The sequence below is a fragment of the Perognathus longimembris genome, chromosome 21, assembly GCF_023159225.1.
Source record: "Perognathus longimembris pacificus isolate PPM17 chromosome 21, ASM2315922v1, whole genome shotgun sequence".
Taxonomy (NCBI): Eukaryota; Metazoa; Chordata; class Mammalia; order Rodentia; family Heteromyidae; genus Perognathus; species Perognathus longimembris.
Window position 1 is genome coordinate 8,678,502 of NC_063181.1, and position 56,041 is coordinate 8,734,542.

Sequence of the window (56,041 nt, forward strand, 5' to 3'; positions counted from 1 at the left end):
TTCCCCAGTGGTCATGGGGAAAGGAGCTGCGGTTTAGTCCAGGCAGTTAGGTTGTCTGGTGTTTATCTTAGGACGCCTCTGAAGCTCTCAGAGCCCAGCCTAGACATGACCTCACCTTCTCAAATCATCCCCGGGAGGCAGAAAGGAGTCTAGGACCGACGCTGCCCCCACTTCACAGATGGGAAAACTGAGGGATAGAAATACACTCTCACACAGCAAAGAGGCTGACAAGCTGCCAACCACCTCGACCTCGACCTCCGTGGTTTGGAGGAGAGAAGAATGTTTCCATGGGGGTTGGGGCCAGCGGCATTCAGCGAGTGACTCAAAATAGTGTGGCTCAATGGTATGTCCCAGGGTCCTTGCTCAACACCAGCATGTGAGAAGAGCCCAAGGAGGCCAGTCCAATGTGCCTCAGATTACCAAGAGTGAAGTCTAGATCCATGGCAGCCCTGTGGGCACCTTTCCTAAGGGGAGATCTTCGTGTGGTAGCAACAAGTTACTGTGGCCAAGCAGGCTCAGGCTGGAGGGTTGGCAACCATGCCCAGTGTTGGACAATTTATACAGCTCCTCCCCTCATATCTTGGCTCCCGAACAACTCTGTAAAAGGAAGGCTGTTGTGACCCTACATTACAGATGAGAAACTGGGGTCATAACTTACCCAGGGGCACAGAACAAGCCAGACAGCAGTTGGCTGGATGTCTAGCTTGAAGTCTAGGGCCTGATCAGGACTACCAAGCCACTGTCCCCCTAAAGGCAGGCACAGAGGCAGCAGGAGGGAGGGGAAAGGGACAGCTTGGACAGGGTGAGTCCAGACTTGGCTTGCTTCAAAGATTCCTCCCAGCTGGCGCTGCCTTGCTGTCCTGAGAAAAGGTTAAAGGAAGCTCTGAAGAGGAAAGGTCAGGCTCAGAGAGAAGCAGGAGCTGGCCAGACAAAACCCACACCCTGTTTCCCATCCTCCAGGCCCTGCATGCTGGGTGGGAGGGCACCACTTCTGCCCTCTCAGGCTTCAGTCTGTAGCAGAGAGGCCTTGAAATGTGACAGGAAATGTAGTGGGCAGGGAGACTCTGATGCCTGCTACTGCCACTGATTCCAGGCCCCCATCTCTCAACTCCAAACCCATCCTCCCATCCCCTGCCCTGCCCACCTTCTCATCAGCCCTGAACCTCCCTCCTGGGAGGTTCCTCCTCCTACTCGAACCAGCCATTTAGCACACAGCCTATCCCCTAGGTCAACATCCATCTCTCCAAACAGCTCAGAATCTCTGAGATAGAAGTCCATGGGAAAGCGAGGTTCTGGTAACTCCTGCCCGTAATTCCAGCTGTTCTGGAGGTTGAGATCTGAGGATGGAGGTTTGAACCAGCTGTGGCAGAAACGTCCACTTTTAGCTCCCATTAACCAGCAAAAAGGGAGGAATGGAGGTGCTCAAGCAGCAGAGCTCCAACCTGGAGGTGGAGGGAGCCAGGCAAGAGTGTGAGACCCCCCCCCCAAGTTCAAACCCCAGTGCGGGGGGGGGGGGGCGCGCGCACACACACACACACACACACACACACACACACTCACGGCTACTTAGTGACATTAGGTGCATTTTAATGCAGTCGGTCATTCACTTGAGAAGCGATCGCCTCCGGCACTTCCCGATTTTGTTTATGACTGATGGCAAACAGCAGGTCGGAGTGACCGGCCTAGGCCTCTGTGACGTCACCGGGCAGTGACGCCACCGACGCGACGCGCCCTGCCGTCGAAATGACGTCACCCTCAGAACCTGTGCGGACCGGTGAGCCCTTGGGGGACTTGGTCACCGGGCGGCCCGACTCGTCCCGGGAGCCAGAGAACGGAGAAGAGCGTAAAAGCCCGGGCGAGTCCCCGCGGCCGCGGCCCCGCCCCTTCACGGGATGGCCCCGCCCCCTCGGTGATTGACGGGGCAGGCCTCGGCGACGCGCAGCCAATCAGCAGCCGGGGCTGGCCGGGCACTTCCGCGTTGGCGCCGGCCGGAGGCCTCAGGGGCGGGGCGGGGGCGGGGCCTGCGCCATCCCGCTTTCCCGCAGGGTCCGCAGGGTCTCCGCTCGCCGCCTCCCAGGGGCGTCCGATGGCCGCGGAAAGCCCGGCGGGGGCTCTGGCGGCCGTGCTGGGGGGCCAGGGGCTACTCGTGCACCGGTATGACTCTGAGCCCGCCGGCCACCCGCCGGTGCCCGTGAGGCTGCGGAAGAACGTCTGCTACGTGGTAGTGGCCGTGTTCCTCAACGAGCAGGTGAGCCTCCACCCGCCGGCCTCCACCCGCCGGGCCTCCACCCGCCGGGCCTGGGGCGCGCGCCTCCGGGCCCAGGGCGGGCCGGCGAGCCAACAGCCAACGGCAGGCCGCGGTCGCCCGCCCTGTGGCTCCCCCTCACGCCCCCCCCCCCCCCAGTGTTGCAAAGCACTCTGACATTCGCGCCCGAGCCCTGCCACGGTCCCCCTGTCCCCACACGCCTGAGCTCCCCCAGGGGACGACTCTGCTCCCTCTGCCTTCCTGGGAGCCCAGAACGGTGCCCCCGGCGTAGAAGTCCCGGGAATGGCGACCCGTGGCCCCCCAGTTAGTCCGGCCTCTGACCCTCCCCCGCCCCCTCAGCACCTGTTGGTGCTCCTCACTGTGCGAGTCAGTAAGATAGCAACCGCAGGGGACCAGGGTAATAGGGAAGGGTCCAAGGAAGCCGGGTGGGGGTGGGAGCCAGTTTCAAAGCTCAGACCTCAGAGGGGGGGACCCCCAAAAGCAGTTTGTAGACCCCATAGGGCATGAGGGCCACACCGTGACGTACACAGACATGGTGGGCCTGTCATAGGTGGCCGTCCCTGTCAGGTGTCATGCCCTGTCTCCTGCCCTGTGGGCTCCTGAGGGATCTCAGCTCTTTCCCTGCAGCAGAGGTCTCGCTGCACCCAGAGGAGGAGGCAGAGAGGAACTGGCTGCAGCCTCTGGCCACACAGGGACCTGCTTGCTTGCTGGACATCCTGAAGGTGCCCGTCAGGAAGGGAGTCTCGTAAACTTGGCTCCAGAGCAGGGCAGGCTGCTTGTTGGTCTGCTCTCCTGGAGCTCTCCTCCCGGTGGTGGAGGGGTGAACAATTCCTCTCCTGTCCCCCCCTCAGGATGAGGTGCTATTGATCCAGGAGGCCAAGAGGGAGTGCCGGGGGTCCTGGTACCTCCCAGCGGGGAGAATGGAACCTGGAGAGACCATCGTGGAGGCCATGCGCCGGGAGGTGAAGGAGGAGGCCGGACTGCACTGTGACCCAGTGACTCTGCTGTCTGTGGAGGAGCGGGGTCCTGCCTGGATCCGCTTTGTGTTCCTCGCCCGCCCCACAGGTACAGCCCAAATGGGGGCATGCACACAGGGGCCCACTGCCGCCTTGCCCCCTGGTTTGACCTCTGGTGAGTGGAACCGCTCGGAAGCCCCCCTCCATGCTAACTGTCCCAGATGCCGCAGATTCACGCATTTCTCTTCACACCCCCCTCCACCTCCTGTAGGCGGAGCTCTCAAGACTTCCAAGGAGGCAGATGCCGAGTCCCTGCAGGCTGGCTGGTTCCCTCGGCTGTCCCTGCCCACTCCACTGCGAGCCCGCGATGTCCTGTATGTGGTCGAGTCAGCGGCTCGGTACCTGCAGCAGGCCAGCCATCCTCTTGTTCTGCCCCAGGAGCTGCCTTGCAGTCTGGTCTGCCAGCGGCTTGTGGCCACCTTCACCAATGTCCAGACAGTGTGGGTGTTGGTGGGCACAGTGGGGGTGCCTCACTTGCCCATCACCGCCTGTGGCTTTACCCCCATGGAGCAGAGGGGGGGCATTAAGGTGGCCATCCTGCGGTTGCTACAGGAGTGTCTGACGCTGCACAACTTGGCAATAGAGACCAAAGGGTTACTTGGACTACAACATCTGGGCAGAGACAATATAGATGGCATCTGCATGAATGTGTTGGTGACTGTGGCTTTTCGGAACCCAGGAATCGAAGAAGAGCCCCCAAAGGTTCGGAGTGAGAACTACTTTTGGTGGAAAGTGATGGAGGAAGATCTACAAAAACAGCTCCTACAGCGACTGCAGGACTCCTCTGTTGTCCCAGTGAGCAGATAGGGAGGTGCGGGCAGCGGCTACTGCAGTCAGGGATGATCGCGCTGAACGCAGCGGTGACTCTCCAGGTCGCATCTCCAGGTGACTCTCCACACTGCATCCGATGGGACAGTGCCTTCCACCCAGCAAAGGGGCCAGAGCTCAAGGGCCGAATTGCCCTGAGGACGCCATGCTTTTCCTTAAGGGAGCGAGGAGCTTTCTAAAACGCAGATGGATTTCCCTCCTTCTCTCTACCTGTACGTTCTTCATACGGGCTGCATGCCGAGCCTTCCCAGCACGCAGAACCTGGCGGAGGGTTTTCCTTGCTGAGTAAAGTGTTGCTTACAGCCATCTCTTGCCTAAACGTCTACAGGGAGCAGGTTGTCTTGGAGGCCTGCTGTCCCCTGGGCTTGCCCACAGCCACCCTGGCCTGTCCCCAACTGTCCCAGTGGTACAGATGCTCTGTCCTCCAGCTCTTCTGTCCTGCTTGGATGGGACCCTAAGGGGCCACATCCCCCAGGGAGGACCTCACTGGGGGCTGAGGGGTGGGGAACACTAAGTGTAGCCTTCTGCCCACATTTCTCAATCCTTGAGCTTCCTGGGGCTCTGATGCTGGTCCCGTCCTGCCTTCTGCTTTTTACAATTTTAGTTTTAACCTGATTGCACCACCACCACCCTAATTTTTTTTTTCAGCCCAGTGGAATCACAGGATTTTTATTTTTTATTTTTTTATTTTTTTGGCCAGTCTTGGGCCCTGAGCACTGTCCCTGAGCTTCTTTTTGCTCAAGGCTAGCACTCTACCACTTGAGCCACAGCTCTTCTTCCCACCTTTTCTGTTTATGTGGTACTGAGGATTTGAACCCAGGGCTTCATGCATGCTAGGCAAGCATTCTACCACTAAGCCACATTCCCAGCCCTCCCTGAGACTCTTATTTCCACTTAACCACTAGAAAACCAGAAGTGGCGCTGTGGCTCAAGTAGCAGAGCACTAGCCTTGAGCTAAAGAGCTCAGGGACAGCAACCAAGCCCCACGACCCTCACCCCCCCCCCCAAAAAAAAGGAGGGGAAAAACGGAGTTGCTGATGACAGCTTCTAAGGTGACTGGGCATCCTCTCAGTGTCACTGAACTGTAGACTACAACCTGAGAAAGCAGATAGTTCTTGGGCCTCTGAGAACATACTTTCTCTGAGAAAACACACTATTGTCTCCACCTTCCCAGTCCATAACACTTAGATTGATACCACCGCTATTTAGCCTGTTAGGGCTTATTTCGATAAGTATTTTATATGATCAGAGGCACATAGGCCTTGCACCTTTGTGCAGCCTGGTAGTTCTCGACACTGGGAACATATTTGAATCACCTAGAGATATGGGATCACGCTGCCCGACCTGTGTTGACCCAACTGCTGGAGGGAGATGGGCACTGGCATTCTTCAAAGCCCCCTAGGTGAATTGTGTTCCCAGGTGAAAAGGGGCCGTCGGAGGGACCCTCTCCAAGTTCTCAGCCTGCCTGACTCCGGCAGCCCTCATAGTACCCTTTCCTCTCTCCAGACATGTTTGTTCACCTTGACGCTCCTGGGGCTTGAACCAAGGGCCCTGGCGCTGTCTCCGAGTTCTTTGCTCAAGGCTAGCACTCTATCACTTTGGGCCATAGCTCTACTTTGTTTTCTGGTGGTTCATCGGAGATAAGAGACTGGTCTTGCCTGGGGTGGCTCTGAACCCTGACCCTCTGATCTCGGCCTTCTGAGCAGCTGGGTTACAGGCGTGAGCCACCAGCGCCTGGCCACGCATTGTTTTATGGTGCTTGGGGTGGAACCCAGGTTGTTGCCCATGCTAAGCAGGTGCCTTACTGCTGAGTGCCCCCTCCTACTCATCCATGGGCACGATGAAGTAGCGGGCCCACTGTTCTCAGCTAACAGTCACACAGCACAAGCACAGGAAAAAGACTTGCACACATCACCACGGAGCGTTGCCCTTCAAGGTGGCTCCAGGGCGGATGGGCTGTCTCAGGTGAGCCAGGAGTCTGGCTCCCGGGTGTGGAAGAGGAGCACAGGGTTTAATGCCACAGCCCTCTCTTCTTTCTAGGTCTGGACATTCAGTTTCTTGGGATGGAGGATGAGTCTAAAGTAGCAGAGAAAGCTTACTTTCTGAGTAGTGGAGAAACCTCAGGCAGAGCCACTGTGTCCACACAACCACACATTTATTGCTGTGCTGTGGGGGACGACACCACACAAACGCCAAAGTGCTTTGAGGCAGAGGTGAGGGTCTGTGATGCCCAGACACCCCTGCCGAGTCCAAGAACTTGCGAGTCCCGATTCCGTTTATCCACTTGAGATGGGCTCCCGTCTCCCACCAGCACCCGGATGCGTGCACGCGCACACGTGTGTGCTTCAGAGCAGCGTGAAGTCCTCCCCCGCTGGGAGGAATGTGGGAGAGGTAGAGGTCATTGAGTTTCCTCCTCTTTCATGTCACCTTTTGGCAACCTGTGCCCAGCTTCGAGAGGCGGCCTGGGCAGGAAAAGGAAGCAAAAGGGGCTCTGGCCTGCTCCTCCTTGCCCAGGAGCCAAGCCAGCAACTGCAGTCTCGCTGTGAGGTAATGCCTGGCGCCGCCCAGTGCGCTTGCAGGTCCGGACAGATTCGGGCTGGGTGGGGTGGCAGCCCCAGCCGAGGAGGGCACGCAGGGAGAACAACCCCACAACAGGCCTCCCGTGTCCTGGCTCCTCCTCACCGGGCCTCAGGGGTCTGCAGTTGGGGGAGGGGGGGTCCTGCCTCATCTGTACCCCAAGAGCTTCTGCCCTCCCAGGAGGGCGCTCCATTGGGAACCCTGGGGAGTCCACCTCTGCTGGCCTGTGACCTCTCTGCCCAGGTGTTGTGGACCTGCCGGGACGGGTTCAGAAGGCGCCAGAGAGGAACCAGCTGGAGCTGGAGCCTGGCACCCGGCTCCCAGGCCCTCGCCCGCCCTGGCTGCAGCTGCGCCAAGGTTCTCATTAGCAGCTGCCCCCGCCTGGGCGCGGAGCATGCTTTGGGCATTTGCCATGCGGCGGTTGGGAATTTTGCAAGTCTCCAGGAGGGCAGAGTAGGAAGGGCGGGGGTGGGGTGGGTGGGGTGGGGGAGGGCTCCGTCTGCATCCCCCTCACTCACCTCCCCTCTGCCGCCATTTAAGCCAAGAAGGCAGGAGAGAAGCCTGCCAAAATGTCAGCAGCTTCCCAGGTACCTAGTGTGGCACAGACGTTTGTGGCCTCTCTCTCTCTCTCTGTCTGTCTCTGTCTCTTTCTCTCTGTCTGTCTCTGGCCTGGAGCCCACACTTCATCCCGTTGCCCTGGACTGGCACAGGCCTGGGCCCTGCCCGCACGTGCCAGTGCAAGGGGATGGTCACGCAAGACGAGGGACAGGGGCTGCGGCTCCTCAGCCATCACCCGGCTGCGCCAAGAAGCCCTCAAGGGCACCCTGGCTCCGGGCAGCGGCTCTCTTGTTTCTCGACACCTCCCCGAAGGCCCGGTCTGCGTGGGGACAGGCCGAGGTCTCCGGAGTCAGCTCAGCCATGGCCCCCAGTCCGGAGGACAGCAGGGCCAGGCAGGAGGCCGCTCTGGGGCAGAGGTGCAGACGAGAGTCTCCCCGCCCGTCCTGCTCCTGGCTCAGACTTGCCCTTCCGGGGGTGGGGAGAGGTTCAGGTGAGGACCATGGGGGGGGAACTTGACGAACGCGATGGCAGCCAGCTCCTTGCAGAATTCCTCCAGCACTACCACACCCTGAAGGAGGGTCTGGTGGTCCAGCCTGAGGAGACAGCAGAGAAACACGGCCGCCAGTGGGCTGATGTCCACAAGGCTCCACCCAGCGGCCAGACACACCTCCTGCTCCCCTCAATTACTTACTGTTCCCCAGGAACCTGGCCCATGAGCTGCTTTCGTACCAGGAGCAGTTTGCCCGGAAACTGGGGTACCCTATGAATTCTTTGCATCAAGTCCCCAATCACCTACAGCAGGAAGCAGAGAGGACGGAGATGGAGAGCTCGCGGGCTTTCCGGGCTCGGCCCTGCCACGGGAGGTGGGGGTGGGAGACCTGTGCTGTCCCCGGCTCTGGCAAGGGTGCCCCCCAGCCTTGACCCCCGCCCCTCCCGGGCCCCCCGGGCTCCTCACCCTGACCAGCACGGAGAACAAGCTCCTGCAGCCGGGGGCCAGGTTGATGTAGGGATCCAGGAGGTACTCGTGGATATGGGGGTGAGGGAAGAGGGCGAGCCGGGACAGGACGGAGGTCACTTGCAGGTTCAGGCTGTATGGCTGTGGGGAACAAGATGGCCCTGGTGAGGGGTGGGAGGCGTTCCTGCACTCCCCTCCCCGGGCGCCTGGCTGGTGGGAATGTGTGCGGGGGTGGGGGAGTCACGTGGTGCGTGTGTCATGGATTCCCTGGGGCTGAGGGCCAGAGCGTGTTAGGGCGTGTGGAGCAGAGGCGAGACGGGGCTTCCCGCCCGGGGAAAGGTGAAGGGTGGGGGGCTCGGGGAGAAGGCTGGGGTGACCCAACCTGGGGCCCAGTCTGTGGGCTACCTGGTCCAAAATCCGGGCCATGCGGTCAAACAGCACTTGGAGGAAGTGACCCTCAAAGAAGGGCCGTTCTGGCTCATGGGGGTCCAAGGGTGCAGGGCCGGGGGGCCAGCCCCAGGGGGCCACGCGGGAGCTGCATTCCTGGAACTGAAGCAGAGTTGGGGAGAGGCAGGGGAGGAAGTGACTCTCTGGGATTCCCAGAGAGGTGGGCCACGTGGGCAGAGCTTGCAACAACAAGGAAGGGCACACGGGAGTGGCCACTTACCAGTCCGTAGGCATCGTGGACGTATGTGTCGTACCCAGTCTCTTCTAGGAAGGCCGAGGTCTTGGCCTCCTCAGGGACCAGGCAGAGGAAGCTGAGGGACAGAAGCCTCAGTGTAGAGGTGCTTCCTAGGCTCCGCCCACCGCCCCCTGCTCACTGGACCCCCGAAGACAGCACGCAAATGCCTGACCTTCTCCTCACCTGTTGACGATCTCAGTTACTGCTGTTTTGCCGTCAGAACTGGTGGTGGGAGCTGGGTGAGGTTTGGCAGAGGGCTGAAGGCCAGAATCCAGGAAGCCATCTGTGAAGTAGGGGTCCTCCTCCAGGTCTCTGCAGCCAGGGGGACCGGCATGCACACACGAATGGATGGGTGGGCCTGGGCGCGAGTCCAGGGAGGCCCCAGCCTCCCCCCTGGGTGATACTCACAAGGTGTCCTCATAGCTCTCGGGCTCGGGTGAGCTCCGAGCCACGTAGAGGCGGCCCTCGAGGTTGCACAGGACCAAACCACGGACAATCTGCTCGTGGGGCTTCTGGAGTAGCTCTTCAAATAGCCGTAGTGTAGCAATGCTGATCTGGGGCGAAAGGGGTCAGAGGATCTGTGCCAGCAGTTCCCCTCCCAGCTCCTGGGGCCTAGGAACTACGAGTCCCCTTGAGCCTAGTGCCAGCTCATTGGCCGGGGACTTTCAAGGGGTGGAAAGGGGTGGGGGGGGGGGCCTGGGATGCAGGAAGTCTGGATGGTCCCACTGGCTTCTCTGTGAGTCCCTTTCCACACTTAAAAAACTGAACTTTCCACTTCCTCTATCTCACCGAACGCTGCAGTCTCCAAGACAAATGAATGGGAAAGCAGTTTGCAGAATACACAGGGCCATGAAAAGCATGAGATCATAGAATATTACTATGCCAAGAACAAGTTTGGCTGTTTGTGCCACGTGCTTTGAGAGAGCCAGGCCTCCTAGGTGGAGTCACCCGGGCAAGCTAGCTGAAGTGTGAAGAAGTGCTCAGGAGACGTTGGGGGGCAGCAGGCAAGCAGAGATGAGGGCCTTCCTGCCTCACCTCATCAGAGAGATGGTCACAGTGCGCAATGAGGTGGGCACACAGGGTACGAGGGCCCTCTTCCGTAGCTGCAGGCTGACAGTCGGTACCTAGGAGGAAGGCCACCGTCTCCTGAAGCAGCCCCGGCGAGCAGAGCTGGTGCAGCATGGCCGTTAGCAGGGCAGTGGAGGTCAGGATGCTCTGCTCCGATCTGTGGAGAGAGGGCACCTTAGCCAGGCGAGCGATGTGCCAAGCCAAGCAGACAGAGTGAGGAGGCACGCAGAGCAAACACATGCAGGGGGGCAGAACCCTTTACGGCTGTCCTTTCATCTCAGGTCACACACCCCCTCCCCACTCCTGCTGAGAACATCATTGAGCCCAAGTGGCTGGGGAAAGGCCGGCCTAAGACTAACCAGCAGAGTCCACAGACATGACTGATCAAGCTGGCCCCTAGCCTGTGGGCTGGGAAGAGACTCGAGTGGTGTTGGGAGTTAGCGAGCCGAATGCAGACCAGGGCTACGAACAGGGAGCTAGACAAGACACTTACACGTGCAGGAGCTGGGCTTGCAGAGTCCCCACGAACAGCTTCTCAACCACGGCTCTGGCCAAAGCATCTGCAACCACCTGGGAGCCAGAGCCGGAGTGCAATGCGTTTACGCCTATCCCAGCCACCGTAAAGAACCACTGTGTTCTTGTAGCACCAGACACGCCAGAGGGGCCCGGTGGCTCCTGGCCCAGGTTCCCATGCACCTGCTGCAGCGGTCTGTCTTCAAGACAAGACAGCAAGGCAGGGCTGGGGATATGGCCTAGTGGCTAGAGTGCCTGCCTCATATTCATGAGGCCCTGGGTTCGATTCCTCAGCACCACATATACAGAAAATGGCCAGAAGTGGCGCTGTGGCTCAAGTGGCAGAGTGCTAGCCTTGAGCAAAAAGAAGCCAGGGACAGTGCTCAAGCCCTGAGTCCAAGGCCCAGGACTGGCAACAACAACAACAACAAAAAGACAGCAAGGGAGCCCCGAGAGCGCCCTGGCCACGCCCACCCTTGCTTACCGCCTGTGCCTCTGTGATAAGGTGGTCGCAATAATCAAACCAGCCCAGGAAGGCGGCCAGAGCCTCCCTGCCAGGGAAGGCTGCCTCATCCGATGGGGCACTGGGTAGCCTGAAGGAAAGGAACCAGGGTGTCACAAGTCGCCCCGTCTTCCTTAAGGATATCTGGGAGCTGGTCCCCCTCTCTTACATCTGGAACCTTTGGTGGCTGGGGTCAGTTATTTGGGCTTTGTAGTCGGAAACAAAAACAATGCTTTCAGGGGGCTAAGAAAGTCCTTGGGGATTGGCGGGAACTCGGGAAGGAGGACGCTAATGGGAGTCCCCATCCCACACCGCGATCAGGCCCACGACCCACCTCCAGCTGATGCCTTCCAGAGTGGCGATGTCTGCAGGGTCCAGGAAGGCAGGCAGGGACCGGTAGAGCTGGCACAGGTGCTCCGCGATTGCCACGCAACAGGGGGTGCTCTGCGCCAGGTAGGCGGCAGCTGCTGGGGAGGCCACGTTCACCAGAAGCAGCAGGTTCTCCTGGGCCTTCAGAGCCACCCGGCTCTTCTGAAGGGTGGGAAGACAACTTGAGGGACCAGCACCAATACCCCATGTCACACTCCCCCCCCCCCAGTTTCCCCCACCCTTTGGCGCGCCCACCCTGGCCCTCTCTGCAGCGCACCTTGCTCCTACACAGCCCGAGCAGGGAGGTGATTAAGTTGCTGTCCCCAGTGCCACCATCTGGCCCCTCCGTCTCAACAGGCAGGTGGCTGTTCAGGGCCTGGGCTCCATGAGGCACCCCATCTAGTTGGGGACGTCCGTCAGGAACACTGCTGTGGGAACAGCCCTTGTCCCTGTGGCCGCTTGGGTCTGGAACCCCAGCTTTCTTCTTGCTTATAATCTTTTTACCCTGAAAAGAAAGTCGAAGGAGGCCAGGTCACAGCAAACACCATTCCATGTCTCAGAGTCTTTCCTTAAAAGTGCAGGGGGACACTGAGATGTTTGAGTGCTTAGTGGCTCACCAGTAACCCTAGCTATAGTTGGGAGGCTGAGATCTGAGGTCTGTGGCTCAAAGCCAGCCTGGGCAGGAAAGTCTGTGGGACTCATCTCCAGAAGTGGAGTTGTGGCTCAGATAGTAAAGAGCCAGCCTTGAGTAAAAAAAGCCAAACAAGAGTGTGAGGCCCCGAGTTCAAGCCCCAGTACTAACACATAATCAAAAAAAGATGTTATGCATTGTTATGTGTGTTTACTACAACTAAAACACAAGTGCAAGGTGCACAGACAGGGCCTTGGCCTGGAGTCCCTGCTGGGCGCCGGTTCTCCCGTGTGTCAAGGACGCAGGGGCGTCCCCCTGGGCGCTGGGTCCGCCTGCCCGCTGAAGACATGCTTACCTCCAGGATATAGGTGAGCAGCTCCGGGTCTTGCTGGATCTTGGAGCAGAGGACGCTGGTGAACTGAACCTCCTCCTTCTCGGTGAGGGACCCAGGGACTGTCCCACCAAGTCGGAGAAGTTTCTGTTAGGGAAGCAGGACAGAAGCGGAAGCAGGATGGAGAGGAGGGGGACCCTATGCCCGGACCCCCCTTGGGCGGCTGAGCCTCACCTGCACAGGCCTGTGGACGCTGAGGTAGTGCAGCAGGGGGTGCTGCACCTGGGCCAGGACCTTGCTGAAGAACTGGAACACCTGCTGCCGCATGCCTGGGGGGTACTGGGTCAGGAACGGAGCCCCCATCAGAGGCCCGGCCACGCCCGGCTGCCAGAACACTCTTCCCCAGGGAGCTACCGGGCTGAGGACGTCCTCGGCCACAGCTCAGGTTCTCTGTATCTGCGGGTCCTGCTTCAGTAGGTTCACCCAACCTCAGATCCAAAGTGGCTTACACCTGTCAGCCTAGCTACTCAGGAGGCCGAGATCTGAGGATCACAGCTCAGTGAGACTCTTCAAAAAACTACCCAAGGGGCTGGGAATATGGCCTAGTGGTAGAGTGCTCACCTCGTATACATGAAGCCCTGGGTTCGATTCCTCAGTACCACATATATAGAAAAAGCCAAAAGTGGTGCTATGGCTCAAGTGGTAAGAGTGCTAGCCTTGAGCAAAAAGAAGCCAGGGACAGTACTCAGGCCCTGAGTTCAAGCCCCAGGACTGGCAAAAAAACAAAACAAAACAAAAAACTACAAAAGCCAGAAGTGAAGCTGTGGCTCAAGTGATAGAATACTTGATAGCCTTGAGCAAAAAGCAGCTCAGAGACAGCACCTGAGTTCAAGCCAGAAGAAGAAAAAGAAAAGTATTTGAACCAGAAACATCAAATCTGCACTGGACATGTACAGACTTTTTCTTATTATTTCCTAATCAATGCAGGGCAACAACTATTTTCATAGCGATTACGTAGTACTAGGCATTGTAAGTCATCTGGAGATCATTTAAAGATACATGAGGAAGGGCTGGGGAGGTACCTTGGTGATAGAATATTTGCCTAGCATGTGCAAAGGTCTGGACGGACACACACATGAACATACATACACACACACACACACACACACACACACACACACACACACACACACACGGTGCTGAGAGCATCCCTCGGGCCCCATGGGGATGGGTTCCGGGACCCTACTGATTTTGGTATCTGAGAGAAGTGGGGTGCTGGAACCAGTCCTCCATGGATAACGGGGATTATCCCGCCCTTGATGTCCAGCATCTAGAACGCAGCCTAGCACGCCGTGATGGGAGCCCCAGTGCCCAACCCGCCTGGCCTCCCACCCTCATGTCAGAACGCCGGGCGGCGGGACACTCGGACCGGGGGCCTGGCGGGGGGCTGCGGGGCATGCTTACCTCGGCCTTGCCCAGGGTGCACAGGGTCTCCAGGATCTTGTGCTGCAGCAGGTACTCCAGACAGGGCCCCGCCTCGCCCGCGGCCGCCTGCTGCCTCTCCTCATACACTAGGATGTCCAGCATCTGCTTCAGCCGCCAGGGAATGTCTGTTTTCTTGGCTGGGGTGTTCTCATCTAGGTGAGATCCATGATACAGCAGGAGTACTCAGAGTTAAAAACAGTACCTTCTTGTTGGGCACCAGTGGCTCAGGCCTGTCATCCTAGCTACTCGGGAGGCTGAGAGCTGAGGAGCATGGTTCAAAGCCAGCCCGGGTAGAAAAGTCCCCGTGAGACTCTTGTCTCCAATTAACCACTCAAAAACCGGAAGTGGAGCTGTGGTTCAAGTGACAGAGCACCAGCCTCGACTGCAAAAACTAAGGGATGGTACCCAGGCCCAATACTGACAAAAACAAACAAAACAAAACAAAACCTGCCCACAACAAGCCAACAGCACCTTCCTCCTGCCAAGTCCGGAAGGGAGAGTTGTGGGGAGGGGTTGGGGGCCCCCAGGAAATGGAAGTTTACAACTGACACTAATATATTTGGAAAGACAGAAGTCCCTTTGGACCAGGCTCAGGACACAGCCCTCTGCTTGCCTCAGGATGTATCCGAAGGCACCGACATCATTTTCTTCCAAACTGGAAACAGGGACACATGGTAATAAGCACACAGAACAGAAAGTCTTGAAAGCTGCCTGACTGATCCAGGCACAGGCTGGTAGCTAAGGGCCGGGGGAATCTTTCACAGGACTTGGTGGCTGTATTCTAGCCCCTTCCAGGGCCTGTTTATACCCTCTTTCTATTCACAGAAGGCAGCGTAGTGTTGCTCACAAAGCAGAGAGCAGACTGCACACCAGTCATACCTGTCCTAGCACTCTGAGGAGGAGGAGCCACTGGTAGGGTGGAGGGAGGCAGTCTCAGAGGGTGTAGTGCTAAAAAAGCTCCACCGAGCCGGGGCCTGGCCTTGGAGCACCCCCTAGCTTTCCTTTAAGGCAAGGCAGCTAGCCCCATCCCCTCGCAATGCCTCTAGTCTAACAAGCATTCTGGAAGCTCAAGGGCTGAAGCCCCCACCTCAGTCAGAGCCTGTTCTGGGCCTTGTCTGACTCTCATGTGGACTGGGGCTCTCCCGCAACAGATCTTTAGCCTAAAGGGGTGGCTTCCAACTGTGGAGCAATTTTGTACTGTAGGTAACATTTAGCAAAGTCTGGAGACATTACTGCCTGTCACTGGGGGAGGCAACACTAGTATCTAGTAGGCAGAGGCAAGAGTTGCTGGCCCTTAATGAGCATGCACAGGCAGGACAGTTCCCGCCCCCCCCCCCACCCCCTTAACGACAATGATGTAGTGCAAATGTCCACGGTGCCAAACCTGAGAAATGTTATCTAACAGAACCCTTGAAGGGTTATCATGCCCAAAGGCACTCTGTAATTTCACTGGGTGGCTAAGACTCAAAAGGAGGCCTTTAAGAAAGGCTAGGCTGGAACCAAACCCTGAACTAGCAGAGATGGAAAGCTAGGGATGCAGGATTTCCAGACCTAGCAACCAATTCATAGCCACTAAGAAGGGTGAACTGACTACAAAGTATCTGATGAGAGCCTGCCTCTCACTGAGTGGTTACAGTGGGGCCAGACAGGACCAAGGCTTTGACCCTCAGAGATGTCAGCCTAGAAAGAAGGAACCAGACATGCGCTAGACCTTGGTTTTCATTCTCCTCTGACCTCAGACTTCTATAAGGCAAATGTCCTTCAGGCCACTTCTGCCTTACAGCCAGTGAGATCCTCAAACTCCATGTGCCCCCCGCCCCCATCCTTCCTCTTCTGGAAAGGTCAGGGTTGGACCAACAACGAATCCATGAGGACCACAAGTGATCAGAGTTCTCCAGCCTCCTTCCATCCATCTGTTCCCCTGTCTCCAATGGTCAGCCCCAACTCCAGGCAGTGGATGTCTGGTGACCCTCTGCCCCTGCTTTCCTCCCGGCTCCCTCCTGGGAGCTCCCTTCGGGGCTGCGGAGGAACAGGCCTTACCTGTGCTCTCGACGTAATAGTGTGTGATGCCCTTCCAGTGTTCCACGAAGGCCTGCAGGAGGTCGATGCTGGGCTCCCGCTGCAGAGAGAGCAGAGACGCAGCCTCAGCGAGGGCCCCCGCGACCACGGGCTGCTGCCACCGGCGCTCCCGGGGACACAGGCTCAGGGGCTTGCACTGGGTCACATCAGCGGGCACCAGGCCTGGGAGGCTGAGCGCCCACTCATCACTCCAGGCTACAGCAGCACTGTCCTCGCGCCTTACCCACTCCCCCACCGCCCCTCCCCATCCTTCGGCTCCGGTCCCAGAGCAGCTAAGCACCCTGGGAGGGGACACAGACACCACACCACACGTTTCCGTGTGGCCCCACCGGGCTGCAACTGCGGGACAGACAGGCACGCTTCAAAAATCAGTCATCCAGGCCAAGGCGGGCTCTATTCAGCCAAGAAGTAACGCGAGAGAATTATAAAGGAAATGCCTTGCTTATAACGTGCATTTAGTCTCTGGTCTCAGGCTTCTAGCTGTGCCTCTGACACCTCTTCTTAGCGGGGTCTGCCCGGCCCCCCCACTTCTTTTGTCACCCTGGGGAGTTCTGATGCAGACCTGAGCAAGTCCACCCCTCCCCCTCTTCCACAAATGCTTTCTCCATCTCCCCACTCACTGGAAGTGGCCTTGAACCAATAACCACCATTTCCCCTGAAAACTTTCCCAAACAAGGTCAATCCTCTTTCCTGACAGAGTAAATGTTTGCAAGAGAAAAACAAAATACACCATACACGGTCCCTATCCCAGAAGCACTCAATTCCACCTGTAGTTTTTTTTTCCCCTCAGGCCACGCTGTCCTGGGGTCCCCATGGACCTCTACATTTGTCTAGCTCCTGAGAACCCCTGGTGGGCTCCAGCCAAGGGCCGGCTGCTCCGGAGCCCTCTCCCAGGCACGTGCTTTACAGTGCCACAGAGCTCGCCATCTGTTCATCGCGTTATTCATTCAGTAAATAACTTGTGAGCACCTACTGGGTGTAGGATGATTTGCTAGATAGGCAAGCAAATCCAAGGATGACTAACGAAGCGTCGGTCCTCAGAAAATGTGCCAAGCAAAGAACATGAAATGACACTGAATCACCTACAAGGTAGTGCGCGTTCCCAGGAGAGGTAGACGGGATCTCTCAGAAAAGAGAGGTCATTTCCAACAGACAGCAACCAAGAAAGCTTTTCTGAGGTCCCCCCTGAGGTCAAAGTTGAACCGGGTCCCATTTCAACCGTGTAGGAGGTCATTCCCTGCAGAAGAACCTGGGCAAAGGGCATCTGAGGAAAGAGCGGCAATGCCCTTGTGGGTGTCCGAGGCCAAGCCACAAAGCCCAGATACTTTCTACAGAAGCAGGTCAACGGCATGTTGTGAGCAGTGTGGGGGAAAGATCCAGCGGCAGTGTCATGGAAAAGAGGAGATAAAGGCAGGGCGAATGCTTAGAAGGCCATGGTAAGGGGAGGGTGGACAGCCCTGCATCTGAGAGGGTGAGAAACGCACTCCCACCTTGGTTGCTGGTGATCTTGACTTTTTTTGTTTTTTTTTCTGCCAGTCCTGGGGCTTGAACTCAGGGCCTGAGCACTATCCCTGGCTTTTTTTTTTTTTTTCTTGCTCAAGGCTAGCACTCTACCACTTGAGCCACAGCGCCCATTTTGGATTCTTCTGTGTGTGTGGTGCTGAGGAATCGAACCCAGGGCTTCATGCATGGTAGGCAAGCACCATACCACGAGGCCACATTCCCAGCCCTCATCTTGACTTCTTTCACAGATAGTTGTAGGTACAGTGACCCTTTCTGCAATGACTGCACCCAAGGTCCTTCCAGATACTCCTGCCTTGTCACATTCTTTATGGCGTTCTTACTGCCAGGCTTCCCCAACACGGTGACCTCCTTGAGGGTCAGTTCTGCCTCCTACCTGCTGCTGAGCAGGACTGTGTACACGCTTGCCAACTAACTCAGCAAAGCCCGGGCTCTCTGCGCCCGCGCTGCCTTCTCTTAGGAAGCCCTAGGACCCTTCACCAGCATCAGTGATCTCAGTGTCTGTGATGAAAGTCTCAGATTTCAGTTACAGCATCCAAAAACTTTCAGCTGGGCTTCAACCAAGGAGAATGTTCAAGACTGGGAGGCCCAAGACAAAGCAGGTCAGCCAGTGCAGACTGGTGGAGAGAAGGAGGGCTGAAATCTCTACCTGAATCTACGACCAGCTGCTTTAACACCAGACCAAAGAATCTACACCTAATGATTTCTTTTTAAAGATAGAATAATTTTTTTTAGAAATAGCCATCAAGGCAGTGGTACTCACTAGACACTATGTTGAAAATGAACTGTACAACGGGTAGGTGGGGATAGAATGGAAAACCTGGAATGAAGGAAGGAATGACATTGTCCACAAAGAAATGTACTCATTACCTGACTTATGAAAATGTAGCCCCTCTCTCTGTACATCACCTTTATAATAACAAGAGAGAGAGCAAGAGAGAGAGAGAGAGAGAGAGAGAGAGAGAGAGAGAGAGAGAGAGAAGAGCCAGGTGCTGCTGCTGGCTCACTCCTGTAATTCTAGCTATTCAAGAGGCTGAAATCTGAGGATGGAGATTCAAATCCAGCCTGGCAGGGGGCTCTTCTCGCCAATTACCCACCCCCAAAAGGAAGTGGAGATGTGGCTCAAGGTGGTAGAGCAATAGCCTTGGGCAAAAACAGCTCAGGGACAGTGTCCTGGCCGTGAGTTCAAGTCCCAAAACCAACAAAGATTTTAAAAAGATAGCCACAAAGATTTCTATTCCGTCTAGATAGAGAAGGCAGGAAGCACTCTTCTGTGTGTGTGTGTGTGAGAGAGCGAGAGAGAGCACGCGCTCACACTCGAGAGAGCATGAGTGCAAGTGCGTGCACCAGTACTGGGATTCAAGCTCTTGCTGGACTTTTTCTCTCAAGACTGGCACTCTACCACGAGCCACACCTCAACTTCTGGCTTATTGCTTATTAGTTGGAGATGAGGATTTGACTGCCCAAGCTGGCTTTGAACCTGGATCCTCAAATCTCAGCCTCCTGAGTAGCTAGGATTATGGGTGTGAGCCCCCTGCACCGGGTAAAAGGATCGCTCTTCTTGAGTCACATGCCAGTTGGTGCATGTGGAGAAAGCTCTAGCTCCCAGACAAGAGAGTGGAGCTGAAAAACAGGGATTCCAGTCTGGAAGAAATCACACACAGCCAATCAAACTTCCAGGACATCTTCTATATGCTGTCTTGGAGTAAAAAAATCCTGGCTTAAAAGAATCTCCACTCCCAACATCTCCTCAGGCCTGGATGCCTGAGCTTCCTGCATTGGAAACAAGAAATTTAGTCCCCCAGGCTTATATTATAGCATCATACCTGGCCTGTCCATCTCTCTACCCTCCATGCAAGTGGTCTCAAGAGGTATGGATTCATTAGATGATCAAATCACACTCTACATGTTTTGATTGGGGATAGGGAGGGAGAAAGGAAAATTTGTTTGGGGGGGAACCTCATCCCCACTGGGATGCCTAAGGCTCTCCACTCCTTTCCCAGCTGGGAAAGTGGAGAATTTCTCCTTCTTCACAAGTTTGCCTAAGGCAGAGGCGGATGTCATTAAGAGCTTTGATTGGGAGGTGTTGAAAAGGAGTGAAATCAAGGTCCTTTCCCCAGAGACAATTGATAAGCTAAACTCATCCATTAGAGGGTGGATTAAAACCGAGACCAAATAATTAACCTCAGTGCCAGCTTCTTTCTGAGGTTGCATTAAAGAGAGGGGGGATCTCCATCTAGACTGTACTGTGATCTTGCTGAATGGAGGTGAACCGCAGCGGGCTGCTGGGGCGGACCTGCTCTCTCTCACGGCTCCCCACCTCCCAAATGGGCCCAAACACAAACTGACAAGGTGACAAGTCAATGCTGATGGGGGGGGGGGGGGAGCGGGCTGGCCTCTCCCAAACTCAAGGTGGGCTGGGTGAGGGCGGTGTGCGACGCGCTCCGGGCCGCGCTGGCCTCCCGCAGGCCGGGAGGGGCCTAGCGGAGCCGTCCGGGCGCTCGGTGGGGAAGGGCCGGCGGTTCCCGGAGCCAGGTGAGGGACCGAGGAGGGGGGAATCACCGGCTGACGGCCGGGCGACCGGGATCGCTTTGGGAAAGAAGAGTTAGAAGCCCGTGGAGGCTCCGGGGCGCCGGAAACATAAACAGGAAGCGGCGTGGAAGCGGAAGCCGGAGCGGGGAAGTGGGGCGGTCCGGAGTGAGGCGCGACCCGGGAACCGGCGTTCCCAGCGGGGGGCGCGCGCGCGCGCGCGGGACGGGAGGAGCGCGACCCGGCGGCCCGGCGGCCCGGAAGCGGCGCCTGGGCCCGGGAAGGGTCCCCGCCCGAGGGGTGTGCGCCCGCCCGCCCGCCCGCCCCCAGGCCCCGCGCCCGCCCTTCCGGCCCGGCCAGCCCCGGGCTCACCGCCCCCACGGCCTCCTGCAGCAGCGCCCCGAGCCGGCTCAGCATGATGGCGGCCCGGCCCGGCTCCTGGCCCGGCTCCGGGCGGCGGCGGCGGCGGCGGCAGCGGCGTCGGCGACTCTCGCGGGCGGAGGAGGCGACCCGGAGGGGGCGGGGCCGCTGGGTGGAGTCTGCGTGTGGGCGTGGCTCGGGGCGGGACCTAACCCTGCGCCCCGCCCCCGGACCCGCCCCCGGGCGGTGGGCCAGGGTCGCTCGGCGCGCGTACCCGCGGACCGCACCGAAACTCGCCCCGGGGCGCCTGTGGGAGCCACGCGGTGCTCGGGGGAGGGACACCCCGATCCGGTCTTCAATACGGAATTCGGATTTCTTTTGAGTCAAAGGTGTGGATTCTTAAGTCTCTGCTCCCCCAAGCCCTGCCCCAACCCCACAGCCCGAGGGTGCCCCTAACTGAGGTCGAAGGTCAAGGGCTCCCCCTCCCTCTCCCCCAGCTGGATATGGTGGGGGAAGAAGGGAGGCCCACAGTTTCCTCCCTGGTCATGGATTGTGCTGATGACATGCTGAAATATACAACATCAGAACAACCGAGCCTCTCAGTGCATCTCTAAAGTTAATGTCACTTGTTGCTTTGTGCTTTTTCAAAGCACTGCTAGAAAATAATCAGCAGTGTATTTGGTGCCGTTGTGTTTCTGTTGCACAGCCTGTTCTAGGGGGTCCCTCGTGCCTTTCTAGCCACATTTAACCACAACAAAATCCGAACAGAAACCTGGTCTCTCTGTGCAAGGAACATCTCTGAAGCCTTACAAAGGAACAAGCACGCGTATAGAAGCACCTGAAGGGTAGGAGACCTGAGCTTCAGTGTGGTCTCAGGTCACACTCGTCAGGTTCTGATAAGGGAAGAAATCTGGACAGATCCAACTTTTCTCCTTTTCCAGGTAACTCCAGGGAATCATGAGAGGGTACGAGGAATTCGTGCCCTTTACTTGTACTTTTAAAATCTTAATCAGGGGCCTGGTCTAGAGCGTTGTGGTTAGGGTCCTAGGCAAAACTTGAGACGTAATGTACTCGTATTACCTGACTGCAACAGACTGAATGGGTGCCCAAAGCAAAAAGGGCTAGAGATGTGGCTAAAGTGATTGAGAAAGTGCTTGCCTAGCGTGCACAAAGCCCTAAAAGTTCAAACCCCAGTACTGCCAAAAATAAATAATAATAAAATAGTGGGCATGCGCGTGCACACATGCACACACACACGCCTAAGAGCTGGAGTGATAGTGTATGACTATAATCCAAGTACTTATGAGGCAAATGCAGGAAGATTGCTAGTTCAAGGCTAGCCTATGCTATAGAGACCTTGCTTCAAAACAAACAAGCAAAAAAATCAACTAAAAACCAGCCAGTGTCTCTCACCTGTAGTGCTAGCTACTCAGGAAGTGTCCACCCAGAGACAATAGTCTGAGGCCAGCTGGAGCGGTAAAGTGTCTAATTAGCTAGTAAGCAGCCAGGTTAGAGGCATGTCTCAAGTGGTAGAGTACCAGCCATGAGCAAGAAAGCCCTTAGTTCAAACCCTGGTATCAGGACAAAACCAAAACAAATTAATATCACACTCTATGTGTTCGGTGAAAAAAAAAAAGTGTTGGTGACTTCTAGCCCTGTCCCTGGCTTCTTTTTGCTCAAGGTTAGCACTCTGCCACTTGAGCCACAGTGCCACTTCCAGCTGTTTTCTATATATGTGGTTCTGAGGAATCGAACCCAGGGCTTCATGTATATGAGGCGAGCACTTTTGCCACTCGGCCATATTCCCAGCCCCAAGAGCCCTGCTTTGAGCAGCTCTAAATTCCCTAGAACTTAAAAACCCTTTTGGACTTAGTATCAAACTGCACCCCCCACCCTGACACCCCCTCATGGTTCCTAGCACCCATTGGAGCTCAGCGATGCTCACATTTCTCCCATCAGCCTGGAAGCTTTCAGTGAAGAGGAGACTCCCTGGCTCGGACATTGCTGTGTCCCTAATGCCTAGCACAGTCACAAGTGAAGCCCAGTTTTGCTCCTCCTTGCCTGTCCTGTCCTGCCTCCCTTCAGAAAGCAGCTCTACATACTGGGAAGGGTCTAGAGAGTTTGGTGTGAGAGCATTTGCCCAACATGAACAAGGTATTGAGTTTGATCCCCAGCAACAACCACAAAATCAGCAAATAGGAGGCTGGGCCCCCATTCCCAGCTTATTGGTCATATGTGAACTGTCTCTATTCCACAAACTTCTTATTTTCTGAAAGGACTAAAATGACCTGTCGGACATGACATGGTGGTGCATGCCTGTAATCCCAATACTCAGGAGGCTGAGGCAGAATGACCCAGAATTCCAAGCCAGTAGTGGGGGGTGGGAGAGGAGTGGAGAGTGGCAGGGGGGAGGGGTGGACTGGGCACCAGTCCTATAATCCTAGCTACTATTCAAGAGGCTGAGATTGAGGATCGTGGTTCAGAGGCCAACCCAGGCAGGGAAGTCCCTTATTTCCAATTAACCTCAAAAAAGGGGAAGTTAAAGCTGTGACTCAAGTGGTAGAGCACAGGGCTGGGAATATGGCCTAGTGGCAAGAGTGCTTGCCTTATATACATGAAGCCCTGGGTTCGATTCCCCAGCACCACATATATAGAAAACAGCCAGAAGTGGCACTGTGGCTCAAGTGGCAGGGTGCTAGCCTTGAGCAAAAAGAAGCCAGGGACAGTGCTCAAGCCCTGAGTCCAAGGCCCAGGACTGGCCAAAAAAAAAAAGCTCAGACAGTGAGTACCTGGGTCCAGAGTTCAAGCCTAGGGGGAAGGGGGAGAGGGGAGAGAGGGGGGGGGGGGGGGGAGAGAGGGGGAGGGGGGAGGGAGAGACGGAGAGAGGAGAGGGAGAGACAGAGGTAAAATTCTGTGTGCCTCAGATTTATTGTAATGATAGAGGACTCTTACATAATAACTTAAAATATGCAAGGAAGCTCTTATAAAATACTTGCTTAAATGTAAGTGATTATTATCCATTTTGCATTCCTTTAAGCCCAAGGGCTGGACGATCCTGGTGGCCTTGGGTCTCACCGCAGCTCCTGTCCTAGGTTCCTGCCTTGGGAAGTAATTCCAATTCACCTGGTCTGTGTAAGGCACACATACTTTTGCCTCCACCCACTCAGTCTGTTCCCGTCAGGTGATAACCAGTGTGTTCCTCCCTTATCAGCCTCCCCCCCCCCCCATAGTCTTCAGATTCCCCTATCAAATCTGCATCCTCCCTGCAGACCAGAAGCTCCACAGCTTTTCCTCTCGGGAGGTCTTGCTTGACCAAATCACCACCTCCTTCCCTGGGTTTCTACCCGACCTCTGCTCTTGCTGCTTTTCCTCTGCCAGTTTTCCTTCCCTGCCTGATCCTTGACAGGCAGCTCACAACACTCTCACCTAGTGGTGATGTTTTGGGGTGTTTGGCCTCCCCAGAGAGCAAGTTGCACCCTGGGCCCCGTGGAGGTACACCCAGGTCAAATGCCTGCGAACTGGAGGCCAGGGTGAGCAGAAGGCCTTGGAAAGGGTAGAGGCCTGCTCTTCCCAGCCCCCAGGCACAAAGGTTTTGTTCCTACCTGCCACCGCCCAGCCACCATCACAGAGTCCCTGAAGAGGCTCCCTCCCCACCCCCCATCCATGACACTGGGGGAACAACAACAACAACAACAAAAAAAAAACCACAAAACATTTTTGTGTGTGTGCAGATATTGGAGCTTGAATTCAGGGTCTTATGCTCTTAATTAGTTTGCTCCTAAAGAGACAGTAACCAGGAGGTGAAGATCAAGAGGATGAGAACTCCAGGCTAGTCCAGGTAAAAAAGGTAGTGTGAGTCTGAGACCACCAGCATGGATTGGCTCACACCTGCAACTCATTAAGCAGGAGGCCAAGGTCTGAAGGTCACAGTTCAAAACCAGCTGGGCAGGAAAGTCCATGAGATCCTTTTTGTTTTGTTTTTTTTTGCCAGTCCTGGGGCTTGAACTCAGGGCCTGAGCACTGTCCCTGGCTTCTTTTTGGCTCAAGGCTAGCGCTCTACCACTGGAGCCACAGCGCCACTTCTGGCTTTTTCTATATATGTGGTGCTGAGGAATCAAACCCAGGGCTTCATGTATAGGAGGTGAGCACATTACCACTAGGTCGTATTCCCAGCCCCATGAGATGCTTATCTCCAGCAAAAAAAAAAACAACAAACAAAAACCTGAAGTAGAGCTGTGGCTCAAGCAGTAGAGTACTAGCTTTGAGCTAAAAAGCTCAAGGAAACCATACAGGCTCTAAATTCAAGCCCCAGGACTAGAATAGGAAAAAAAAGATAATTGCATCTATCTTAACCAAGAGTTCATTGTGGTGTCTTACACCTGTCATCCAGCTATACAGGATATTAAAACAAGAGGATCACAGTCCAGGCCGGGGGGCGGGTGCGGGTGGGTGGTGGGAGCAAAACTCTACTTAAAAAATAATGATGGCAAGACGGGATAGGGGCATGACTTAACTGGCAGCACATCTGTGTAGTAGGCCAGTGGCCCTGAGTTCAAATCCCAGTACTGCCCCTTCCCCCCACCAAAGGGAAAAAAAAAAAAAGAAAACCACTAAAAAAAAACAAAACAAAAAACCAAGTTGATTTAGGGACCCAATGCAACCTTTTAATTCCAAGCAGAGTCCTCTCAACATGATCTCACACACACACAGTGGAAAGGGAATGCCGAGGTCTGGGCAGGAGCACACAGCCCAGAGCTGGGCAAAAAAATATATATATAATTATATAAACATACGTATGTGAAGAAGAGAGCTGGGAGTGAGTGGGGTTGGGTGAGTGGGGTTGGGTGGGGGGGGGAAGCTGCGGGTGGGGGGGTGGGGAGTGCCCCAATAAATTACATTCTGTCGACAGCTGAGTTGGGGTGTGGGGAGGTGCACGGGACACGGTGGATCCTGGGGGGGCAGGCCTCAGGGAGATGCCCCAAGCCCGGCCTCTCCATCCCATCTCTGTGGTCCCTGGGCAGGTGCTGGCAGGAGGCATCCTAGCCAGCGTTGGCTGGAGGCTGGTGGTAGCTAGATTGTAGAGGCAGCGTCTCCACGCTTAGCCAAGGCTTGTGGGGAGCCCTGGAGGTAGAGCAAGGGAGGCTTTGAAGCTTGGGGTCACAAGTAGAGAGGACGGGGCAAGCCCGCCTCTGTCAGTCAGAGAAACAGGAAGCTCGCGGGTACAGGGAGCTGCCGGAAAGCAGTGGAGGTGGAGGGGGGGGAGTGTCCCCTCAGGCAGGCAGACACGGGGTCCCTCAGCTGGCCCACCTCTGTGTGGGAGAGCTGACAGCCTGACCACCAGGCGTCCTCTTCGCTCCCCTCCCCTGCTTCTGAGGAGCTTCATGTGGGGGGGGGGGGCGGCGACAGGCAGGGAGAGGGGGTGCAAACATTAACTCGGTGTGTGCTGGAGTCCAGGCTGGGTTGCGGGAGGCAGCGGGGACCTGGGGTGGGAGGAAGCCCCGGGCCTAGGGCAGGACCGCAGGGGTCTTGGCTCCCCTTCTCCCTGAGCAGTGAGCTGTGCCCTGGCTCCCACTGCTCCCGGCCCCCTGGGGAAGAGGGTGCTTTGGGTCGAGTGGCTCCCCCCGGGGCCCAGAGCCCTGGAGCAGCAAGGAGGGACTGTCACCAGGCCCGTGGCTGTGACAGTCAGAAGAGAGAAGCCTTCTTCTTGAGCTCGTTCCGCTTCCACAGGGCCAGCTTGCTGAACTCTTCCGGAGACATAGCAAAGACCCTGGAGAAGTCCTCCGCGGACAGGTGCCTCTGGGGGGGGGGGGGGAGGAGGCAGGGCAGGCTTGAGGCTCAGCTCTCGATGGCACGGAGACCCAGGTCCTCCCGGAGTGGGCATAGCGGGGCCCCGGGCAGAGCAGACAGAAAGAACCCCATCCACCATCCTGTACGCAGGCAGAGCCTCTTCCCTGCATACCTCAAGCCGCATTCGATCCACCCCTGGGGGCAACTTGGTTCGTCCCTTGTGGGTCACCACCAGCATTTCATAGGGATAGATCTGGGGGGAGGGGAGAGGGGGGAGGGGCTCTTAGGCTCCGGGGCGGCTTCTGTCCGTGCCAACCCTCTACGGCCTAGGCCCCCGTGCCCACCTGCAGAGGGGCCATCAGGGTTCATGCCGTTTCCTTGCCATCCGTGTCCCTGGCTTCTCTGATGCCACCCCCCCTCGTCATCGCCAGGAGGCCCCCTAGCCAATGAGCTAGCGCGCTCAGCTTGCCTGCCTCTGCCCGCCCCACTGCCCGCCCCCACGGAGGCCTCAGGGTCCCCTGCCCTCACCTTCTGCTCCAGCACACAGGGCAGGGAGTTCCCCCGGTCCATCCTCCCCCTCTGGCCCTCTCCGTTCTGGGGAGACCAAAGCCGCAGTGAGCCAGAGTGGGGTGGGGGACCTTCCCAGTCTTACCCCCGGCTTCTTGAGTCTTCACCAGGCAACTCAGTGGCCCCACACACACCCCTGTCCCCACACCGTCCCTGGCCTCCGGTGCCTGGACCTGCTCCCCTCCAGGGGGGACTCACCTGCAGGCCTGCAGAGAAAGAGCCATAGTTCAGAGGCAGCTCCCCGGGGGTCTCCCCCTGCCCCCTCCCCCCAGGGGGGGGGCCTGTGGTCACCCCTCTGCCAGCTCCCCACAACAGGTCGGGCTGCCAGGATACTCACTCGGGCTTCCTGCCTCGCTCCCCGATGGGCTGAAGTCTGTGGACTGTAGCTAGGGAAGGGCAGGGACAGAGGAGAGGAAGTTGGGTTGTACTCAGGGGTCCTTTCACCCTCAGAGGGCCTCCCGGCACCCCCCAGATGCAAGTACTCGGCCACTCCGAAGCAGCCCCTGGTCCCCCGGGCCTCTGTCCGGAGGCCTTACCCGGCTCAGGGTGGTCCTGCCGTAGGAGGGAAGAGAAGACGACTTGGATGTCCCTGGATGCAAAGCTGGAAGACAGCAAGAGGGCCTGCACTCAGTCCTTCCCAAGAAGACTGCTCTCCTGGCCAGAACGTGGCAGGAAAGTGGGGAGACTCAGGGGAGCCCAGTGGGGGCTTCTGCGGTATCTAGAACACTTTCCTTCCTCTCTCTAGCCAGAATCATACCAAGTAAGTACACCATTGGGCCAAAAGCCTGAGTGGTAAAGTCTACAGCTCGAGCTGCAACTCAATGTCATGAGGTGGTAATGAGATCTAACACGAACAGTAACCTGTACAGTCATGTGACTGTATAACTCCAGGGGTGTCACAAGGGACACTGACGTACACATGTGGCTACTCTAAGGCACAATGGAAGTCTAAGAGCTCATTTCTGGTTACATAGAAGAGCTGCAAGAATCTGGTGGAACTCAGAGGCTAAAGTTAATGAAATGGAAACTATACACACACATACACACACACACACACACACACACACACACATACACACACTGAGGGCTGGGAATGTGGCTTAGTGGTAGAGTGCTTGCCTAGTATGCATGAAGCCCTGGGTTTGATTCCCCAGCACCATATATATAGAAAATGGCCAGAAGTGGCATTGTGGCTCAAGTGGCAGAGTGCTAGCCTTGAGCATAAGAGAAGCCAGAGACAGTGCTCAGGCCCTGAGTCTAAGCCCCAGGACTGGCATAGACAAAACAAAACAAAAAACAATGAAACGAATTGGTTCTTTGAAAAAAATAAATAAGATTGGTAAACTCCTACCCAATTTGACGAATTTAAACTCCAGAGGACAAAATTAAGAGATGAAAAAGAGAACAGCATAACAAATACCAAAGAAATCCAAAGAGTCATGAGGGGATACTTTAAAAACCCTATACTCAAATAAACTGAAAATCTACAGTAAATTGATAAATTTCTGGATCCATTTGACTTACCAAAATTGAACTAATAGGATACATCACTTAAATATATAACAAGTGATGAGACTGAAGCAGTAATTCTCAGACTGAGTTCTCAGACCTTTAGAGAATAACTGAAACCAATATTCCTCAAACTTTTCCATGAGACAGAAAGGGAAGGAATACTACTAAACTCAAGTATACAGAAAATCAGATACATACACACAAAAAAGAAAGAACTATAGATCAATCTCTGTGATGAACACAGGCACAAAAATCCTCAATAAAATTCCTGCAAACTGAATTAAAATACATTAAAAAGATTATATACCTTGATCAAATTGGTTTCATCCAAGAATGCAAAGGTGGTTCACTATATGTAAATCAATAAATTTAGTATACATCACATAAACAGGACCAAGAACAAAAATCATGTGATCATGTCAATTGGCACAGAAAAAAAGCCTTTGACAAAAATGCAACTTTTTTTTTTATGGTGAAACTGCAAAAGAAACTAGGACTAGAAGAAACGTGCCTGCATTTAATAGTCTATCTGTGCCAAATCTATAGCCAACATCATGTTAAATGGAAAAACTGAAACCATTTTCCCTAAAGTCAAGAATGAAACAAGAACATCCACTAACCTCACTCTTTTTTTTTTTTTTTGCCAGTCCTGGGCCTTGGACTCAGGGCCTGAGCACTGTCCCTGGATTCTCTTTGCTCAAGGCTAGCACTCTGCCACTTGAGCCACAGTGCCACTTCTGGCCATTTTCTATATATGTGGTGCTGGGGAATCAAACCCAGGGCTTCATGTATACGAGGCAAGCACTCTTGCCACTAGGCCATATTCCCAGCCCTAACTTCACTCTTATTCAGTATTATACTAGAAATCCTGCTAGAGCCATAAGGCAAGAGAAATAAAAAAGATTCAAATCAGGAAGGAAGAAGTCAAATTGTCACAACTTGCAGATTATCTGACCCCATATTTAACAGACTCTACAGACTCCACCAAATAACTTACAGATCTGATAAACACTTTTGGAAATATAGCAGAATATAAAATCAATACTCAAAAATCAATAGCTTTTCTGGGGATGGGAATATGGCCTAGTGGCAAGAGTGCTTGCCTGGTGTACATGAAGCCCTCGGTTCGATTCCTCAGAACCACATATATAGAAAACGGCTGGAAGTGGCACTGTGGCTCAAGTGGTAGAGTGCTAGCCTTGAGCAAAAAGAAGCCAGGGACAGTGCTCAGGCCCTGAGTCCAAGCCCAGGACTGGCAAAAAAAAAAAAAAAATCAATAGCTTTTCTGTACACCAACAATGAATAGGCTAAGAAAGAAGTCAGGAAAACAATTCCATTCATAATTGCCTCAAAAACATTCAAACACTTGAGTATTAAAGGAAGTAAAAGACTCTACAATACAAACTACAAAATCTTGGAAGAAACTAAAGAAGACACCAGAAGATGAAGAGATTTGTATGCTCATAGATTTATAGAGTCAATATAATAAAAAATATCTAGATAGCCAAAAGCAATCTACAGATTTGATGAAATACTCATCAAAATCCTATTATTCATAGAAAGAGAAAAATCAATCCAAAAATTTCATAGTTAGGTGCCACTGGCTCATACCTATAATCCTAGCTACCCAGGAGGCTGAGATTCGAGGATCACAGTTCAAAGCCAGCCCAGGCGGGAAAGTCCATGAGACTCGTATCACCAAATAACAACCGGAAAACTAGAACTGGAGCTGTGGCTCAAAGCAATAGAGTGCTAGTCTGAGCAAAAGAGCTCAGGGACAGCACCTAGGCACTGAGTGCAAGTCCCATCATTGACAAAAATAATTCATAAAAGATCCTGAATGCAAGAGCAATTCTGAATAAAAAGAATAACACTGGATATATCACGATATCAGGCTTTAAATTACCCCTGAACTCTTAATGTGTGGGCTGGTTGTCCTTTAATTCAAGATCATCCTGCCTTAGTCTTCTGATATATTATATATCATTCCATATATATGTGTGTGTACATATACATACATGTATATATACATATGTGTATGTACATATGCATATATATGTACACACATATAAGATTCTAACTATGGGATCATGTAGTAGTAGTAGTAGTAGGAGGAGGAGGAGGAGAGGGAATAATTTTGAAATATAGTGCACATATTTATGAAGATGGCATAAAACAACACAATGGGAAACTCATTGAAAGTTGCTGATCAATAGGAGATGGAAGGGAAGGACAAGAGGAAGCAATAGAGAAGGGTATTCTGAGCAAAACATATATACGCACATCTGAAATATAGTGAAATCTCCTAGTGCAATTAATACACACTACTAAAGAAAAGAATGAGCCTGGCACCAGTGACTCACACCTATAATCCTATCTACTCAGGAGGCTGAGCTCTGAAGACTGAGCATCAAAGCCAGCCAGAGCAGGAAAGTCTGTGAGGCTCCTATCTCCAATTAAATCACAGAGAAAGGCAGAAGTAGCATTGTGTGGCTCAGGTGGCAGAGTGCTAGCCTTGAGTAAAAGGAGCTCGGGGGCAGTGCTCAGGCCCTGAGTTCAAGCCTCAGGACTAAGAAAGAAAGAAGGAAGGAAGGAAGGAAGGAAGGAAGGGGAATGAAGGGAAGGAAAGGAAAGAAAGGAAGGAGAGAGAGAGAGGGGAATGACAAGAGAGAAAAACTGGCTCCGATGGGAGGGCCAGTCCTGGGAGCAGCGGAGACTAACGAAGACGGTCAATGAGAATGAATGTGGTTGAGGTAGTTTATTTTCATGTCTGGAAACTGAACAAGGAAATCCGTCGAAATTGTGAACAGCGGGCCTGGCCCACCGCACTCAGCTCAGCCTCACTGGGCCACGCTCTGTTTTCTTCCTCTGCCCCCCAGCAGTGATTCACGCTCCCTGCCTTGGCTCCCATGCTGCTCTGGTCATCTGCCATGACCTTCTCTTCCATTGCCTTGGCTTTGGCGTCCTCTAAGACTCAGTTTAACCTTGGGCCTTGGGGCTGTGCTCTCTGGACCCGTGCCTGACACACTGCTCCAAACTCCCACGGTCCACGTCAGTCTTCTCTGCTGACCACAAGCTACCAGAGCACACCAGCGAGGGTGCATTCTTTGATGGCAGTGCCCCCAGTGCTGGTGCCTGACAAACCCTCTGGAATTACCAGTCCCACGTAAAGACCTGCCAACCCCAGCCAGGTACAGGTGCCTCACACCTGTGCTCCTACTTATTCTGGAGGCTGAGAGATCTAAGGATCATGGTTCAAAGCTAGCCTGGGCAGGCAAGTCTGTGAGACTCTTATCTCCAACTAAACACCAAAAAGCTGGAAGTAGAGCTGTGGCTCGAGTGGTGGGAGCACTCATTCTGAGCAGAAAAAAAGCTAAGGGACAGCACCCAGGTCCTGAGTACAACCAAACAAACAACCTTGCTTGTGCCGGTCTCTCTTCTCACCGGCTGCTGGCTGGCGGCTGGTATTCTTGCCCTAAAGGGAGCATGCGCCCCCCCTCCCCCCAGGCCTCAGCCCCCTCCAGGGCACTTACAGGTATGGAAGGGTGTCCTGTCAGGCAGGGAGCGTGTTTTCCTCCGGATGGGCAATGACTTCTCCATTTCTTCTTTCAAGATCATCTTTCCCAAGTTGGAAGTAACCTGAGACAGGGAAAAGGAGGATGAGGCCAAGGCCTAGGGACTGGATTGTCAGTTATAATTGGCCCAGAGTTGCTAGACGGCGGGGGACCAGGGTGGTTCCCAGGCAGACCACGCCCTGGGGCCCATGGAGCTCCTCCCCCGTCAGTCACTGCTGACCACGCCCTGGGGCCCATGGAGCTCCTCCCCCGTCACTGCTGACCACGCCCTGGGGCCCATGGAGCTCCTCCCCCGTCACTGCTGACCACGCCCTGGGGCCCATGGAGCTCCTCCCCCGTCACTGCTGACCACGCCCTGGGGCCCATGGAGCTCCTCCCCCGTCACTGCTGACCACGCCCTGGGGCCCATGGAGCTCCTCCCCCGTCACTGCTGACCACGCCCTGGGGCCCATGGAGCTCCTCCCCCGTCACTGCTGACCACGCCCTGGGGCCCATGGAGCTCCTCCCTGTCACTGCTGAACCTGCACCACGTCACCAGCCAGGCCCTCCCCGCGGCTCCCACCTCTCCCCCAAAGCAGCCCAGAAACCAAGGGCCCCTGGGAAACAACCGCTCAGACTCCTGGGGGGGAGGAGAGGCCCTTCTTCCCTGTTCTCATTCAGGTGTTTTTCTGACTGGCACAGTTCAGATGAGCCACAGGACCAGCACAGGTGTCCCCAAAGATCCGAGGTTGGGACTCTGAGATGCTACCTTACTAAGTTCCTCCTTCTGACGCTCTCTGATGGCCTTTATCTCCTCTTCTGAGTCGTCGTCGTCCTCCTCCTCCTCTTCTTCTGCCCCCTTGCGAGATGCTTTCCGCTTCCTCCATTCGGTTTCTAGGAGGCAGAGGCCAGAGAGGCAACTCAGCCAATCAGCTTGCTGCTTGGGTGCCGGCTCTTCGCAGGCGCTGGCTGGACCTCAAGGGCAACACCCTCAGGTTCTTTTTATTTTCAGTGTGAAAGAATGTTTTAAGAGATGGGGTTTTGCTATCTCTATTCACCGTCCCTGGCAGCTCTGCTCTGGGGTGCTGTTGTCATGGAGTCAAAACAGATCCTTTCCCAAGGCTGATCTCCACCTCCTGGGCTGGCGGCTCTCCGCCTCAGCACCCGGGGGTAGCTGGGACTTCAGGTGGGCACCACTAGGCCCAGTGGTACAAATTCTTAAGCAACTGGTGGTTCACGCCTATAATCTTAGCTATTAAGGACTGGGGTTCAAAGCCAGCCTGGATAGAAAAGTCAGAGAGACACTGTGTGTGTGTGTGTGTGTGTGTGTGTGTGTGTGTGTGTGTGTGTGTGTGTGTGTGTACACTGTCCCTTAGCCTTTTCTGCTCAAGGCTGGTGCTCTATCACTTGACTGACAGGTTTACTTCTAGATATTTGCTAATTAATGGACATTAAGAGTCTCACAAACCACTGTTCAAAAGGAAATGTGCTCAATGCTTATATGACTGTAACCCCTCTGTACATCACCTTTACAATAAAAACAATTGAAAAACGAATCTCACACACTTTCCTGCCTGGGTTGGCTTCAAACAGTGATCCTCAGATCTCAGCCTGCTGAGTAGCTAGGGTTACAGGCGTGAGCCACTAGCGCCTTGCTCCAAGAGACTCTTGTTCTGTTTTTGCCAGTCTTGGGGCTTGAACTCAGGGCCTGAGCACTGTCCCTGGATTCTCTTTGCTCAAGGCTAGCACTCTACCATTTGAGCCACAGCGCCACTTCTGGCTTTTTCTGTTTATGTGGTACTGAGGAACCGAACCCAGGGCTTCATGTATACGAGCCAAGCACTTTATCACTACGCCATATTCCCAGCCCTCCAAGAGACTTATCTGCAATTAACTAGCAAAAAGCTTAAGTGGAGGTATGGTACTGATAAAGGTGCAAACGGATCTAAGAGGAACCCTCAGCTGTGGAGTGGGTGGAGAGGGAATAGTGGGGAGGGGATCCCCGCCTCCCCTCTCCTTCGCTTTCCTACCCACAACAGCCAGTGAAGGGGGGCATGGCCAGTAGTCGGTTTCGATCTTGGCCGGCTGGTTGGGATCGGGGGGCTGGGCGGCTGGGAACTTGGACGATTCGATGATGAGGTCCTCGATGAGGTGCTTGCTCTGCGGGCTGCCCCCCATGGACTCTGAAGACAAAGGTGGGAGTCAGCCCTCACACAGCCCATCCTCAGGCCAATCGGGACCACCCAGGGTCCCCAGGTCTACCACCTGTCCCCTCGCCCCTGTGAGATCACAGATAGAAGAGCAACATGCAGCAAAGAGCACGGGGGGGGGGAGGGGAACATTCCATGCTGGCACGCACAGCTATCTGCCCATCTCCCTGCCAGCCAGGACCTGCTTCCTGGACCGGCACCTGGTCAAGCCCCCCGTGGCGGGTGGCACACAGGAGCCCTGCAAACTTAGGGGAGCCCTCACCTCTCTGCTTATAGATGGGTGGCTTCTTGTAGATGTTGGAGTCTGGGCGAGTAGTCTCTGGGAAGGGAAATAAAGGCAGATGAGAAGGAGCGTATGCTGATGGCAGGGGATGCTGGGTAGAGGAGGGAATGGGCCAAGTGGAATAGCTCAAGAGCCAAGACAGAACTGAAGTTCCTGGCACTGTTCTCACGAGCACTGGGGGGGGGGGGGGGAGGGGACAGGCACAAGATCACTGGGGTCTTAGCATTATGGGGTTCCACGGTGAGCTTGTACCTCAGAGAATGGCAGAAATGGAGAGTAAGAGAGTGGGGGTGCTGAAGGAGAAGAGAAGTCACAGGGAACAGGTGAAGTCAGGCCAACAACGAAACCTACCAGGATGGTGGAAATGGGGCAGGCTGGTCCGGGGGGTTCCTGTGGTTCTGGGGGTTGAAGCCTGAGAGAGAATTCCAGGGGTCCGGCTCTCCGCCCACACCTGCAGAGCAGAAGGATGTTTCTCCTCTGCCCCCCTGGCACCCCACACTCTTCACTCCTACCACAGCCTGCACTCCCACCCTACAGCCAACACCCCCAAGCTCAGGGCAAAGACTCCCAAGGCTTGACCTGTCCAAGGCGCCTGTCCAGGGACAAAGGCTTAATCCAGCCCCCCCCCCCCAGGGCCAACTGACCGGCAGAGCCAACCAGTGACTGGGCAGGATCTGCTTATTCTACTGTGTCCTGGGCTCTGCAGAGCTCCGCCGGGACACGGAAAGACCTGGGCCCCCGTCACTGCAGGGCTGGGCAAGTTTCAGGGTTAGGGCAGACTCACCTCTGGGGAGGGTGGGGGGGATGTGGATTTGGGCGACAGCGAGCGCTGTAAACGGGAGGAGAGTGGTCAGTCACAGGCAGGATTAAAGCTTGGTCCCTAGAGCCCCAGAGGGGTCGCTCCAGCCGCCACCCCAACTCCACACACTTCCCTAACCACCCTTCTCTCTCAGGCCCTTGCCAATTCTCAGCCCAACCTTCCATCGCTCCTACTCCCAGGATGCTCCTGACAAAAATCCTGACTCGTTCTGTATGGAGCACAAAGAAGCACAGGATCCTGGGGTAGTGTTTCCAGTGCACTGAGGGGCAGCCAGGACCCTGTCCCCAGAGCCTGACAGCGCATGTCAGGGAGAAGACCACACGCGGCCAGGGATAAAGCATGGGCTCCATGTCCAGGCACCCACCTCTCCTTCACAGTCTGGCTGCACCCCCACAGCTCAACCAACATTACTTTTTACTTCAGTGTGCGCCCAGGCACTGCGCCACGTACTTTGACAACTTTGGGGGCGGAGGTTAAGTGAATAGGAGAAACCGAGGCAACCATACACCTGTTCAGTAGGTTCAGCATTCCTGAGATCTTTCTGCCCACTCCCCATCCCTTTCCTACAGGTACACCCCCCCCAGCCCCCCATACACACTCTTCTTCGTGCTGTTGCTATTCAACTGTGGCTGTCCTTTATCTTCCTACTTCGGGGCCACACCCCAGCCTTGCTGTCTGCTGCCCCTTTCTCTCCCAAATGGGGTTGCTTGCACTTCCAGGAAGACTAACGCAGAGAGATTCCATTCACCAGCCTCCCCAATGTGGGACCCCGCCCCCCGACACACACACTGCCCCCACCTCGCGGCTTCTGGGCAGCTCCACGTGCTCCAGCAGGGAGTAGGTGAAGTGGGGCTCGTAGATCATGAGGTCGGGCCGCTCGATGTCCAGGATGGCCTTGTCTTTGGGGATGGCAGCCAAGTCCTTGTAGCCCAGCACCTGGTTGTCCATCTTGGCCTGGGGGGAAACGGGCACACATGGAGCAGATCCTGGGCAGCCCTCCCTTAGGACACGGACCTCACGGGATGGAGCTTCACTTCATCCCCCAGAAAGCCAGCCATTCCAGACCTCCGGCTGCGCTGAGGCTACACGTTCGGGGTGTCACCGGAGAGGTGACGGCAGTCCTTGGCCTGGTACTTTGCCTACAGCCGGGCAAGGCAGCCAGGGGGGCAGCGGGAGCCTTGGGGGGCCCTCCGGCTTCTGCCCATCTGCCAGCAGCGCAGGCAGGATCACCATGGAGAGGAGGTGGAGGGGGACCCTGGGGAAAGCTGGGGTCCCAGCCCTCCCTTCGCCCCAAAGGGGGAGTGGGTGGCCTACCGGGGTACTCACCACGATGCTGGAGGGAGAGCCGGGCACGCTGGAGTCTCGGGAGGAGCTGACGCTCCCGGGGGAGGTAAGAGGTTGCTGGGGAGAGCGAGAAGGGCGCCGGTGGGCGTGTGCGTGGCGGCGAGGGCGGGGAGGGGGACGGGGCGGGGGCGGCCCTAGGCGCGGGAGGGCCCGCTGCGGTGCGCGGCGCGGCGGGGGCCGCCAGGTGGCGCCGTCGCGCTCCCGGGCGGACCCCGGCGGCCCGCGGTCCCCACCCGACCCCGCACCCCGCCGCGGGGGCACCCCGGGGGCGCCGCACCTTCTGCAGCCGCTCCATGCGGAGGCCGAGGCCGGTGCGCGCGCGCGCGGGGTGCGGACAGGCGTCAGGCGCGGCCCGGCTCCCACGATGAAGGCGTCCCACCGCGCCGTGGGGTCCTCATCCCTCGGCGCCCCGGCACGGCGGATGCGCGGCGGGGGTGGTGGCTCTGCAAAGGACGGACGGACGGACGGGAGTGGGGAGGGGGCCGTCAGGCTGGGGCGTCCTCCTCCCCCCCCCCCGCGCGCCGCCGCCGTGCGCTCAGCCCCGGGGCGCGCCCCGCACGCGGTCCCGGCGCGCGGCGTGCGGAGCCATTGTTCTCCGGAGGAAATGACGGCAGGGGTCAGCCGGCCTGCCCGGGCGGTGGCCTCCGCATCCCCAGCCTTGGCCACCTCTGCCCGCCCCCCCCCCTCCCCGCCCAGGGCGGGGTCCCCTGGCAGGCAGGTCCCCCTCCCGGGCTCCGGGCGCCAGCCCCCCTCCATCCACCGGGCCCCCTTCTTCCTTGCTTGGCGCACACGGAGGGACTGAGTCATACCGGAGGACGCACGAGGTGCGGACGCGCGGCCCACGACGGGGAGGACAGGGACGAATCCCCCTCCCCCCCGGGGTGTGAGGCCAGCCACTCGGGAAAGCACCCTCGGGGCAGACCCCTGCCCCGTCCCTGCCCTGCACCCCATCGTCTCTGAGAATGCTCCAAGGCCCACCACGCTGCTGGGCTCCAGGGAAGATGGCCTGGCCAGTCAGCCCCGCTGTCTGTAAGGCCATGTCCTCCTGGGCGTCTCCCTCAGCCGTCCTCCCTCTCCCTCCTCCCTGCACCCAAGGGGTGGGGGAGCAGTGGCTGCCCACTGTCCCCTAGCAAAAGCCACGAAGTCCTAGCGCTGGTGGCTCACACCTGTCGTCCTAGCTGCTCCGCAGGCTGAGAGCTGAATTGTGCAGCGATAATTAAGCCTCCACGTTTGTAGGAAAGAAACTTAGAAACGGCAGGAGCATAGAAATAGCCCGGGCTTCATGGGGCTGCTGTAGCCCCTTAGGTAAGTTAGAGCACGAGAAGAGCACAAAGCAGGATAGTCTCCACCGAGGTTAGCTGCAATAGTTCTTCCCAGGGACTGATGAGCTTCGGGGCTTTTCTGTAGTTAGGTCCTAGCATCGGAGTCATAAAAGACCAGTATGCTCCCAATCGTGAGTGAGTGTGTGTGTGTGTGTGTGTGTGTGTGTGTGTGTGCCTATTCTTCAGTTTGAACTTGGGGCCTGGGCTCTGTCCCTCCACTTTTTCACTCAAGGCTGATGCTCTACCCCTTCTTGAGCTGTAGTTCCACTTGCAGGGTTTGGGTGTTAAATTGGAGATACGAGGTTCATGGATTTTTCTGCCCACGCAAGGCAGCACCATGATCCTCAGATCTGTCTCCTGAGTAGCTCATTGTAGGCATGAGCCACAGTGCCCAGCTTCCCAATCTTTTCATCTATACTTAAAAAAATAAAACACGTGTAATACTGGACTCGACTTTGCGCTTGCTAGGCAGGCCCTCGGACACTGGCCCAACACCCCCAGCACTTTTTGCTCTCATTTTGAGAGAGGATCTTGCTTTTCTTCCTGGGTCAGCCTGGATAACAACCCTCGGCACGCTTCCCTCCACAGCTGGGGTGACAGGCATGCGCCATGATGTCCAGCTTTATCTATGTTCACTATCAGCCAGTCTGCTCCTCACCCAATCACCAAATTCTCCGCCTGCCACACAGAGTTCCATTCATCCTTCCAGGGTCCTTAGAAGGCCCCGCCCCTCCAAGGCTAGTCTCCACTCTGGAGATCCAAAACAGGGGGTATGTAAGCAAGCACTTCATGATAGGCTGAGGCATGGGAGGAACCCCCTGTGGACTTCTAGAGGCGGCCACAGTACCCTGAGAACACTCACTGAACACGCAGTCGGTTGGGTACTTGGACAAACACCAGGAAGGTATGATTCAGTAGGATCCTGCAAGGGTAGCTCCACTTTACAGATGAAGACTGGCCAAGGTTGAGGAGATGAGGCTGGTGGTCTCTAGCACGGTGAGGTTCTCTAGGACTACCCACTGTTCTACCATGTACGTGGGGAGAGTCGAGACCTGCCAGAGTCCTCAAGTCCCTTTGGAGTTCTAGAACCAAGGCGTCTCTAAGACAAGGCTCCAGCCCATCGTACATACCGTGGGTATCTCACAGGAAAATTCCAATCTCGAGGTTCAAAGCCTCTCAGACTTTCTTGGTGATTACTTGGAAATGCTTTTATTATTTTATTTTATTATTTTATGAATGCAGAGCCTCATGCATGCTAGGCAAGTGCTCTACTATGTGCACACAACCCTTTTATTGTAAAGTTAGGATCTAGCTGCTAACTTTGCCCAGGCTTGCTCCATCTGCCTGCCTCTGCCTCTAGAGTAACTGAGAGTATGCTGTGAAATGCTTTTAACTAGATGTCTGAGGAGCCTAATACAGTCTACTTCCCTCTCATTCTACTTTCCTTGTAGCTATTAGCACAGAAGCTTTGCCCTAGAGGCAGATGGCTATCTACCCATCCATCCATCCATCCTTCCACCCAGCCACCCAGCCACCCACCCATCCATCCATCCTTCTACCCACCCACCCATCCATCCTTCCACCTACCCACCCACCCACCCACCTATCCATCCGTCCATCTATCCTCCTAGCCATCCCCCCATCCTCTTATCTACCGATCCATGCACCCACTTCTCTATCCTCCCATCTACCCATTCATCCATCCATCTATCCACCCTCCTATGGTCCATCCATCCTCCTGTCTATCCATCCATCCATTTATCTTCCCATGTACCCATCCATTCACCCACCATCTGTTCATCCACCCTCCCATCCATCCTTCCATCTACCCATCCACCGCCCATCGACTCTTCTACCCATCCATCCACCCACCCACCCACTCACCCAATCACATATTTCTCCATCTACTGCATGCGCGCTTTCTAGCATGGATTCTGTGGGAAGCACAGCCCAGTCCTGTGAGGAGCCTCACAGGGAACAGAAAGGCGAGTGGAGAGTGAGGCATTTCCCACCCCCGGCCCCCAGGAAGAAGGCGTGCTGCCCACAGATAGCTGCTGCCAGCACAGAGGTGCTTGTGCTAGATAAGGCCACGGGGAGGGGGTGGCAAGGGAAGCCCAGCACGGGGAATGAAGAGGTTTCTCAGAGCAAGACATGTATGATGAGGGGAGAACTTGAAGGATGTGATGGGAAAAAGGACCCTTGGACCCGGGTGAAGGTGTGGACATGGGGACAAGCTGGGGCAGACTGGAGAGCAGCAAACATGGCGGAAATGTAGCATTCAGGGAGGGAAGAGGACATGTGGGGCAGAAGGTTGGGTCCCACCCTGGGTTAGAGTCTATTCCTATGGGCAACAGGGGATCAGAGAAGGCTTGGGACCTCTTTTTAAGCATGGAAGTGACAGGATCCAGGACCTGCTGAGCCAAATGAACTTGCTAGCCGCCTGGACACAGGACTGGGCAGGCAGAGGTGGCCCACAGCCTGCAAGATGGGAGAGATGAGACAGCGTTCCGGCAGGGGACTGCGAAGGGCCAGACTTGGGCATGGGCCAAGGGCAGGAAGGAGCTACTGGGAGAAATTCTAGAGGTGGCCTGCACAAAGCGGGACTGGGTCCTAGGGCAGGGCGGTGAGAGGAGGGAGGAGAGGGAAGGAGAAGAAAGAGGGAGAAGGAGGAAGGGAAGGAAAAGGAGGAAGGAAGGGATGAAGTTATTTTTGCTAGGCTGGCCAGAAGGTGGAACTGTCTCAAGGAAAGGAGCTGGGGGAAGGAACATGCTGAAACTAGGGATTTGCATTTGGGAACCATTTGCTTAGAGCAAGACGCGGAACAAAAAATTTAGAAGGGTTACCGAATAAACAACCAACCAGCATCCTAGAGAGCTAATGCCGTGGCAATAAGCAGACAACAACAAAAACACTACCACCGACAGCAAAACAACCAGCATCCTTGTACTCAAAGACAGAAGAGCAGAGATGGCAGGATCAGAAAGGGAGACAGAAAACAGGTGGCTCACGTCTGTAATCCTAGCTACTTGGGAGGCTGAGATCTGAGGATCCCAGTTCAAAGCCAGCCTGGGTGGGAAAATCCATGAGACTATATCCAATGAGGAATGAGGAGCGGTACTGGGCAGGGCCTGGTGGGGCCCCATGTACGAGGGCACAGGAGCTCACCCAGGGCAGAGAGACGCGGGAAGGGGTAGAGGCTTGGAAGAGCAAGGAGAACAGGACTGGGCTCTAACCAGCAAGTGTCAAGCGGAGGCCTGGCTTTGGAACCAACCACGTGCTTCTAGAAAGGAGAGGAAAGGGCAAGACATTGGGTAAGAAGGTTCTAGGGCATTTAGAGGGAGTCAGCCCAGAGGCTTCCATTTCAGAGGGGGGGCGCGGAGGGAGGAAGAGAGAGAGAGAGAGAGAGAGAGAGAGAGAGAGAGAGAGAGAGAGAGAGAGAGAGAGAGAGAGAATGGAGCCCAGATGCTGCTGGGTGTACAACAGCAGGGAGAACTTCCAGGCAGGCCAGCTGGCCGGGGTGGCTGTGAGCACCTAGCATGGGGTGCAGAATCGGTCTGTGGCTATGGGTGGGGTGAGCGCTGGGAGGTGGGAGTCTCACGCTACCGCCCCCCCCCCCCCCAGAGCGTTACATTCATTGGTGTGTACAGACCACCCATGGCACGGCTGGCTCCGTGCTTGGCCCCTTCACATCGTGGGAACCCACGATTCCCCCAGATTGTCGCTGAGGAAACCGAGAGCAGGACGAGTCAGGCCGCTGGTCAAGGGCACTGCTCTGAGTCTAACCTCTAGCCGGGGTCCCGGCTCCTGCGGAGCAGGTCGCTGAGCCAGTCTGCCCATTTGTCCCTGCCCTTCTTACCCACATTACCCTCCGCCTGCCAGGTTTGACTCCAGAGCTTCTGGGGCTCTCCCCTGCCTCTTGAGGGTCCTACGGCTCAGCTGGGGTGTGTGTGTGTGCGTGCGTGTGTGTGTGTGTGTGTGTGTGTGTGACAGAGTCCCTTGGTCAGTTATTTCCCTGGAGGCCTAAGAGTGGAAACACAGCCTTGTTCCTTGGGGACATTTTAACTTGGAGCACTTTAAGAAATAAAAGTTCCTAGAGCTTGGCTCTCTCCAGTATTTACTGCGATTTGCAAGGCAGAGAGGTAGGGGGCGAGAAGTTAGTTGAGAATCCATCTCGACAAAGCAGCTGGGTGTTGTGGCCACGCCTATAATCCCAGCTACACTGGAAGCATAGGTAAGAGGCTCACAAAAAATCTGGAGACCCTACCTGAGAATTAACTAAAGCCAACGGGCTAGGGGCATGATTTAAATGATGGTACCACCCAGGCACCTGCCTACTTCATCTCTCAGTACTCATTTCTCCCTCTCCAGGAGGTGGTCTGACCCTCTTCCCATCCATGTTATACCCCTTGCCTACATTTGTGCAGTCCAGGGGGGGGTCCCAGCCTCCCTGTGGGCAGAGACCCAAAGGGCAGGCTGCAGCAGGAAGGCAGGAGAGGGGAAGCCGGGAAGGGGGGCGGGGGGGGGGGGAGGAAGGCAGCCCAGGTGGTGGAAGGCCTGCTCGGCCTCTCCTGGCTCGGGTCAGCCATCAGCAGGTTTCCCATCCTTCCATCTCAGCCCCACCCACCCCCAGCTGCGCATCCCAGCCTTATCCGAACCACCAGCCCCACTCCACCCCACCCCACCCCACCCCAGCCGGCCAGCTCCAGGGACACGGAGGCCATAAACAGGCATGCGCGGGGACCTCTGTAGGTGCAGCCACCCACTCCGGGCAGACAGAACCCAGACTGTGCACCCTGGGCTTGCAGAGGCAAAGCAACCACCAGGAAGCCCGCCGACTCCAGAGCCGGGGACGTGGACTCTCCCTAAGTCAGCTCGTGCTCACTTAGGAGGACAAAAGAGGCTGAGAGAGGAACTTGCCGGAAGGGCGCGATGGCAGCCAAGCTGGGGTCCCTACGCAGGCCCGGCTCAGGCCAAAGGCACGGGATGCTGTATCCATCCCAAAGATCGCTGGATGGGAGCCAGTCATCACCTGAGGAGCGGGAGCCGGGGCACGGTGGGGGGGGGGGGGGGGCTGGCTGGGCTGTCCAGGCTGGGTCAGGCCGGGCTGGAGGCTGCCCAAGTGGGCTGGGTCAGGTGGGGGACCCTCTGCCCCTCTGGGACTCTGTTTCATTCAGGACTGCCTTGGCTCTCCTCCTTCCTGCCTCCCCCCCACCCCACCCCATCTCTCCCTTTCACCCTCTCCCCCTCCCAGCCCCACCTCCACAATTGCTATGGCAACCACTCAATGCCAGAAATAAAAGCGGGATCCAGCTAGGTCACCAGTTCCCAAAACAGCATCCCAGGGAGGGGAGGAGCAGCCATGGGGCAGATCAGCAGGGCAGGGCCCGGGGAACCACAGACAGAGCGGCTCTGTGTGTGGGGTAGGGTGGGGTGCGATGCAGACCAGCGGCTCACCAGACCCGGGTCCCTTCCTTAGCCCAAAGACCTCGGGGCCTTTCCCAGGCCCGCATAGCCCTGGTACCTCTCTCCTCTCCTTCCCCCTTCTCCCCTGTGCAATATTCTGTGTGTGCACACACGTGTGCACGCCAGTCCCGGAGCCTGAACTCTGGGCACTGTCCCCGATCTTTTTTGCTCCAGGCTAGTGCTCTATCACTTGAGCCACAGCTCCACTTACAGCTTTTTTTTGGGGGGGGGGTGGGAGAGGGAGAGGATGGTTAATCAGAGATAAAAAATTTCATGGACTTTCCTGCCCTGGCTGGCCTTGAACCTTGATCCTCACATCTCCTGCGTGGCTAGGATGACAAGCCTGAGCAGGATCCAGCAGTACGATCATTTGTATTCTTATTCTACCTGCTAGGATGGGAATCTAATACCAACGCTCCCCAAGGCCCGTCACCGGTGGGGGCAGTCAGGGGTTGTGTACAGAGTCCGCCTGTTTCAGGTCCTGCCTACACGGAGCCACAAATGTGCATCTCCTCGGCCATGTTTTTCTTAGGTCTCTCTTGCCTGGTCTTGCAGACCCTGTCCCTAGACTGAGGCCTGGAGAGGTGGCCACCCCCAGGCCCTCAGATTTACGCTGCCGGGGGAGGCGGGAGGGTCTGGCACCCTACATCTGGCTTTCCGAATTCATTCTGGGAAGATCTCTACTCCGAAAGGAGGCCGGAGAGCTGGCTCAGGAGTGGACAGGCGTGGGGAGCGGAGACGGAGCCCACCCTCGAGTCCACAGGCAGAGGCGTACAGAGTGCACAGCCGCCCTGGGGACGCAGACACACGGGTGCACGCGGGGACGCCCCGGCCGGCTTGCCAGCGCACACCCCTGCAGGACGACACATGGCGCTGAGAACACCCACTCGCACCCACCCGCGGACCCTCCCCTCGGCTCCCCGGCTCCACGCCCACAGCCCCCACGCCACGTGCTGGTACCCAGCCTCGGCTGTGCGTGTGGAGACCACCAGCCCCGCCGCTGCCCGCTGCCTCCGCCCCTGCCAGCCCCGCGAGGGCCAGAGCGGACAAGGGGGCTAGAGCTCAGCCCCCAGGACTGTGCCTGCAGCCGGCCACACCCCGACACCCCACCTTCCCCCCCACCCCCGGGTTCCAACCCCAGCCTCCAGCCCCAGCTAGGAGGGGCCCGGAGCAGGCCCCGCACCAACAGGGGAATCCACAAGGCCTCTCCTGCCATTATTCAGTAAGGAGCACACAGCTGCCCTACCCGCCTCGCCTGGCGCTAGGATCCTGGGGTGGGCAGGGCTGGGGTGTTGGGGATGACTTCCATGAACTTGGAACACCCCAGCCTTTCTTCCTCAAGCCAGCCTCCCTGTGAACAAGGCGCCAGAGCTGCCAGCCACCTGCTACCAACCAAAGCCTGGACCCCTTGTAGGGGCTGTCCCCCAAAATGCCACCCCCCCCCGGGAGGGGGAAAGAGAGGTGGGACCTGTCACCTACCTCTTCCCCGACCGTGTGGCCCAGATGCTCCGAGACCCCCAGGAGGGACAGGCCCCGGTTCCCCGGTCCCCCGGCTGCGCGGTTTCGCAGGAGCCTAGGTAAGAGGCTCTTCTTCCAGGCACCCAGCCGAGCTTTCCCAAAGCACAAATAACAGGAAGAAAGCCGGCTTGGGGTGGGTGGGGTGGGAGCTGGCGAAGGAGGGGAGCCGGTAGCGCCGCGCGGTCTGATCTCCCCTCTTGGGCCCCCCACCCCCTTCACCCCCACACTGCTGCTCCGCAAGCCCCCGCCGCCGCCGCCTCGTGGGTCCTGGGAGCTGGGGAGCCGGTGTGCGGTGGGCGGGCTTCTCCTCACCCTCCCTCGCCCTCCCCACCGCCGCGGGCGAGCTGATAGCGGCCGGCCCTGGGCGTGTGTGTGTGTGTTTGGATGAGCTGTGCTTCCACCTCGGCCGCCGGGGCAGGCAGCTCAATCCGCTGCAGACAAGGGAGGCATTAACTGGCATCATGACGAAGCAGAATCGGCAGGGTTGTCCTTTTCCCCTTTCCCACACCCCGGCTCTGCCACGCGCACGCAGACACACACACACACACACACACACACACACACACTCGCGCGCGCTCACAGCCCCTCACCCTTCCCCATAGTAAACAGCGGGAGGGCCAGTCACTGGGGGAAGGGGAGACTGTACTGCTCACCCAAGGGGGCCAACGCATGGCTTTCCCAGAAACCTGTGCCTCCTCCCGCCCGCGTGCCGCCCCCCCCCCCCACCCATCATGGTACAGAAGCAACCACAGGAGTCTTCGGGAGGGGGGAGGAACCCCACTTCTTGGGGAAGGGGTGGTACTGGACTTGATCACCAAAAGGTTAAACCTGCTCCTAGGAGAGGCGAATAGATGCCAGAAGCCAGGTTCTTAGTCCCCGAGAGGCAGCTTGGCCTGGATCCCCTGGGATCCACACGAAGGCACAAACCAGCGAGAAAATGGAGGGACCCCCCCCCCATCCTCCCATGTCTTCCCATGGAGGGAAGCTTGGGGGGTGGGGGGGAAGGGGAGTTTCCTGAGAGACGGACCTGTTCCCAACACCGAATTCACAGAGGTGCGCCTTCCCCCAGATCTGGCAAAACCTTAACCACCTCAGGACGCCTGCGGTGCCCCCCACTCCGGGAAAGGAGCCTCGCTAGCACAGGAGCTAGCACAGGTGCTGGCCAGCTTCCTTGCCTGCCATGTCCGCTGCAGACTTGCCTACCTAGGCAGCCTTGCCGTTGCCCTGGTAACTGCTGCCCACAGCCGGTCAGCTGATAGTATCGGCCGGCTGTTAGGCAATCTAGAATCTGGGGGTGGGAGGGGGGGACCCTCTGGATACCCAAAGGGAAAAGCCATCCGGGGAGGGGCCTTCTGGGGTCCGGTGGGAATAAGCCCCGGGGTCTTCTCATGGAAGAGAAGGGAGGGGGTATCTTGGTTGTAACCGGAAGAGTGGATCCAGACAGGGGAAATAATGAGGGCAGGTGGATGAGAAAGGGGGAAAGGATCGAGTTTGAGCTGCCCAGCGGGGTGGGGTCCAGGGAGGGCCGGGTGGAAGGTACAGAGAAAACCTGCACCCCATCTCTAGGACCACGGAGGGAAGGGTGTACCTTTAACTGCAGGAAGGGGGGGCACTGCCTCGGGGGAGGAGCTAGCTCATCCTCACAGCTTGGCCTCGGCTAGCAAGGCTTTAGGTCCTTTTCCACCACACCCTTATTTTTCCAAACCAGGGTCTGAGAGAGAGGGAGCCGGTTCCCACCCCACTGTCCTGAGCCCTCTTTCATCCTTCCAGGAGATCAAGCCCCACCTGGGGCTCTGGGTTCTGCCGCTCAGCCTGTTAGGATGCCTGACACCCCTCTCCCCTCCCACGGGGCTCTTACTGCCCCCCCCCAGCCCACCCCAGGAGCTGTCTTTCTTCTAGTGCTAGGGTTCCCAAAAGCAGGGTTGGAATGAGACGGTGCTGGGAAGGATCGCTGTGAACTGGGGCCTGGAACTAGGTGCGTCCGAGCCCTGGGTGGGAAGCAGGGCTGGGAGGGGAGTCTCCTCCTGATTGCAGGCAGCTTGTGATGTAGGACAGAATAGGGGGGAGACGGGGACGGGGAGGGCGGGGAGGAGGGGAGGGCGGGGAGGAGGGGAGGGTTCCCGGTACCTTTAAGGGCCTGGGGCGTGGGGCAGGAGCACCGCAGCCTCGGTGGTGACATACACCTCCTTCCCTCGGCGCATCTCCTCTCCGCCTCCCGTTGCCAAGACAACCTGCCAGCAGCCCAGCCCGTCTAGGCGCGGTGGGAGGGGGGGAGGAGGAGGAAGCGGTGGCTCCTAAGGCCTCTGCCTTAGGTGGAAGGAGGGGACCTGCAGGAGCATCTTAGTGCTAAGGGCTGCTTTCCCAACTGCACCCCATCAAGTCTGCCCCCTACTTTCTCCTAACGCTCCGGGATTGGCTCCAGAGGTGACCTCCCTTCGTTAAGGCGAGACAGCATTAGCATTGCTGGTCAGGAAGAAGCCTGCGGGCTGTGCAGATTGCCCCAACTGGGTAACTGAGACAGAGACAAGGGGTGGATAGGCTGGGTGTTGAAGGGCCAGAGGGCTGGTTTCCAGTCGGTGGGGCCTGTAATTGTGAGCTCCTTGCTTACACCATCTGCTGGGTGTCTCAATTTAGTCCCAATCCCTCGGTCACTCTCCTAGACCCAGAGAAAGATCAGAGCATGACAGTTGTTTTCTAATCGCACAGGACACGACCTCATCGCCCGACACCACCTTATTGCCCCCGTGCCCAGTCCCCCAGCCCTTGGGAATGCCCCTCCACTGGCCAGCCACCTGGGCCAGGAATAGTCTTAGGCCCAGCCAGCTCTGGACCCAAGGGGACACAGAGTTAGGGCTCCCTCTGTCGACCTGAGGCATGGTTGCTGCCAAGGTCATTCCCCGCTGGGCAGAGTCCTGTGTGGTGTGGATGTTGGCCATTTGAGTTGGCCAAGCCCAGAGCCCTTCCTCTCCCCTGCCAACCGCGGTTTCTGCAGTCTGCTCATTGTCTTGATCCTATGGAGGCCAGGCTCAGCCTCTTGCTCCTGAGAAGACCCCAGACTCCCTAATGCCAGCTGAGCCCAAGACCCTCCTAGAGATGTCAGGTATGAAATCTCCCCAGGCACGGAGAAGACAAGACTTGGGTACCTTTGGAAGCTCAGGAAATCTCAGGGCTCGCATCCACAGCAGAGGGTAGGAACTCCTTCCCCTCTCAGGCAGGGGTGCCAGGCCCCAGACACCCTACTTCTGACTCCTTTCCTCAGCAAGGTCACGGGTGCCAGATGTCCTGAGCAGACGCTGGCCTTGTACCTGCCCCCTCCCCCAGGCCTGCAAAGTAGTCCTCTGTGCCTCTGTCTCACTCCAGTGCCTAGACTCCGCCCCATGTACCAACCTGCTGGGGGGGGGGTAGTACCAAGGGCACCCCTCATGCTGTGTAAATATTAACTCCCAGACAGGTTGTACCAGGGTGCCTGGACACCCAGGGACAAGGGAGAGACCACAAAGACCCAGGCCAGAGAAAGAAAAGGGATATAGAGCAAAAAGCAATGCTTCCTCATCAGACTGTAAGCCATGTCCCTACCCTTCTTTCCTGTAGCCGTTGGGCCTCCAGGACCCTTGAGCCTCAGCCCGCGGGAGCTGCTACCCTCGTGTCTGGGACTCCCTTCTCTTTGCCAGTCTCCTCGATCACAGCATCAAGAACCAAGTCATATTGTGTGTGTGTGTGTGTGTGTGAGTGTGTGTGTGTGTGAGTGTGTGTGTGTGTGGTGTGTGCTGATATTGGGGCTTGAACCCAGGGCCTCACAATTGTGCTTAGCTCTTTTGCTCAAGGCTGCCACTCTACCACTTGAGTCACGCCTCTACCTCCTTTTTTTTTTTTTTTGCTGGTTAACTGGAGAGGAGAATCTTCTCTTGAATTTGTCTTCCCATGCTAGGTAGCTTCAAACTGAGATCCTCAGATCGCAGCCTCTCGAGTAGTTAGGATCACAGGCATGAGCCATTGGCGTTCAGCCTCGAACTTTCTAGATTGACCCAACACTTGATGCAAACTCTCAGTTCCTGCCAAGTGGGTCTAGGGCTCTCCTTCCGCTGAGCACGCCTCCCACTGCCTTCAAGCCTTCTTTCTGGTGCTCTTTCCCCTCTCGGCGCCTTCCCTGTTGTGCCTCTTCTCTCCGCGGACATTGCAGAAGCTCCACAGCACTGGGCTTCGGCAGAGGAGCAGAGAGCATTTCTCTGGAGGCCGCGGGGACCACAAGAATGTAGACACCCGACGGGACTCACATCCCTACTGTGAGCCACGGCACATGGGAATAACCCGCCATCCCAAATACGGGGTCCACGTGGGCCCGCCTCCAGTGGCCTCCACATCCTGGACCTCAGCACCGTCTAGTTATTTCCAGTACTTCTGATGTCCTCTTTCACTCTTTTGGGATGTACCAAAGGTTACGTTTAGGAGGGGTGGGGGAGAGAGAGAGAGACAGAGAGAGACAGAGAGAAAGAGAGAGAGAGAGACAGACAGAGACAGACAGAGACAGAGACACAGAGAGAGAGACCCATGAAGGAACTATCTTCTTAAAGGTATATCCCTCCAATTAAATTTCAATTTCCCTAAGAGCTCCACTTTTTATTTGTTTTTTTGTGTTTTGTTTTTTTTTTTTGGCCAGTCCTGGGCCTTGGACTCAGGGCCTGAGCACTGTCCCTGGCTTCTTCCCGCTCAAGGCTAGCACTCTGCCACTTGAGCCACAGCGCCGCTTCTGGCCGTTTTCTGTATATGTGGTGCTGGGGAATCGAACCTAGAGCCTCGTGTATCCAAGGCAGGCACTCTTGCCACTAGGCTATATCCCCAGCCCAGAGCTCCACTTTTTAATTAACAGAAATATCAGCACACAGTGTGTCGTCTGTCTGTCTGTCTATCTAATGTAGGGAATAAAGGAGGGTTCAGTGTAACTCCTAATGACCTCTCCTTCCTGTGTACCCCAAGGATGCCGGCTTCTTGCTCTCCCTGCACCCAGAGGACCAGCTTGCTGCCCGCCTCCCGCCTCCCCACTGTTCTGTCTTGGGCACGATGGGAGATGGCTATCTTTGAGGGCTGCTGGTGACATGAGCCAGTAGGATGCTGGACAAGCTACGATACAGGTTAGGATGTACGAGTACGTGAACGCAGGCAAGGACATAGGAACATGTGCCCAGCCCCAGCAGGGGCGAGGGCTCGGGAGAGCCAGCCGGTGGAGGCGGGGCACTGTGGCCATGGGAACTTCAGGAACGCCGGGGGTTTGGCAAGCATTCTGGCTTTGCCGGGCCTGGAGGGGAGCTGTACTACAGGAGAGGTCTCGACAGGCAGACTGGACGGCGTGAAAAATCATGTGAGCAGCTGGGCGTGGTGATGCACGTCTGCATTCCCAGCTACTTGGGAGGTGAGAGGCAGGGGCGTCGACAGTTGAAGACCAGCAACATTAGCAGAATAGCTCAAAAGCAGAATAAAAACAAAAGGGCTAGGAGGTGTAGCTCAAGTTAATAGAGGGCTTGTCTAGGAAGATTGAGGCCATGGCTTCAATCTCTAGGACACCCCCCCCACACACACACACAACCACCACATAGACACACACAGAAAAATCACAGTAGTGCCAGGCCTGTGTGGTAAGGCAAGAGAGGGGCGGGGTTCCGGAGGAAGGATGGAGAGCAACGGTGGGAGGCATCAGAGAGACTCAGGGCACCGGAGGGTGGGAAGAGACTATAGTTAGGCAGATCCCAGGAAAGTGTGCCACACATTGAGTTGCAGGGTCTGAGGGAGAACACAGCTGTGTGCAGGGAGTGAAGACAGGTGTGAAGAGGGTGAGGGAGAGCCCTCTGGGAAGACCAAGGAGGACCTAGGCGTGGTTTCCACTGGATGAGCCAGGACAGGAGCCAGGGAGGACGCCTCCTGCTGGCGGAGGGGGGAAGTACAGGAGCAACGGTACTCAGAGTCAGGCCCTGGGGTCTAGGACAAGGCTGAGGACAGGGGTTAGATTTCTGGCATGGTGACCGGGAGGCCACTGGCATCTGAAGGCCACGGTGGAACAGTGTGACATCCAGAGAAACCATTTTCATGGATTAAGACCTGAGTGGAGGCTGAGTGCTGGTGACTCGCATCTGTAATCCTAGCTACTCAGGAGGCTGCGATTTGAGGATCGTGGTTTGAAGCCAGCCAGGGCAGGAAAGGCTGTGAGACCCGTATCTCCAATTAACTACCAGAAAATGGGAAGTGGTGCTGTGGCTTAAAGTGGTAGCTAGCCTTGAGCACAAGAGCTCAGGAACAGCTCCCAGGCCCTGAGTTCAAGCCCTATGACTGACAAAAAAAAAAAAAAAAAAAAAACAAAGCAAGGGCTGGGAATGTGGCTTAGTGGTAGAGTGCTTGCCTAGCAGGCATGAAGCCCCGGGTTCGATTCCTCAGCGCCACATACACAGAAAAGGCTGGAAGTGGCGCTGTGGCTCAAGTGGTAGAGTGCTAGCCTTGAACAAAAAGAAGCTCAGGCCCTGAGTTCAATTCCCAGGACTAGCAAAACAACAAAACAAAACATGAGTGGACATCTTCTCTGAGTTACTGTCCTGGCTCCCTTGGTCAGAGACAGGAGGAGAAGGTGGGGATCGACGTACAAGCTATTCTTAGGCAGAGTTATCATCATCATCTTAAACAAGCTGCCTCCCTCCGCCTGTGTCTCTCCTCTGGCTCTGATAGTTCATCTTGCCCCAGTACCAAGGCTACCAGTGCTCACACTTGCTTAGGAGTTTCAAGCACTTGAAAACAACCAGGGCCTAATTCAGCTGTGGTCCCTTCTTCCCACCACAAACATGCCCTAATCCTCTGGTTTCTCTCTCCTTCCTTCCTTCCCTCCTTCCTTCCTTCTTCTTTCCCTCCCTCCCTCCCTCTTTCTTTCTTAAGATAGGGTTTCGCTATACAGCCCAAGCTGACCTCTCAAACTCTCACCTCTCCTGCCTCAGCCTCCCCAGGGCTGATATTACAGTCATGTGCCACCATCCTTGGCTCCGGCTGCTTCCTTGTCATATCTTGAACGTGACTAGCAGTACAGAAGGAACAAAAAGAGCAGCCATCTCCAGAGTGGGAAGAGTTACCTGGGGGCAGGGGGCCTGGACAGAGGTATTATGGTGTCAGGGAAGGGCTGTGCTCCTGGCCACAGCAGGAATCGGACACTAGGCTCAGGGCTGCAAGTGGGGTACAGGCGCTTACCCAGCCGGCCTTCACCGGGGACACTGCGATCACCCTGTGCAGGTCCCAGTCACTGCGAGGCCTCCCTGTCTGCCAGGCCTCACCTCAAATAGCAAGAAAGGAAACAGTGAAGGCTTTCTGGAGCCGGGGCCCCCAGAGGCCTGTCTGTGCTGGGGAGGTCAAAGAGGGAGGGAGGGGCCAAGAAGAAAGCCCAGGCCAGACAAAGGGCCCCGTCCACCTTTGAAGCTGGCTCTAACTCAAGCAGGAGTGTGGGGGGAGGCAGTCTAGAGTCTCAAAGAATGTCTCGAATTCCTGAGGAAATCAGAGGGATCAGAGTAGTCCCCCCCCCTCCCCAACATACCTCCTCCCCAGCCCCCTCCCTCCACGCCCCCTCCAAGTCCAGTCCTCCACACCTGGGGGGCCCTAACCCTTTGTCCTCAAGTAATTGCTGGGTGTTACCCCAGTTTTAGAGTCCCATTGAACCGGCAAGTTATCAGCTGGGGCTCCAGACCACCCGTCCCCCCCCCTCCACACACCCCAGAAAAAAAAAAAAAACACCAAAACGACCCCCAACACTCCCGCGGTCTTCACCGGGATTAAGTTCTTTGTGAGGGGGGACAAGAAAAAAAAAAAAAGCAACCTGGTGAAAAAGTAATTATGACGAGCTGGAGGGAGGACCTCCCTCTTTGGCCACAGAGGTTTCCACCTTCGAAGTGGCCCGGGCTGGTCAGGCTCCCTCCGGCCCGCGGGGTCCCCCCCCCCCCCCGCCTCTCCCGGGGCCGCCGCCGCCGCCCCCCACCCCTTCCGTTCCCCGGAGAAGGAGAAGCAAGCGGGGGAGAAGGGGTGGCTTTCATCCTGTTTCTTCTCCCGGGTCATAATCCTCCCCAGCATTTTCTCAGAAGGGAGGGGAAGGAAGGGGAAACTGAGGCTGGGGGGGGGGGGTAGAGGGGTGTGCGCGCACGGGTTCCCCCGCTCCTCCGGAAGATCTCCCCCTGGACCAGATGCGGAGAGGGGTGGTTGGCAGGGTCTCGGGCACACCTGGCGGCCCCTGGGAAAGCCCACCCACCCGAGGAGCTGGGTGGGGGCAGGGCCGGCCCTCCCCCTCCCCTCCCCTCCCCCTGCGCTCCGGGGACAATCTGGGCCGCCGCCGCCTCTAATTGCGGCTTGCGCTCAGGTGGGGACCCGGGAACGGGGGGGGGGGGGGCGCGCGTTCTCCTCCCCACCCCCTTCCGCCGGCCCACCCTCCGCCCACCTTCCGGGCCCCGCCCGGCCCTCCTCACCGGGAAAAAAAAAGCCAGCTTGCTCCCCGCCCGGCGGCTCCGGGCGTCCGCGGGCCGCACGGCCAGGCCCGAGCTCGGCCCTCCGCCGCCCCGGCCGGCCGCGCCTAGGGGTTGGGTTTTCCTCGCCCCAACAGGTAGCACGGGACGCGCGCTGGGCGAGCCGGGACGCCGGCCGGCCGCGGAGGGAGGGGCCGCGCCCGGGGCCCCGCCGCGCCCGGGGCCGCCCGCCTCCCGCGCGCCCCCGGGGCCCGGGCACCGGGACCCCCGGCTACCCGGAGGGTGTCTGCGCCCCTAGCACCCGCCGCCTCGTTTGCAGGTGAACTGCGATGCCGTGGCCCACCCCGCTGCCGCAGATAACCCGTTTGCTGGAAAACGGTTTTATTCCGGGGCTGGGGACGCGGGTCGGGGTGGAGGACTATGAGGAATGGACGCTAAAACCCAAAGTCACTTCCGCCAGGCCGGGAGGGATCGGGGTGGGGCTGGGGGGGGGGCGACTGAGGGGGTCTCGGGGCACAGGATTTGAGGACAGCCAGGTCCAGGTCCGAGTGGGCCGGGGCTACTCTACCGCCCCGCGCCCTGGCCTGGCGGGCGCACGGAGAGGCCGGCTTGGAGCCAGGGGAGGCCCTAACCCCCCCCCCCCCCCGCATCCGCCCTCAGGCCGGGCAGGGCCCGACCCAGCGTGCTGAGCCGGCCCGACCCAGCGTGCTGAGCCAGCCCGTCCAGGGTCCAGAAGTCCTGTGGCCTCCCCACCCTCCACCCCGGCCCCGTCTTTGGATCAGGAGGGAGAAGGGGGTGGGGTGGGGAGGGGGGACGGCTGCTGCACCCCTGACTACGTGAGGGGCTGGGGCCTCCGGGTGCGCTTGGTCCTGCGGGTGGGGGCCGAGCCCACGAACTCGAACTGCTTCTGCCGCTCGGCGTGGTTGGGGAAGGGCAGCTGGCCCTGGTAGAGGCGCTTGATGAAGTGGGCCTCTCGCTGGTTCTGGCGGCTGCGGGAGGCCTGGCGGGGCCGGCCCTGCCGAGTGAAGGCCATGAACCAGCCCTCGTGCCGCGCGTTCTGGAAGGCCGTGTAGTTGTTCTCCAGCACAATCTCGGTGAACACGCACTCCTTGCTCTTCCCGCTGGGCTAGAGGAGGGAGGGAGGGGAGGAGGGGAATTGTCCACCCACTCTCCGCCCAAGCTGCCTTTGGGCCCGTTTTAGAGAACCAAGTCCCGGAGCCCAAGGAGCTCCAGGTGAGACAGGCATCTATTAGGCAAGGAGGGGGAAAGGCCTGGAGTCACTTGGCCCTTGTGTCCCCTAAGCAAGGCTTAACCACGGAGCCCCCTTCTGAGCCACAGCATAAAGATGGGGGTGGGGGAAGGTGGCACCTGAGAACTGTCATGGGGGCTGCGTGAGGCCTGTTACCAGGTGGGGGCAATGGTCTCTGGTGAAAAGACAAGTGCCAGACGCAGCTGCCCATTGGACCCTACGCCCCTTCTCATAGGAGAGAAGCCTGGGATCACTTAGCACAGCCAGAGTTGCCTGATTCCAATAGAAACTCAATTCTTGCCAAAACTGCTGGGCTCAGGGGTGTGGCTTAAGTGATGAGCGTGTTTTTCCTGGCAAACATAGGACCCTGAGTTCAAACCCTACTGTAGCCAAAACAACCCAACAAAGCCCCAACAGTGAACCAGGTGGCTCATGCCCATAAGCCTAGCAACTCAGGAGGCTGAGATCTGAAGATGGTGGTTTGAAGCCAGCTTGGGCAGGAAATTGTGAGACTCTTATTTGCAGTTAACCACCCCAAAGTTGGAAGTACAGCTGTGGCTCAAGGGGTAGTGCTAGCCGTGAGCACAAAAGCTCAGGGACAGCGCCCAGGCTCTGAGTTCAAGTCCCAGGATTGGCATGTAGGCACACACACACACACACACACACACACACACACACACACACACACAGAGTATTAGGCCCAATACTCAGGACGCTTTCATCAGTACCAGTATAAGTACTGAATAGGTACTAGTGTGCATCTTGCCAGTTGGAGCATGTGGACCCTACTGTATTTGTGGGGGTGCCTTATATGGGTACCCTAACTTTTAACCCATAGCCCTCCACATGGGCTGTGGCTGTCACTTTATGTGTGATATCCTGTCGGTGGTAGGGGATCCCTTAGCCCCTCCCCAGGGAGTGATTGATTGGGCGGGCTGAGAGACTGGCAGAGTGTAGGGCCTTGTCTTTCCCAAGGCAGGTGGGGCTCAGCAGAGGGATCGGGGTGTCCCACCGCTGGGAGCCCCCAGGGCCCCGTCTCCCAGGGCCTCACCTTCCCGATGAGCTTGCCCCTCTTGTTCATACAGATGTACTTCTCACTTTCGGCCCCCTTGATGCGCACACGGCTGCCGAACGTGTCGGTCTCCACGATGAGCTTGGCTGTGGACAAGGCGGGGAGGGGAGAAGGACTTCTGCTCATCAGTGCCCAGGGCTGGCTGGGAACTCAGGCAAGAGGATTGGGGACTGCCAGGGGCACAGCCTGTGGGCCCATGGTGGGGGGGTGGGGTGGGGGGCTCTACCCTGGGCTTCTTCCTGCTCTCCCACTGCACCTGGGCTCTTCCCCAGGACCTGGGGATGGGCCGGGAGGTCGGGCCCAGGCACCGCGGTACAGGTGGCCTGGGAGCCAGGAGCAGGTCTCACCAAACTTGTTGCCGTCCTCGGCGGTGGCGGAGATGCGACGCCCGGTGACTTGCACGTGCTTGCCGCTGGTCCGGCTGTAGAGCTGGTACTCACGGATCTGCCGCCTGCTCAGCTGGTCGGTCATGGCACCCTGGTCCCTCACGTACTGGTTAAAATTAGGAGACGGGTAATTCTCCCCCTTTGCGGTTACCAAGGGAAAAATAGTGTCAATTTGCTTTGGGTGACGCCACCACTGATGCCTCGGGGACA

The 56,041-nt window shown here is 56.9% G+C and overlaps 4 protein-coding genes and 1 long non-coding RNA gene across 14 annotated transcripts in view; 2 read left to right on the top strand and 3 right to left on the bottom strand.

The window, feature by feature from the left end:
* Window positions 1–2,007: 2,007 nt before the first annotated feature.
* On the top strand, window positions 2,008–9,274 carry Nudt18 (nudix hydrolase 18). Of its 3 annotated transcripts, XM_048330601.1 has the most exons (4): window positions 2,008–2,248; window positions 3,118–3,397; window positions 3,494–4,114; window positions 9,261–9,274. In XM_048330601.1, exons 1-3 carry the CDS (start codon window positions 2,087–2,089, stop codon window positions 4,087–4,089), a joined length of 1,038 nt encoding a protein of 345 aa, XP_048186558.1. In that variant the 5' UTR covers window positions 2,008–2,086; the 3' UTR covers window positions 4,090–4,114; window positions 9,261–9,274. The 3 variants fall into 3 exon arrangements, with proteins under 3 accessions (XP_048186558.1, XP_048186557.1, XP_048186559.1); XM_048330600.1 differs by lacking the exon at window positions 9,261–9,274 and having other exon boundaries at window positions 3,494–4,531; XM_048330602.1 differs by lacking the exon at window positions 9,261–9,274 and having other exon boundaries at window positions 2,010–2,248; window positions 3,118–3,331; window positions 3,494–4,531.
* On the bottom strand, window positions 6,251–20,411 carry Fhip2b (FHF complex subunit HOOK interacting protein 2B). Of its 2 annotated transcripts, none has more exons than XM_048330599.1 (17): window positions 20,283–20,411; window positions 15,822–15,900; window positions 13,761–13,933; window positions 12,531–12,635; window positions 12,321–12,443; window positions 11,612–11,839; window positions 11,300–11,496; window positions 10,948–11,056; window positions 10,444–10,520; window positions 9,918–10,107; window positions 9,291–9,436; window positions 9,066–9,194; window positions 8,868–8,958; window positions 8,606–8,749; window positions 8,201–8,341; window positions 7,937–8,037; window positions 6,251–7,838 (listed from the first exon to the last, which is right to left on the bottom strand). In XM_048330599.1, the coding sequence occupies exons 1-17, from the start codon at window positions 20,325–20,327 to the stop codon at window positions 7,700–7,702; spliced, it is 2,217 nt and encodes a 738-aa protein (XP_048186556.1). In that variant the 5' UTR covers window positions 20,328–20,411; the 3' UTR covers window positions 6,251–7,699. The 2 variants fall into 2 exon arrangements, with proteins under 2 accessions (XP_048186556.1, XP_048186555.1); XM_048330598.1 differs by having other exon boundaries at window positions 10,948–11,060; window positions 11,283–11,496.
* On the top strand, window positions 12,160–17,421 carry LOC125339448. The gene is made up of 3 exons (XR_007208538.1): window positions 12,160–12,171; window positions 13,206–13,209; window positions 17,262–17,421. It is a non-coding gene; the product is annotated as an uncharacterized LOC125339448 (long non-coding RNA).
* Window positions 20,412–24,908: 4,497 nt separating the features above from the next.
* Window positions 24,909–53,215, bottom strand: Dmtn (dematin actin binding protein). Of its 6 annotated transcripts, none has more exons than XM_048330419.1 (16): window positions 53,128–53,215; window positions 36,625–36,790; window positions 36,330–36,404; window positions 35,802–35,957; window positions 34,968–35,012; window positions 34,535–34,634; window positions 34,163–34,219; window positions 33,721–33,873; window positions 32,460–32,584; window positions 31,670–31,775; window positions 27,161–27,225; window positions 26,965–27,010; window positions 26,823–26,833; window positions 26,586–26,651; window positions 26,230–26,310; window positions 24,909–26,066 (listed from the first exon to the last, which is right to left on the bottom strand). In XM_048330419.1, exons 2-16 carry the CDS (start codon window positions 36,640–36,642, stop codon window positions 25,953–25,955), a joined length of 1,218 nt encoding a protein of 405 aa, XP_048186376.1. In that variant the 5' UTR covers window positions 36,643–36,790; window positions 53,128–53,215; the 3' UTR covers window positions 24,909–25,952. The 6 variants fall into 6 exon arrangements, with proteins under 6 accessions (XP_048186376.1, XP_048186377.1, XP_048186379.1 ...); XM_048330420.1 differs by lacking the exon at window positions 53,128–53,215 and adding an exon at window positions 47,794–48,276; XM_048330422.1 differs by lacking the exon at window positions 53,128–53,215 and adding an exon at window positions 46,778–46,796.
* A 654-nt stretch (window positions 53,216–53,869) lies between these two features.
* Window positions 53,870–56,041, bottom strand: part of Fgf17 (fibroblast growth factor 17) — a 6,235-nt gene continuing 4,063 nt past the window's right edge. Inside the window, exons 3-5 of one of the 2 annotated variants that reach the window (XM_048330425.1) lie at window positions 55,793–55,970; window positions 55,425–55,531; window positions 53,870–54,250 (exon numbers count right to left, since the gene is read on the bottom strand). In XM_048330425.1, the coding sequence (XP_048186382.1) occupies window positions 53,957–54,250; window positions 55,425–55,531; window positions 55,793–55,970 (579 nt within the window). In that variant the 3' untranslated portion in view covers window positions 53,870–53,956. The remainder of the gene's footprint in view (window positions 54,251–55,424; window positions 55,532–55,792; window positions 55,971–56,041) is intronic. The other variant, XM_048330426.1, reaches the window with a different exon arrangement.

Bases quoted from the DNA above. Each gene is read 5' to 3' on its own strand.
- Dmtn (XM_048330419.1), bottom strand. The intron at 34,635-34,967 runs GTGAGTCTGCCC...TCTGCTCTGCAG, and splicing joins CCCCCCCACCCTCCCCAGAG to GTGTGGGCGGAGAGCCGGAC. The intron at 32,585-33,720 runs GTAGGAAAGCGA...TCTGCCTCCTAG, and splicing joins CCCTTCACTGGCTGTTGTGG to AAACCGAATGGAGGAAGCGG.
- Nudt18 (XM_048330601.1), top strand. From the start codon at position 2,087: ATGGCCGCGGAAAGCCCGGCGGGGGCTCTGGCGGCCGTGCTGGGGGGC. The intron at 2,249-3,117 runs GTGAGCCTCCAC...TCCCCCCCTCAG, and splicing joins CCGTGTTCCTCAACGAGCAG to GATGAGGTGCTATTGATCCA. The intron at 3,398-3,493 runs GTGAGTGGAACC...CACCTCCTGTAG, and splicing joins GCCCCCTGGTTTGACCTCTG to GCGGAGCTCTCAAGACTTCC.
- Fhip2b (XM_048330598.1), bottom strand. From the start codon at position 20,327: ATGCTGAGCCGGCTCGGGGCGCTGCTGCAGGAGGCCGTGGGGGCG. The intron at 11,497-11,611 runs GTGCGCTGCAGA...CCCACCCTTCAG, and splicing joins TCGGGCTGTGTAGGAGCAAG to AAGAGCCGGGTGGCTCTGAA. The intron at 7,839-7,936 runs GTAAGTAATTGA...CTGTCTCCTCAG, and splicing joins GGCCAGGTTCCTGGGGAACA to GCTGGACCACCAGACCCTCC.